The sequence below is a fragment of the Balaenoptera borealis genome, assembly GCF_965194805.1.
Source record: "Balaenoptera borealis genome assembly, chromosome: 5".
Lineage (NCBI taxonomy): Eukaryota > Metazoa > Chordata > Mammalia > Artiodactyla > Balaenopteridae > Balaenoptera > Balaenoptera borealis.
Genome location: NC_138862.1, coordinates 34,344,021 through 34,416,109, shown reverse-complemented (window position 1 = coordinate 34,416,109; position 72,089 = coordinate 34,344,021). Strand labels below are relative to the sequence as shown.

The following is a 72,089-nucleotide window of genomic DNA, read 5'->3' as shown; positions in this document are numbered from 1 at the left end:
TAAGCAAATTCCTTGTGTGTGTGTGTTTATGTATGTGTTACATAAACATTACAAGACTATTGTTAATGTCAAAAATAATTACAAGCCCTTAGTATATCCTTGCAACTGTTCTAATTCAATTAGATCTTTATAACAATGCTATTTCTTAATTAATGTTACTATTAAACAGGGAAGTCAACCCAGGCAGGTCAAGTGACTTTCCCAAATTCATACAGCTAGTGAGTGTATATTACATATTATTAAAAATTTTCTAAATTATATAAAGACAATAGTATTGATAATTTAGTTTATAGCTTCTATTTTACCTTGTTATTTGTATAATTTAAAAATATTTTACAGCCTCATTTTTTTAACATTTGGATGGCATGTTTAAAACAAAAACAAAGTTTATCATTTATTGTCAACACTCAGTTTTCAGAGAAAAATTCAACAAATTCAGTCTAATGTCTGATTTAATATTTATTTGTTTTTATCTTTCTATATCATCACTACAAGATTTTATTAAGGATAACCACATCTAGGTGCTATCAAAATCATTCAGAATGCAATCTGACTTCCAAAACTGAATGTAGAATATATCACGTGTGATAGAAGAACATTATTTCTTCTATTTTTACTTTTAATTTTACTTTAAGCTTGTGCATGCATGGATATATATGTATATATCTATCTATATACATACATACATATATATATATCTTCATTTTGAAAAATAGAAACTTTTATTAAATAAATTTTTAAGGGAGTTGAAAAAAATCTGAATATACTTCATTTGAGAATATTTATATTGTACTCTTGGCTACAGTTTGGGAAGTGGCAGTGTATTGGAGGAATGAAGTGAATCAGAATATCATTGCTTGGGCAGAGTTACATAGTGTGCATTTGCAAAGTTAAAAACTAACACTTCTCTTGACTTCTCTACTGCCTGCTTAACTGCATGTTTTCTATAGCTATTGCAACCAATAGGACAAGATGAGGTTGAAAATCTACGTAACAGGTTATGTTTTTTGGTCAGACTATTTAGACTAGAAAAAATGTAAAACATGATTTAAAAGCATATTATAAAATCTCTAAAGCTGTTGTTTGCTAGGTCATTTTATTTCAGTTTAACAGAGGCGTTGGGCTAAGTGCTGTGGACAAAAAGAAGAATTACAGTCTGTCCTTTTAGGAGCTCCCTACCTAGGTAGAGAAAGAAACAGAAAGAAGGAGAAGGAGAGAAGGAAAAGGAGAGAAGAAGGAGAGAAGGAGAAAAAGAGAATGAGAAAGAGAAAGAGAAAAGAGCATTTTTGTAATACAGTATGGTAAGTGCTGTGATACACCTTCAGGAGGATAGAATGGGAACGTGGTCCAACCTTTGTGGTTAGGGTACTTAGATTAGGCTTCATGAAGGAAATTTGTCTTAAAATATAAGATAGGTTAAAAAAAAAAAAGTAAAATTTATATGAGGGGAGAGAGAGGGAGAGGAGCTAAAAAGGTGTTTGGTTTTTTCTGACCAGAAATAATAACAGAAATAAATAGGAAGGAAGGTCTGAAACAGTTAGGTTGTTGGTAAGGTTTGTTCTATGTAAATGGCTCTCCTCCCTGGATCAAATGTAGACAGGAAGTGAACTGAACCCTCCAGCGATACAATGAGGGCCCTAGTTGTCTATGTTTCAAAATGCACACACATTTGTGGTCTTGTTGCCTAAAGTGGTGGAGGTGTGACTGGGAAGTAGGAAGATCCATTCCTGTAGCAGTTATATGCTGTTGTCTGATTTGTAAGGAGGCAGTAAACATATTTAGTAAACATTCACTATGTGTTTGTAATGCACTGGTATATAGGTAATGCTGAACATGTAGAATTAGTTGAGGAGTATTTCCTCTTTTTCTATTATTTGGCAGATATTTTACCAAATAGGAATAATATGCTCTTAAAAAGTATGGACAACTTTTCTGTAGAATTGTATTAGCCTGGTCGTGTCTTCTCTTAAAAAAAATTTAAATGATAATTAAATTTATTTAATGGATAAGAGGACTATTTAATCATTCTATTTCTTTAGTCAATATCAGAAAACTTTATTGCCAAGAATTTGCCCATTTCTAAATTTTAAAACTTTTAACATAGCTTTTTTATACTAATATTGTAATATGATCCTTTTTATTTTTGTTAATTCTGTATTACATGCTGATTCTATATATACAAGCTATATAGATCTGTTATGTCTCTGTAGTTCTATCAACAGTTTGCTTTATTTAGAGACTACTTCATTAAATTAATGAAATCCATCATTGTTGTATCTTCTTAAAGAATTGGAAATTTTTCATTTGGAGTGAAAGGATCCATTTTTTAAAAGTCTATTTTTTCCTGATGTGAGCATAGATACTCTACCTTTCTTTTGGGTACTTTAATATGTTTATTAAATCTCTCTGTATTCTATATTTATTTTAGATGTATCTCTTGCAATCTCTCTGTGTTCTATATTTTCAATCTTTCCTTCTCTCTCTTTTGGCTGTTTTATTTTTTTGCTTTTTTAGTATCTATTTTCCTTATTCCTTTTCCTATGTACTAGTTTGGAAGATACTTTTATTAAAAAATAATTTTTAGTGGGTGAGCTTAAATTTTTATGCTGCATTCTTAAAGTCTAAATTAAATTAATACCATAATTCCCTTCCTCAACAACACAGACTCTAAAATATTTTATTTTATTATCTTCTCTTGACTTGCTATCTTTTCCAGTGTTTTATTGCATTTTTTAAACTCAATACTTCATACATTATTAATGTTATTTTATGTGGATTATGTTTAAATAGACTTTCTACACATTAACTCATTTTTTTACCTCACCATTCCTTTTGCATCTCATACAGTTCTTTGGCATTATTTTTACTTTCTCCTAATTGGCTCTGTTGCACAAGGCAGAGTCCAATTAACTAACATGACTATCTAATATTATTAATATTTAGTTTTATATGCTTTCTTTTCTTATAAAATATTTCTAATTATTTTGCTACATTATAGCACTTTACCTATAAATGTATATTACTAAGTGAAAAGGCTACATTCTGTATGATTCCAACTATATGACATTATGGAGAAGGCAAAATGATGTAGACATTAAAAAAAATAAAATCAGTGGTTTCTAGGGCTTCATGGTGTAGGAAGGGTAGGTGGGGAGAGGATGAATAGGTGGCGCACAGGGGATATTTAGAGCCATGGAACTATTCCTTTAACAGTATGATACTCTTATGGAAGATACATGACATTATGCATTAGTCAAAACCTGTGAAGCTATGCAGTACAAAGAATGGACCCTAATATAAGTTATGGTCTTTAGTTAGTAATAATGTATCAATATTGGTTAATCATTTGTAGCAAATGCACCACAGGAATGGAAGATGTTAATAATAGGGGAAATTGTGTCACCACACAATTTGAGGTGAAATGGTGGAAACAGGGAGAGGGGATATATGGGAACTCTTTGTACTTTCTTCTCATTTTTTTGAAAACATAAGCCTTCTCTAAAAAACAAAGTCTATTAATACAAAATAAAATCCACTTAAAATATTTAAAATTGGATAAGCAATTATTGTGTTATTCATATTCCTTAAGAAATTTTCCAAAACTCCATACCTAGAAACGAAGCTGCTCATAAATTTCTTTACAGTTTTTTTTCCATTTTGCATTAAATGGGATTATCAAAATAGGAAGAGACTAGCACAGACTAACCATCCCTTAAGTAAAACTATTGTCCGTTGTATGGTTTGTCAAAATAATACCAAGAGAAAATGAATAACATTCAAAACATAAAATCATCATCAATAAGCATCATGACCAAAAGAAGATTTTTTTATCCTGAGATCTAAAAGTAAGTCATTTAAATACCTTGGTGACACAGTTTGGTAATGTAATACAAATAATTTTTTGGAATTCAGGAAGAGTTGAGCAGAATTCTGCCTTTGTTAAAAATACAAAGTTATCTTGTATTATCTTGTATTTTCTGGAAGTTTACTGTCTTCATCTGTGTAAAGAGTAGCTTGTATTATCTCTGGGGTCCTATTCACCTTTGCATTCTACTGTTGTATGATCATAATTCTTAATGAGGAGCTTGTGACTTTGTGTGCTGAGACAGTTCATGTAAATGAATTCTTAAGAATCAGAGGCCCTGTTTTCATGCAAATAAACCAAGTGATGAACAATAGAGGAGAGCAAAATTATGAGCAATGTTAATTTGCCATCTATATAACTTTTATTTATTCTTGAGAATTGATCTGAATATGAAAATAAAATCTGAAGGAATGAGAAAACTAACAGTCATTATCCTAACTGACTGCCAAGTCACTTTCCTTACCCAAATATGAATTTCAGTGTTTATGAATATATTTGAAATTACTCAGATAATATGACAAATGGGTAATTTTATCAGACTACATCTTTTACAGAAAGAAAGATTTGGGGTATTTAATTTAGGTGATATTTATTTTGAAAGTTTAACAATAACTATAGTTAAGCTTGTTCCTTTGTTAGAAGATTATTGGTGAAGAATAGATCCCAAGGTCTATTAAAAATTGTTTTTCACTTTTTTCATTTCATAGAGGCAATTTATGAATTACAGTTAATTAGTTCCTTTTAAGTATAATTATTCACAAACTAGTTTTCAAGACTCCTATTTTATTTTCAACTGTGTTCATCTTTAACACTAATACATATGATCATATAGCTGACTAAAGAGGACCAAGGTTAACACACCATTATAAATAATTAAAAAAATTAAAACCTGTAACATACTTAAAATTATCTATTCTCTATTTTTTAATAATTAATTTTCAGTTTTACATTAATTATCGAAAGTTAATACTAAAACCATTGATGAAAAGTTTTCCTTTTAGATTCATTCTGATTATTCAATAATATATATATTTTGGGTTTGGATTACTTTAAATAGTTCATTTAAGGTAAAAATTGTTATAGTTAAGTCATAATTTTTCAGAATGCTATGAGGGTATAGGTATTCTAGGTGTTAATATATGATCATAAGAAACTCTGTTGTAATGGGGTTTAGTATATCTACTCAGAAAAACAAATGATAGATCAGACTGTTATCTGGAGTGTACTGAATTGGAACAAACAGAATTTAATGTTCCTTAAGAAATATTTCTATCATGCTGTAGTACTGAAATGAATTTCCCTTCTCCCCTCTAGAGAATTTCCTGTCTGAATACCTGGGACAGATCATGCAGAATCAGATTATTTCTCTTTTGAAGGATGCTGGGAATACCCAGATATATTTTCACTATCTAGCTCTGTTTGCATTATTCATTTAATGCAACCAAAGTTTCTGCCATTAAAAGGAAGTCTCCTGTTGCAAGTTACAATGATTTAAACTGCATCTAATTTTATTTAAATCATGGAGTGATATCTCTTTGAAATTGTATTGGGATAAATCTTAGGAATCCTGGTGATTTGGGGAAAATAATTTAGTTTCATGAAATTTATTTAATATACTATGTGCTCATGTACATTTCTCGGAAATTGTCTACAGATGAGTAATATTAGATTTTTTTTCTCACATTTATATCTATTTCCAGGTTATTATTTCCTGATCTTATCCCTAAAATCTGGAGCCTTCCTCTTTGCGGACATGTTGCCATTTTTCAATAAACACAAATCTTGTGCCAGTCCTTGGTGATTTCTTTTGCCTCAGACAGGCACTTATGGTTTATATCACTCACTTAGCCCTGGATCATGTCATTAGTCATTTTTTGAAGTTTTCTATCTTTAAATTATGGAGGGATTTTAAACTATTTGATAGCAGGGTTCATGCTGATAATGAATTCCTAGGAGGGAAAATGTCATGGATAAGGATAATACAGATTTCACAGATAAGTCTGTACTTAAACTAGATCTTGGGAGATTCTTCTAGGCAGAAAGGCAGAAAGAAGTGAACTTGGATATTAGACCTAATGCAACAAAGGCACAAAAATGGTGACAAGGATGTAGGGATATCACTGCTGCTTAAACAGTTTGTAAGCATATGTAGGTTTAAACTAAAGTGATGGTATCAGTAATGAAAATAAAGGGATAGATGCAAAATTTACGTGGAGGAAGAATCTGTAAAAGAAATTCTTATGTATAGGAGAGTTTGAGTGACTTACCATCCATGTTACATTTCAACTCTAAGATTCTATCAATATATATTCAATATTCAGTATATGCCAGGGTCTTGCATACTAGTTCAATATCAGAGATATTGTCAAAATGAGGTACAAATCAAGTAAAACAAATTCAAAGGATATTGACTAATAAAACAGAATCCCTACTTATCAATCTAATGACAAATCATTAGGTCTAAGCAATTTGGCTCTATTCACTGGAGTAGATCATAAGAAACCTGTCCTGGTAGAGTTGAAAACAAATTATAAACTTTATACTAATTTAATATTAAGTTTATATTAATTGTGACTTTTTATTATGTGCTCCATGATCTTAAATCTGAAAATAGGAATTCATTTTTGGATTAGTTTTAATGCACAAATTTACATATATACTTGCATTTAAAATATCTTATTCCTGAGAGAGTTAGGAAAACTAGGGAGAATCAGATAATAGTTTTTAGCAAGGTATATTTCACCAGAAATAATATTTAATTCCTGATTATTTTTAACTTTTAACTTGGCTGAGCACTCAATAATTAATTGAAAAGCAAGGTTATCATTTCTGAAAGATGATCCTGTAATATTAAATAGAGCTTAGAGCAAGAAACACTGGCAGCCCTGTAATTTGCCTTACTAGGCATACACTTAGTAATGACATTCTCTTGGTTGGAAGTCAGCAGTGCTCACAGGCGGAACATGTGTGGATACATTGCTGAGGATTTTACTCACTAAGACTTTCTTTAGCATGTACTTCAAAAGAGTTCTTACCTAAATGTAGCACTCCTAGTCTTATTTTTCCATAAAAAAATTCTGTGGGAATTTGATTCTTCATTTTTGTTCTATCTATTGAAGTGTTAAGCAAATTGCTTTTGAGGAAAATAGTATTCTTACCGATGAATAAATCCTTGGGTTATACCTCTCTAGAGATAAAATGGATATATATGTATGTATGTATATACATACATATATATACACATACATCAGAATATTTATGTGTATATATATATATATATATATATATTAGGTTTCTGAATATTCTTTTTTTAACATTTTTATTGGAGTATAATTGCTTTACATTGTTGTGTTTGTTAGTTTCTGCTGTATAACAAAGTGAATCAGCTATACGTATACATACATCCCCATGGTTTCTGAATATTCTTAAGGGATGTTTATCGTTCCAATCCATATGTTAGACTATTAAAGCACATCACTCTAGCAATATGCAGTAGATGTATTCTACATACTAGTAAGGACATATAAGTTTGAATTTAAATTCCAGCCATTACTTACTAAGTGTTCAGCTAGGGAAAGCTACTGCCTGGTGTTCGTTATGCCAGGACCCCTGCTCCATGTGGATCTTGGATAAATATAAATTAAGAGAAAATATTTTTCCGTCAGAGGTTTAGGAGATTTAGCAACCATTGCTTTCCAAAATCGTCTCAGGAGACAAACATTAAGATGCCTTAAATTTGTTTGAAAAATACATATTTTAACTAAGATATATGGTGTCTGAGACAACAGTACTCCTAGCATGCCAAATGTTGATTATTTCCATTTTAAGTTTTTTTTATGCAACTTCATAACTTCCCACATTAGTATGATTACAATTGTATAGCATAATAGAGGTTGTTTGTGTGTGTGTGTGTGTATGTGTATGGAAGGGGCTGGTGGTATATGTGTTGGTGGAAACAATCTTATCAGGAAAGAACATCACCACTGGTTTCTAATTGTCTGGCCTTCTCTGCCACTCAGGCTAAGGTTGAAATTTTGCTTTTGCAGACTAGTTTTGCGTACCGGAAATTTTAAAAGATTCAGGCAAGGAAGATAATGGCAATCAGCAGAAATACTGTGTCATTAAATTGGAAGAAAAATAAATAGCAGTTTGTATGAAAATATCTAGGGAATCACACTCTATTCTGTATTAAGGCAATTATTAGCTAATGAAGGAAAAAGTTAGGTCTGTGTGACATCCTTATCATTAACATAGGCCTTTGATTATTGATGATGTATGTCGATACCTAGGTTATAGAAAGTCATCCACATATGTAAATAAAATTGTTCAAAGAATATCTACTATTCTATACATGCAAAAACAGGTTTTTATTCATACTGATCATCAGAGACGTTTTTATCTAGAATAGAATATTTTGCCACCATAAACTTGCTTTAACTTACTTGTATTGTACTTTGGAGTGTTGCCGTCTTTAAAAAGTTTCAAAGAAACTCTATAAACTACTTGGATATAATTACTGCAAGTGTCATTGTTTGTTACATTATGATGGCTTTTTAAGCTACTTATTATGGAAATTTCACGTATTCAAAAGTAGAGAGAACTGTATTAGGAATTCTCAAATATCTGTCATCTAGTTTCACTCAATCTAACTCATGGAAAATCTCATTTCATTTATAACTCCCTTTTCCCTATTTCCCCTGTTGAATTAGTGTTAAAAGGGTCTCAGGCATTATTATAAATATATGTAAATCATGTATAAATATTGATACAAATAGTATAAATATATAGTATTGTCTCCAAAATTAAGCACGTATTTTCTAATGTAGCCATGACTCCATTATAGTATAAAAATGACAAATATTTCTTAATATAATGAAATATCTAATGGTCAAATTTCTATTGTTGTCTCACTAAATTATATTTTGATATAGATTATAAATTAATATATAATATCAATATTAATGCTTATATATAAATACAGATTTATAATTCTGTCTATCTATATGGTCTATTTATCTATGTAATACGTATTTACTATGTAAGACCCCAAAAATTTCCAGGACCCAAAAATGTTTATATATGGCATTTGCTTTAAAGGTCTCCTAAATATCTTTTAATCTATAGATTCCACAAACCCTCATTTATCTCTTCAAAATTTACATGTGGAAAACACAGATTGTTTGTCCTCCAGAATACTGCCATATTTTGGATATTGCTTTTTTGCATTCTTGTGGTTTTAACATGATTTTCTAAACAGTGTATTTCCTGTAATCTGCAGCTAGATCTAGATATTAGATTATATAAAGGTTTATGTTTTGGCAAAAGAACTTCATTGATGATGCTGTTTTGGCTTTTTTTTGTTTGTTTTTTCTCAAATAGAGTTTCTTAATAGGCAATTGAGTCTTTTTTTGTAATGTTAGTTGTCACTGAGGATCAGTGCTAGATCCATTATTTTTCAAGGGTTTGCATTTTTTATTTTTTCAAGTTTTCTAAGTGAAGAAAAAGCTGTTGTTATTGATTTCAGCCTTCTTACTGAGGTTTAATTTACATATAGTGAAGTGCAAAGATCTTAACAGTGTAATGTGTTTTGACAACTGTTTATACCCATGGAACTGAAACCATAATCAATATATAAGCTTTTCATTCCCATCTCATCGCCTAGGAAAAGGCAATGTTAAAAATTTTATCATTGAAAATAAGCTTCATAAATGTTCTAGAATTTCAAATAAACAAAATCAAACATGTTCTAAGTCTCATTTCATTTGTTCAGCATAATGTTTTGAAGATTCATCTATGTTGTTATATGTATCATAAATTTGTTTTTTTTATCGCCCAGATATATCCCATAGTATAGATACATTACTGTTAGAAGATAAACTGAGGCATATTCAAATTTTAAGAGTTTATTTGAGCAAAAATCAATTGGACTCAGGCATGCCAAACCAGAAGTATTTAGGAGTACTCCCTAGTAAGGAGCTAGTGGAAAGATATATAGAGAAAGTACAGAAGCAAAGAAAGGAAAGTATATAATTGGCTATAGTTTAAAGCCTACTTGACTCTGATTGGTTGTCCTTAGCATTTTGATTTTGTAACCTTGGGACATTTACAGGCTTAGGTTAGGTTTGCTTTCAGAGGCTTCCATAGCATTAGAGTCACCTCAGTCTAATGGCCTCCTTGTTTCATTAATTTAACATTACAAATATATTCATTGCTCCTTCAGTTGGTGAATACATAGGTTGTTTTCAAATATTGTCTGCTGTAGAAAATCTACTATGAACATTTGTATAGGATAATTGTGAATATATAATTTCATGTTTCTTGGCTACATACTCAGGAGTGGAATGTCAGGATCCTATGGTAAATTGTATATTTAACTTTCTAAGAAACTGCCATGGAGTTTTCCAAGGTTGGAACCACACTATGCATTCCTAGAAGGAATACATGAGAGTCCAGGTTGCTCCATATCCTTGGCAACACTGGACCTTTCTAATCTTCTTTTATTTTATCTTTTATAAATTTAGCCATTTGGTGGGTGTGTGGTAATATCATATTGTGATTTTACTTTGAATTTATCTGACGACTGATGATAATGTGCTTATTGACCATTTATGTATGTGTCTGTTGACTTTCCCCATTTTTTAAGAATTGAATTTTCTTCTCATTAAATTGGAAGAGTTCCTAATATATTCTAGATATAAATCTTTGTCAGATGTATAAACTGCAAACATTCTTTCCCAGTCTTGGTTTAATCTTTCTATTTTCTATTCAAGGTCTTTTTATGAAGAGTAATTTTTATTTTAATAAATTTTTTATCATTTTAATTTTGTAAAAGGTATCCTTTATATCCTGTGTAAAAAATCTTTGCCCAAATGAAGGGAATGAAAATATTCTCTCATGTGTTCTTCTAGAAACTTCATAGTCATAGCACTTACAATTAGATCTATTGTCTATCTCAGATAAAATTTTGTATATATGAGATTGGGTTTGTTTTTGACCATAAAGATATCCAGTTGTTCAGCACAACTTAGGGAAAAGACTTCATTTCAAGTTGTATTGCACTGACATCTATGTCAAAAAATGCTTGATTGACTATATATGTGGGTCTATTTTTTTTACTCTCAACTATGTTCTATTCCTTACACCAATTCCATATTACCTTAATTAATGTATTTGTATATGGAGTTTTGAAACCATGTAATGCAAGTCCCTCTCTTTCTGTCTCTCTAACTCATTCCTTCTCTCTCTCTCTCTTTTGATACCCTTGTATATTCTAGGTCTTTTAAATTTCCATACAAATTTTCACATTTATTTGTCCATTTCAACAACAACAAAAAGGCATTGTGGTGACACAATATGGATAAAATTGACATCCTAACAAAATTGAATCTTCCAATTAATTAATATGTTATATTCCTTATTTAGGTCTTCATTAATCTCTTTTAGCAATATGTTACAGTGCTCAGTAAAAACATCTTACACAATTTTAGCTGAATTTGTGAATTTAGTTGAATTTATGAGTTATCAAATTTATTGTTTGGTATTAAGTGTTTGATAACAGTACTATAAATGGTACTTTTAAATTTAATTTTTCAGTTGTTTGTTACTAGCATATAAATTTTTTTTTAATTTAATATTGATCTTGTAGTCACTTATTCAGAGATCTTGCTAAATTCACTTGTTATACCAGGTAGCTTCTCTGTAGATTCTTTTGGGATTTTACATTGATAATCATGTCATCAGCAAAGAAGAGCATCTATATCTCTTTTCTTGTTTGTTTGTTTGTTTTTTGCCTTACTGCATTTGCTAGAACCTAAATTATATTGTTGAATAGAAGTGTTAAAATGAAACATCCTTTCTTGCTCCTGATTTAGGCAACAAGAAAATTTCATCAGTAACTGTGATGCTACCAGTAAAGCTTAGGTTTAAACCCTCTATCTGTTTGAAGTTTTTTTTTTTCTATTTCCAACTGATTAAAGTTAAAATGGCAATATTCTAACTCTATCATTCTTTCTGCATGCCTATATACTTTCTCAAAGAGAAATTCTCCCTCATCAGTTATGTGGTTCCCTTGAAAGAAAATTATATGCTAGAGATCAGAATAAATACCTGATTCTTTTTATTCTAGTTACAAAAATAAAATGTTGATTCCTTTCATTCTTTGAATATCATAATTAATTTTTTACATTTATACTCTCATAGAGTTTAATGTATTCGATCTGATTAATTCATTGTAGTTATTGTCCTTAACTGATGCTCAAAATTTTAAATCCTCGACAAGTTGGAGAGCCTCCTCTTGTTGGCTCCTGAGTCCTCTTGATAAAACCTTAGCTTTTTTTTTTTTTTTAACATCTTTATTAGAGTATATGTGCTTTACAATGGTGTGTTAGTTTCTGCTTTATAACAAAGTGAATCAGTTATATATATACATGTGCTCCCATATCTCTTCCCTCTTGCATCTCCCTCCCTCCCACCCTCCCTATCCCACCCCTCTAGGTGGTCACAAAGCACCAAGCTGATCTCCCTGTGCTATGCGGCTGCTTCCCACTAGCTATCTATTTTACATTTGGTAGTGTATATATGTCCATGCCACTCTCTCACTTCATCTCAGCTTACCCTTCCCCCTCCCCATGTCCTCAAGTCCATTCTCTAGTAGGTCTGCATCTTTATTCCCGTCCTGCCCCTAGGTTCTTCAGAACCTTTTTTTTTTTTGGTTCCATATGTATGTGTTAGCATATGGTATTTGTTTTTCTCTTTCTGACTTACTTCACTCTGTATGACAGACTCTAGGTCCATCCACCTCACAACAAATAACTCGATTTCGTTTCTTTTTATGGCTGAGTAATATTCCACTGTATATATGGGTCACATCTTCCTTATCCATTCATCTGTTGATGAACACTTAGGTTGCTTCCATGTCCTGGCTATTGTAGATAGAGCTGCAATGAACATTGTGGTACATGACTTCTTGAATTATGGTTTTCTCAGGATATATGCCCAGTTAGTGCGATTGCTGGATCTTATGGTAGTTCTATTTTTAATTTTTAAGGAATCTCCATACTGTTCTCCATAGTGGCTGTATCAATTTACATTCCCACCAACAGTGCAAGAGGGTTCCCTTTCCTCCACACCCTTTCCAGCATTTATTATTTGTAGATTTTTTGATGATGGCCATTCTGACTGGTGTGAGATGATATCTCATTGTAGTTTCGATTTGCATTTCTCTAATGATTAATGATGTTGAGCATTCTTTCATGTGTTTGTTGGCAATCTGTATATCTTCTTTGGAGAAATGTCTATTTAGGTCTTCTGCCCATCTTTGGATTGGGTTGTTTGTTTTTTTCATATTGAGCTGCATAAGCTGCTTGTAAATTTTGAAGATGAATCCTTTGTCAGTTGCTTCATTTGCAAATATTTTCTCCCATTCTGAGGGTTGTCTTTTCGTCTTATTTATGGTTTCCTTTGCTGTGCAAAAGCTTTTAAGTTTCATTAGGTCCCATTTGTTTATTTGTGTTTTTATTTCTATTTCTCTAGGAGGTGGGTCAAAAAGTATCTTGCTGTGATTTATGTCATAGAGTGTTCTGCCTATGTTTTCCTCTAAGAGTTTGATAGTGTCTGGCCTTACATTTAGGTCTTTAATCCATTTTGAGTTTATTTTTGTGTATGGTGTTAGGGAGTGTTCTAATTTCATTCTTTTGCATGTAGCTGTCCAATTTTCCCAGCACCACTTATTGAAGAGGCTCTCTTTTCTCCATTGTATATTCTTGCCTCCTTTATCAAAGATAAGGTGACCATATGTGCCTGGGTATATCTCTGGGTTTTCTATCCTGTACCATTGATCTATATTTCTGTTTTTGTGCCAGTACCATACTGTCTTGATTACTGTAGCTTTGCAGTATAGTCTGAAGTCAGGGAGCCTGATTCCTCCTGCTCCGTTTTTCTTTCTCAAGATTGCTTTGGCTATTCGGGGTCTTTTGTGTTTCCATACAAATTGTGAAATTTTTTGTTCTAGCTCTGTGAAAAATGCCATTGGTAGTTGGATAGGGATTGCATTGAATCTGTAGATTGCTTTGGGTAGTATAGTCATTTTCACAATGTTGATTCTTCCAATCCAAGAACATGGTATATCTCTCCATCTATTTGTATCATCTTTAATTTCTTTAATCAGTGTCTTATAATTTTCTGCATCCAGGTCTTTTGTCTCCTTAGGTAGGTTTATTCCTAGGTATTTTATTCTTTTTGTTACAATGGTAAATGGGAGTGTTTTCTTCATTTCTCTTAAAGATTTTTCATCATTAGTGTATTGGAATGCAAGAGATTTCTGTATATTACTTTTGTATCCTGCTACATTACCAAGTTCATTGATTAGCTATAGTAGATTTCTGGTAACATCGTTAGGATTCTCTATGAATAGTGTCATGTCATCTGCAAACAGTGACAACCTTACTTCTTCTTTTCCGATTTGGAATCCTTTTATTTCTTTTTCTTCTCTAATTGTTGTGGCTAAAACTTGAAAAACAATGTTGAATAAAGTGGTGAGAGAGGGCAACCTTGTTTTGTTCCTGATCTTAGTGGAAATGTTTTCACTTTTTCACCATTGAGGACGATATTGGCTGTGGATTTGTCATATATGGCCTTTATTATGCTGAGTTAAATTCCCTCTATGCCTACGTTCTGGAGGGTTTTTATCATAAGTGGGTGTTGAATTTTGTCGAAAGCTTTTTCTGCATCTATAGAGATGATCATATGGTTTTATTCTTCAATTTGTTAATATGGTGTATCACATTGATTGATTTGTGTATATTGAAGAATCCTTGCATTCCAGGGATAAACCCTACTTGATCATGGTGTATGATCCTTTTAATGTGCTGCTGGATTCTGTTTGCTACTATTTTGTTGAGGATTTTTACATCTGTGTTCATCAGTGATATGGGCCTGTAGTTTTCTGTCTTGATGACATCTTTGTCTGGTTTTGGTATCAGGGTGATGGTGGCCTTGTAGAATGAGTTTGGGAGTGTTCCTCCCTCTGCTATATTTTGGAAGAGTTTGAGAAGGATAGGTGTTAGCTCTTCTCTAAATGTTTGATAGAATTCGCCTGTGAAGCCACCTGATCCTGGGCTTCTGTTTGTTGGAAAATTTCTAATCACAGTTTCAATTTCATTGTTTGTGTTTGGTCTGTTTATATTTTCTATTTCTTCCTGGTTCAGTCTCGCAAGGTTGTGCTTTTCTAAAAATTTTTCCATTTCTTCCAGGTTGTCCATTTTATTGGCATATAGTTGCTTGTAGTAATCTCTCATGATCCTTTGTATTTCTGCATGTCAGTTGTTACTTCTCCTTTTTCATTTCTAATTCTATTGATTTGAGTATTCTGCCTCTTTTTATTGATGAGTCTGGCTAATGGTTTATCAATTTTGTTTATCTTCTCAAAGAACCAGCTTTTAGTTTTATTGATCTTTGCTATTGTTTCCTTCATTTCTTTTCATTTATTTCTGATCTGATCTTTATGATTTCTTTCCTCTGCCAACTTTGGGGTTTTTTTATTCTTCTTTCTCTAATTGCTTTAGGTGTAAGGTTAGGTTGTTTATTTGAAATGTTTCTTGTTTCTTGAGGTAGGATTGTATTGTTATTAACTGCCCTCTTAGAACTGCTTTTGCTGCATGCCATAGGTTTTGGGTCGTCATGTTTTCATTGTCACTTGTTTCTAGGTATTTTTTGATTTCCTCTTTTATTTCTTCAGTGATATCTTGGTTATTAAGTAGTGTATTGTTTAGCCTCCATGTGTTTGTGTTTTTTACAGATTTTTTCCTGTAATTGATATCTAGTCTCATATTGTTGTGGTTGGAAAAGATACTTGATACGATTTCAGTTTTCTTAAATTTACCAAGGCTTGATTTGTGACCCAAGATATGATCTATCCTGGAGAATGTTCCATGAGCACTTGAGAAAAATGTGTATTCTGTTGTTTTTGGGTGGAATGTCCTATAAATATCAATTAAGTCCATATTGTTTAATGTATCATTTAAAGCTTGTGTTTCCTTATTTATTTTCATTTTGGACGATCTGTCCATTGGTGAAAGTGGAGTGTTAAAGTCCCCTACTATGATTGTGTTACTGTCGATTTCTCCTTTTATGGCTGTTAGTATTTGCCTTATGTATTGAGGTGCTCCTATGTTGGGTGCATAAATATTTACAATTTTTATACCTTCTTCTTGGATTGATCCCTTGATCATTATATAGTGTCCTTCTTTGTCTCTTGTAATAGTCTTTATCTTAAAGTTTATTTTGTCTGATATGATAATTGCTACTCCAGCTTTCTTTTGATTTCCATTTGCATGGAATATCTTTTTCCATTCCCTCACTTTCAGTCTGTATGTGTCCCTAGGTCTGAAGTGGGTCTCTTGTAGACAGCATATATATGGGTCTTGTTTTTGTATCCATTCAGCCAGCCTGTGTCTTTTGGTGGGAGCATTTAATCCATTTACATTTAAGGTAATTATCGATATGTATGTTCCTATTCCCATTTTCTTAAATGTTTTGGGTTTTTTATTGTAGGTGTTTTCCTTCTCTCGTGTTTCTTGCCTAGAGAAGTTCCTTTAGCATTTGTTGTAAAGCTGGTTTAGTGGTGCTGAACTCTCTTAGCTTTTGCTTGTCTGTAAAGTTTTTAATTTCTCCATGAAATCTGAATGAGATCCTTGCTGTGTAGAGTAATCTTGGTTGTAGATTTTTCCCTTTCATCACTTTAAATATGTCCTGCCACTCCCTTCTGGCTTGCTGAGTTCCTGCTGAAAGATCAGCTGTTAACCTTATGGGGGTTCCCTTGTATGTTATTTGTTGTTTTTCCCTTGCTGCTTTAATATTTTTTCTTTGTACTTAATTGTTGATAGTTTCATTAATATGTGTCTTGGCGTGTTTCTCCTTGGATTTATCCTGTATGGGACTCTCTGTGCTTCCTGGACTTGATTAACTATTTCCTTTCCCATATTAGGGCAGTTTTCAACTATAATCTCTGATAATGTTTTCTCAGTCCTTTTGTTTTTCTCTTCTTCTTCTGGGACCCATATAATTCGAATATTGGTGTGTTTAATGTTGTCCCAGAGGTCTCTGAGACTGTCCTCAATTCTTTTTATTCTTTTTTCTTTATTCTGCTCTGCAGTAGTTATTTCCACTGTTTTATCTTCCAGGTCACTTATCCCTTCTTCTGCCTCAGTTATTCTGCTTTTGATTCCTTCTAGAGAATTTTTAATTTCATTTATTGTGTTGTTCATCATTGTTTGTTTGCTCTTTAGTTCTTCTAGGTCCTTGTTAAACGTTTCTTGTATTTTCTCCATTCTGTTTCCAAGATTTTGGATCATCTTTACTATCATTATTCTGAATTCTTTTTCAGGTAGACCACCTATTTCCTCTTTGTTTTTTGTCTGGTGGGTTTTTACCTTGCTCCTTCACCTGCTGTATGTTTCTCTGTCTTCTCTTTTTTCGTAACTTACTGTGTTTGGGATCTCCTTTTCACAGGCTGTATGTTCGAAGTTCCTATTGTTTTTGGTGTCTGCCCCCAGTGGCTATGGTTGGTTCTGTGGGTTGTGTTGGCTTCCTGGAGGGTACTGTTGCCTGTGTTTTGGTGGCTGAGGCTGGATCTTGTCTTTCTGGTGGGCAGGTCTGCATCTTGTGATGTGTTTTAGCGTGTCTCTGATCTTCGTATGATTTTAGGCAGCCTCTCTGCTAATGGGTGGGGTTGTGTTCCTGTCTTTCTAGTTGTTTGTCATAGGGTGTGTAGCACTGTAGCTTGCTGGTTGTTGAATGGAGCTTGGTCTTGGCATTGAGATGGAGATTTCTGGGACGTTTTTGCCATTTGATATTACCTGGAGCTGGGAGGTCTCTGGTGGACCAATGTCCTGAACTTGGCTCTCCCATCTCATAGTCACAGGCCTGACGCCCAGCCAGAGCACCATGACCCTGTCATCCACACAGCTCAGAATAAAAAGGAGAAGAAAAGAACGAAAGAGATAAAATAAAATAATGTTATTAAAATAAAAAATATTAATTATTAAAGATGAAGAAAACATTTTTAAGTAATAAAAAAAAAAGAAAAAAAGAAGAGAGCAACCAAACAAAAAAACAAATCCACCAATGATAACAAGTGCTAAAAACTATTCTAAAAAAAAAAAAAACATGGACAGAGAGAACCCTAGGACAAATGGTAAAAGCAAAGCTATACAGACAAAATCACACACAGAAGCATACACATACACACTCACAAAAAGAGAAAAAGGAAAAACAAATATATTTTTTTGCTCCCAAAATCCACTGCCTCAATTTGGGATGATTTGTTGTCTGTTCAGGTATTCCACAGATGCAGGGTACATCAAGTTGATTATGGGGGTTTAATCTGCTTCTCCTGAGGCTTCTGGGAGAAATTTCCCTTTCTCTTCTTTGTTCACACAGCTCTTGGGGTTCAGGTTTGGATTTGGCCCCACCTCTGCATGTAGGTCACCTGAGGGCATCTGTTTCCACTCAGAGATGATGGAGTTAAAGTAGCAGCTGATTAGGGGGCTCTGGCTCGCTCAGGCCCGGGGGAGGGAGGGGTATGGAATTTGGGGCGAGCCTGTGGCGGCAGAGCCCGGCGTGATATTGCAACAGCCTGAGGTGCACCTTGTCTTCTCCCAGGAAGTTGTCCCTGGATCAAGGGACCCTGGCAGTGGCGGGCTGCACAGGTTCCCGGGAGGGGAGGTGTGGACAGTGACCTGTGCTTGCACACAGGCTTCTTGGTGGCTGCAGCATCAGCCTTAGCGTCTCATGCCTGTCTCTGGGGTCTACGCTGATAGCCGCATCTCATGCCCGTCTCTGGAGCTCGTTTAGGCAGTGCTCTTAATCCCCTCTCCTCATGCACTGCAAAACAAAAAGTCAAGAAAAAGTCTCTTGCCTCTTCGGCAGCTCCAGACTTTTTCCCAGACTCCCTCCCAGCTAGTTGTGGTGCACTAGCCCCCTTCAGGCTGTGTTCACGCCGCCAACCCCAGTCCTCTCTGTGGGATCCGACCGAAGCCTGAGCCTCAGCTCCCAGCCCCCGCCCGCTCCGGTGGGTGAGCAGACAAGCCTCTCTGGCTGGTGAGTGCAGGTCAGCGCCGATCCTCTGTGCGGGAATCCTCCGCTTTGCCCTCCACACCCTGTTGCTGCGCTCTCCTCCGCGGCCCCGAAGCTTCCCCCCTCCGCCACCCGCAGTCTCCGCCCACGAAGGGGCTTCCTAGTGTGTGTAAACCTTTCCTCCTTCACAGCTCCCTCCCAGAGGTGCAAGTCCCACCCCTATTCTTTTGTCTCTGTTTTTTCTTTTTTCTTTTGCCCTCCCCAGGTACGTGGGGAGTTTCTTGCCTTTTGGGAGGTCTGAGGTCTTCTGCCAGCGTTCAGTAAGTGTTCTGTAGGGGTTGTTCCACATGTAAATGTATTTCTGATGTATTTGTGGGGAGCAAGGTGATCTCCACGTCTTACTCTTCCACCATCTTGAAGCTACTCCCTCAGCATTTTTTATTAACTTTGTATCTGTCTGATAAGACAAGATGTTACAGGCTTATCATGTAACATGATCTTCATTTTCTTTCCCATCCTTAAAAAAAAAATATTTCTCTAAAGTCCTTTGGTTACTGGAAATGGGAAATGGTATTTATAGAACAAAATCCTAATTTGTGTGCTAAGGGTGCTATTCACTATCAGGTTGCCCTTTTCTCCTAAGCTTTTAAAATAGTGGAAAAACACTATTTTTAAACAAAAATAAGTTTTAATTTATTGTAAGTTTATAATTACATTTTGAATTCAGCTTTAAGAATTATAGGATTACTTATATTATTTGATTATATATACATCTATAACACATATTTTTCTTTCAGTTTTGAACATCATAATGATATTAGTATGATTATTTGTTTTATGTTACACTTTATATTAAAGTTTCAAATTAATATTCCTATGTCATTACCAAGACTATGATTATTAAAAGTAATTCTAGTATTTTCATTAATTTATTTTTGTCTTTTTGGCATACATCACCAGTTAAGAATTTGTTAACTTTCTGTGTTTTAAATTTACTTAAATAATTTCTTTCTGTGTGGTTATGCCATCAATTTTATTAAACATTCTTGGAAAGAATTTTGATACTTTTTTCTTTATGTCTTTATCAGTAAGGAGAAAGGTTAACAAGAATGTTATTTATACACTTTTGCCTTTTTTTAAACTTAGTAATGATTTCTTTTTTAAGTTTTGAAGAGAGGAAGTTTTCTTGGGTACTACTCTAGGAAGTAATTTTGCGTCTACTTAGGAACTGGTTCATTTTCATCTTGAGAATATTTTGAAACATTGTTAGAATATTTTGAAACAACATTATATATTGTTTATATATTATTCATATGTGTAATATAGTGAAATAATATTCTTTTACTCTATCTGCCATCCTTTTGTCTCATTTCTCAATTTGATCGGATACAATTTATTGAGTCCCTTCAATTATCTGAAATATTCATATTTACATATTTCTATCTATCTACAAAAAGTAATATTGGCATCTAATTAAATAATTTTTATTTTTGCAAAGACTAACAGATCTTCCATAAATGTATAATTAATGTTAAGACCAAAAAAGATATAAAGGATGATTTCAATTATTATATTTTGTCATAAAATAAACAAGGATAAGGACAATTATTGTAATATTAAGACTTAAATAAGACTTTAAATAAGACTTTAAATTCAACTTTTTAAAAAACTTTTTCTAAACAGGTAGAATATAGTTATTACATGAAGTTAGAAAAATTTAGAATAAAGAAAGAAAGAAAAAAATTACAGTTATTCTGCCTAGAGAGAATTGTGTGAGTAATTTAGGTCATAGGCTGCCATATATATTTTATATGTAATCTTTTCATTATCTAGATTTTGTATTCCCTATTAATTTGTGCGTCCAAAAAAACTAAATTAAACTCTACTTACTGTTTGTAACTAGCTTGATATTTGTTAATTTTATTAACAAAATATAATGAACACATTACATTTATATAATATAATAAAATACAGTTTAATGGCTGAATAATAATATCAGTTAACATTAACCTAATTAAGATTACCATGTACCAAGTGCTGTTCAAAATGCTTTGCTTGCATAACTCAGCAGATATTCACAACTATTCTAGGAAGGACAGATTATTATTATTTTGCCCATTTTACAATTAAGGAAATGAGTCACAAAGAAATAACCTGCCCAAAATCATGACCTGAAACACTTTATAACACCATTCTATAATTTGTTGCTCCGTAATTTATTTAACTGTTCCATCAAAGTTGGATATTTTCCCTGTGTCTTGTGGTCAGCTATTCGTAACTAAGCCTGCAATGATAGTCTTCTACTCACATTTTTTCACATTTAATTCTTAGCGTAAATTCTTAGAAGTGTTTTCACAGCACTGACAATTTAATGATTCGAACAGTACCACCACTAATGAAAATCATTTAAGGAGCTTAGTACTGCCACAAAAAAAAGATTTAAATGAAAACTTGATTGTCCAATATTTTATATCTCTTTGGAGATGTAAATTAATGGATTGAAATATATGTAAGATCTATTTCAAAACATAGAGGAATATAAAAACAAAAATCATGCAAAAAAAAAAAAAAAAAAAAAGGAAAACAAAGACTTGAAGGATACATCCAAGACAGTTAACACTTGAATCATAGGTGTACCTTTCTTCTAAGAAAAAAAAGAGATAGAAGAGACAGAATTGAACAAATAACTGAAAACTTTTTTCTTAACCTGAAGAAAAATCTCAGTGAACTGACTTAAAGGGCTCACCGGGTTCCAAGCAGAATTGATGCCTTAGCTGGAGCTTTTTGAAAACAAAGACACATTAGTATGGCAAATGGTTAACTATGTATAAAATTTTTAACTAGGAAATTGAAAAGGTTAAAAGAGAATTCTAAGATCATTAAGGAAGCATCACCATTCATAGGGCAGAGGTTAAAAAAAAGGGTTTGAAATTCTTAAAATTTAGAAACTTAGAGAGGATCCCAAAGGACAGGGAACCAAACCTCTAGTGGGGGACAGGAGGACCCCAGTCAGCCAGTGCTGCTGTCCACGATGGGGGTCAATGAGGTTGGTTTTGGAAGTATTGGCAAAATAGCACATTGGATTCAGCTACTTCTGCAGAAGGAACTGCTACAGCTGCATGAGATAGTGTTGCCTAGTGACAACAGGAACCATTAGCAAATAGGAAGCTTGCAGGAAGCAAAGAGGAAGAGCAAGTCCCTTCTTTCTCCAACCTCACAGACTCCTTCTTCTGTCTCCTTTGGCTGAGCCTGACAGAGTAATAGTTGAGAAGATGGAAGTAAAGTTTTCAGAATGCCAGCTTTAGTATCATAAAGAGTAATGAAAAAGAAAGGATTTGAGCTGAGACACAAGATATATTGTTTATTATAGTAGCTATAAATAGAGTGAATTTTCTCATAAAAAGCAGAGACTATTGGTATAAAAAAAATTAGGTTTACCAAAACCCAGCAACATATAGTTTCTAGAGAGAGATAGCCTCCGTCTCCATGATTTTTCAAAATTTCATAGAAGTTCTATTGAATGTTATGTACCAGTAAAATATAAGTATCAGAATTAGAATACAAATTGTGCTGAAAAGAGAGGCAATATTGCAGGAAATATTGCACAGGGAAAAGATTGATTTAGAGGTCAGTAGTAAACTGCAACTAGGAAGATTAAAGTAGAATTTAAAATGCAATTCAAATCTAGGGAACTGTAGGGAAGAAACAGGAGAAAAGTCTGGAAGCTACAAGGAGAAAGGAGAACACTTATAACACCTGAAGACCTACTGTTACCAAAGGTATGAAGGGGAAAAATCCACCACTTGAGAAGCCTACAGGGGAAGAAGTATCCTCAATCGTTAAGTCAGAGCAAAAAGAGAAAGGAAGCATTTAGCAAAAGTTTGAGAAAAGAGTCTATTTTGCTTATAGCAATACCTGGGTTTCAGATCCAAGTGTAAGGTTTCAGAAGTTGGGAAGAAGCTGAGAGATCATGTTAGAATGGGCATTACCCACAGCAATAAGGAAATTGAAGTGTGGGAGATGAGGAGTGATCCTGACCTAGGCTTCTTGCTGTGGACAAGATAAGCAGGGATAAAGAGTTTAATCATAATATCCTCATAGCAGAAAGTGGAGGTGAAGGATTTTAGGATCATGGGAGGGGGATGATTTAACAGATTCCCTTTCAATTTAACAGACAACGAAGTCCTTGTAAAACAGAAATATATTACCTGCTCTTCACATGACTAACTGGCTGAAAACCTTTGTCCTACTTCCATGCTAATAAACAGGTAACATTTCACCGTTCCAGATTTAATGTACACATTATAATCTAATTTTAAAATTAAATCTCATCTAAATTTCAGTTAGTTATTAAGCAAACTGGTTATCTCTTGGGTGCTAATTAAATATCTATAAGTGCCTATTCAGTGATAAAATGACATGCACAAACAAATGCTCTTAACTGCAAATTACACTTATTTGAGAATGTTTTAGAAGTAACTGAGAATGGTACAATTTATGATCAACTTGTCCTCTACCTAAGATTTTAACAATCTCTATATAAATTATATATCTGGAAAAAACAGATTTCTTATTTACTGCTTTAATATTCCATTGCCTGTAGTAATAACAATTTTATTAATTTTTAAAATAGTTAAATCTATAAATCATTGTTTATAAAATTTATACATTGATTAAATACCAAGAAAATATCACTTTATGGTAGGCAGAATTCTACGTTGGTTTCTAATATTTGTGCCTGCTGGTGATGACACTATGTAATCTCCCTGCCCTCCTTGAGTGTGGACCTAAACTACGGATATAATGGATAATAACTCTTGTGAATAGGTTAGGTTAGATGGCACAGTTGATTCTGAGAGTGAGAGAGTGAGAGTGAGAGAGAAAGAGACACATTGACAAATTGATGAGATTGGTGAGCCTGGCATAATCAGGTGAACTCTTAAAGAGATTAGAAGTGTGAGAGGAATTGGACATGAGTGATAATGAAGGAAATACTTTACAGCTGGCTTTCTTTGAAGATAAAGGGAACCATGTGGGAAGGAATGAGAATGGCATATGAGGCCTAAGAATGGCTCTTAATTGATAGCCAGCAAGGAAATAAGGACCTCAGTCCCATAACCATAAGAAATTTAATTCTTCCACAACTATATGAGCTTAGAAGAGGATACCGAGCTCTAGATGAGAAAACTTCCTGGCCAACACCTTGATTTTGCCCCTTTGAGGCCCTGAGGAGAGAATACAGTCATGCCATGTCCAGATTTCTGGCCTACAGAATTTTGAGCAAATATGTGGGCATCGTTGAAGCCACTAGGTTTGCAGTAATTTGTTACACAGCCATAAAAAACACAATACCCCCTTTTTTAAAGAAAAGATCAAACATGCTATTTAACTCTTTAAAAGGAAACATTCCTGTGAATCACTCAACGTTTAAAGAACAAATCAGTGTGAGATAAAAGCCAATAATTTTAATTCATGTTGCTTATCACATGAACTCACTGTTTTCACTTACCATAGTAATCTTGTTTAAGATTTGTTATTCCAGATGGCAGTCTACTTAAGTCATCATGCTCATAAGAATCAAGTCACAGGAAAGTGGAAGAGTGAGTAAAAGTGTATTTTGTTTCAATAATGATAGAGTAAAATGTGTTCTATTTCTAAATGACCATTTTCTTAAATTATGCAAATATTTATTGATCATTTAGGTAAGCATCAGTGTTTATAATGCTAAGGGTATAGTAATGAATATGATATGCAAATCCTTACTCTCACAAAACTTACACTTTAGAGATGAGAGCACAGCCAGTAAAAAAGGAAACAAATAAATGGAAGATAACTTCAGGAAGTGACAAGTTCAATCAGCACAATAGCCAGAGTAATACAGTAGTGACATATGGGGTTATTTAGATAGGATGTTCAGAGAAAGCTTTTCTAAGAAGTTTACATTTAATAGGAAATCTGAAAAGATACATTAATAAGTCATGCAAGACTTATTTTTCCATGAGCTTTTTGCTTCAGAAAATAATAGTGTCAGTAAGGACCCAGAGGCAGGAATAAGCTTGATGTGTTCTTGATAAGAAAATAGGCCATTGTGGCTACAGTGTAGAAAACAATATGGAGAAGTAAGAGCTGAGTTCAAAGGAAATGGAAACTAGCTCATATGTAGACTTGCCCCCTGAAATAAGGGACTAGAGTTTAATTTGTGGTGCAGTGAAAAGAAATATAAAAATTTTAGGCAAGGAAGGGGCATGATATGACATGTTTGGAAAGATCATTTATCACATTTATCAGGTTGCTCATGAACCCAGGAGTTACTTCATGGCATTTTAATTTTTGTTTCAAGTTTTGTTAGACTTTTTAAAAATATATTTTTCCTGTTCTATGGTCCTCTTTTTTTCTGGGCACTCCTATTATATAATACTTATATTAGCTTTTCTTTGGCTGTTGTCCCTCAAATATAAGGTTTGAGAAAATATAAATAGAAGTTCAACATCCATTTGCAAAATCCTGAATAACACTAAAATATCACATAGACTTACAATAGGTTTTATGTTATAATTGTATTAAATTATTTGGCTTTGATTAGAACTTAAATGTCTGTGTTACACTGGTTGTGAGAAAAATGTCATTGAGAGATAATTAGAAAAGTGGTATTTAGTAAACTTTTTGTATCTTGTCGGTAGTTCTTGGGAAAATTTTGATCCCATTAATAGAAATGATAAAGAGGAAAGACATACACTTGCAAAACAGACAAAATATTACATTCAGTATAATTTGTAGTTTAAAAATGTTAGCTGTGTATTATTCTCTCTCAGTAAGTTACATTTATTTGCTAAAATTTATACAATATGTTAAAAATTATACAATGCCAAATATACTGTTTATAGCCAGAAAATGCAACATTACTATGAAAATGAAAAAAATTTTGAATGAACTAGTGTGGTGTGGGAGGCAATTTTTGGGTGAGAGAGAGGGTCCAAACGGTAGCATTACAGGAAAGTTCAATGCTATACTAGCTCTGTAACTACTCTTAAGCCATTGTAATGCTTGTTAGAACTATCAACTTAAATGCTTCAAAATAATACATTCTTTGTTTTGGGTTAAATCACTTCTTGTTTTATTTTTAGTGCATTTTGTTATTTCTGGGTGTCTTTTAATAGAATGTAATCTGAGAGAGCTTAACCTAAATATCAGTACTTTTAAACTTTTAAATAGAATATTTGATAACCATCATATGTAGGTTTGCTGTCACATTAAAGAGGCCATATATATAATATAGTAGTTTTAAGCATACAGGCACAAAACAAGATGACCTGGATCAGATTTTTTCTCACCACATACTAAATATGTTAACATGGGCAAGTTACACAGCCTCATTATGCCTCAGTTTTTACCTTTATGAAATAGAGTTATAATAGTATCTACTTTCTAGATTAAGAGGAATCCATCAGATGGACAGATGAATGGATAATTATGATGATGGTAGATAGATACACACACGCAGTACTTAATATGGCATCTGGAAAAGCTAAAAAGTTAATAAAAGTTTGTGATTATTAATAATAATATTGTGGCTATATAGTTTTCTTCACTAATTGCAATCACAGAAGTTATTTGTATCAGTATGTTATGACTATTGAAGTAAAAATGAGTAAGGGGAAAAAAACCCTTTTCTTTCTGTTCATTAACAAATTCAAAATTTATGAAAACAAACCACATCTAATCATTAATAAATAGCAATTGTATTGACATTCTATGAATCAGAGCAAGACATTTCAAATAAACAAAAGCAGAGATCTTCTTTTCAGGCTATATTTCTCTTTATCCCTCCAAATTTATGAGGATCCCACATTTAAAAAAAATTTTGACTTATGCCTTAGAGAACAAAGTATAAGCCAAGGATAATTCATTGACCTGACAAAAACTACAGCAAAAAGAGGGAAAAAGTCAATGGGACTTGGTAATAGTTTATCACTCATGGTGACTGGGTTTATCTCTGGGCCAAAATCAATAATGTTTGGGGAAAAACCTTAGATGGGAGAATGCTCTGAATGTCTTACTAGTTAATATGTTTATCTACTTTTATTTTTACCTTTTTTTAAAATCCAGTGCATTATTCTTAAGGAATACTAATATATTAATATATGAAGAATGCAGTTTATCTTTGAATGATGACAGAACTAAAATTAAAGTCAGTTTTCCATCCAGTCATTCATACACCTAGTCACACTTGCAATAGTAAATTAATGATGAGGAGATATTTAATTATACTAAATATTGTTTAATCTCAGAATTACAGCTCTGTTATACATTGTCCATAAAATCATAGCTCAATTGGATTTTAATGAAATTTTTTATTAGTCTTTTTTTCTGATCATACTTATTCAAAATAATAAGGATAAAAATTGTTACTGACATTTAATCTTGGATACTTTGAAAAGATCCTCCTGATTTTGCCCTAAAGTCTCACATTCTTATTCAAATTTTTAATGTGTACATATATAAGAATGGCAGCATGTCAATTATATCTCAATAATGGTAGAAGAAAAAAAAAGACAGTATCAATATTTATTGACCAACCTTAACATGCTGGGTAATTTATACATGACATGAAATATTTTATTCTTTTAATTATCCCACAGTTTTGGAACTGGTCAGACTTAGGATTGGCCTGAAAAAATTTTCTCAAGTAACTTACTAACTTCAGTTTTTTCATTAGTAAACAGATGGTAATACTACTTTAAGCTCTTTCTAAATGCCACATACTGGTCTCAATATTTTACAGCAACAGTGGTAGCAAAAGTATCAGCATTTGGGGGGAAAGTTATCTAAGTCCCAATTTGCATAGAGTAATAGCAAACAAGCCGGGGAATACCTGCACAAAAGTTGTATTATAGGAGAGGAACCCTGAATTTAGCAAATCTAAGTTTTTATGGTGGGTACTAAACAAATATACCCTCTGCTGTGGAAAAATAGAGTATCTCTATCTTTAAAGGCTGTTTTCTATAGGAACACACTTGATAGTCCAATACAAAGGGCAATCAGTACTTTTATTCACAAGACTGGGTAAAAATGTGAGATCCATGGGAAACTGGTCCCCAATAATCCCTTTTTCAGTTCCCAAATAGAGGCGATTTTTGGCCTCAGAACCCATTGCCTGAAATCCTGGCCAAGTCCCTAGGAGGAGAAAGACCCTGTAACACATGTACATATATACAAAATGATTCCCATCTAAAGGAATTAGGAAAAGAAGCAAAAAACAAAGCCCAAAGCCAGCAGAAGGAAGGAAATAATAAACAGCAGAGCAGAAATAAATAAAATAGAGACCCCCAAAACAACAGAAAGGATCAATGAAACGAAGAACTGTCTTTTTTTAAAGATAAAATTGGTAAACTTTTAGACAACCTCATCAAGAAAAAAGAGAACCCAAATAAATAAAATTAGAAATGAAAGAGAAGTTACAACCACTATCACAGAAATACACACAATCATAAGAGAATACTACAAACAGTTATACACCAAGGAATTGGAAACCTATAAGAAATGGATACATTTTTAGATACATAAAATCTTCTAAGACTGAATCAGGAAGAAATAGAAAATCTGAGCAGACGGATTACTGGTAATTAAATAAAATCAGTAATAAATTATATATATATATATATATATATATATGTATATATATACACACACATATATATAATGGAATATTACTCAGCCATAAAAACTAATAAAAGTTTTCCATTTGTGGCAACATGGATGCATCTGGAAGGTCTTATGCTTAGTGAAATAAGTCAGACAGAGAAAGACAAATACTGAATATTTTCACTTATATGTGTAAGCTAAAAAATAAAATGAACAAATATGACAAAACAGCAACAGATTCACAGATATTGAGACCAAACTAGTAGTGACCATAGTGTAAAGAGTGGGGGGAGGGGCAAAATAGTTGAAGGGGATTAAGAAGTATAGACTACTAGGCATAAAATAAGTTACAAGGATAGGGGGGACCTTCAAGATGGCGGAGGATTAAGATGTGGAGATCAACTTCCTCTCCACAAATACATCAAAAATACATCTACATGTGGAACAACTCCTACAGTACACTAACAGAACACTGGCAGAAGACTCAGACTTCCCAAAAGGCAAGAAAATCCCCATGTACCTGGGTAGGGCAAAAGAAAAAAGAAAAAAACAGAGACAAAAGAATAGGGACTGGACCTGCACCTCTGGGAGGGAGCTGTGAAGGAGGACAAGTTTCCATACACTAGGAAGCCCCTTCACTGGTGGACATGGCGGGTGGGCAGGGGGGAACCTTCTGAGCCACAGAGGAGAGTGCAGCAACAGGGGTGCAGAGGACAAAGCAGAGAGATCAGTGCTGACCAACACTCACCAGCCTGAGAGGCTTGTCTGCTCACCCACCAGGGTGGGTGGGGGCTGGGAGCTGAGGCTAGGACTTCAGAGGTCAGATCCCAGGGAGAGGACTGGGGTTGGCTGCGAGAACACAGCCTGAAGGGGGCTAGTGCACCAAAGCTAGCAGGGAGGGAGTCTGGGAAAAAGTCTGGAACTGCCTAAGGGTCAAGAGACCATTGTTTTGGGGTGCACGAGGAGAGGGGATTCCTCCCCTGTCTGTCCACAGAAGACAGAGCACTACCTAAACAAGCTCCAGAGACAGGCGCAGGGCGCGACTATCAGCTCGGACCCCAGAGACGGGCATGAAATGCTAACGCTGCTGCTGCAGCCAACAGGAACACTGTGCAAGCACAGGTCACTATCCACACCCCCAGGAGGCTGTGCAGCCGACCACTGCCATGGTCCCATGATCCAGGGACAAGTTCCCCATGAGAAAACATGGTGTGCCTCAGGCTGTTGCAACATCACGCGGGCCTCTGCCTCCACAGGCTAACCCTGTATTCCAATTATAGCTACCATACCCCTCCCTCCCCACCAAGCATGAGTGAGCCAGAGCCCCCAATCAGCCGCTCCCTTAACCCCATCCTATCTGGGCAAGAACAGATGCCTTACGGTGACCTACATGCAGAGGTGGGATCAAAACCAAAGCTGAGCTGTGCTAACAAAGAAGAGAAGGGGAAATTCCTCTGTGCAGGCTCAGGAGCAGCAGATTAAATCCACACAATCAACTTGATGTACCCTGCATCTGTGTAATACCTGAACAGACAATGAATCATCCCAAAATTGAGGCAGTGGACTTTGGGAGGAACTGTAGACTTGGGGTCGGCTGTCTGTGACTGATTTGTTTCTGATTTTTCTGTTTATCTTAGTATAGCATTTTAGCACTTGTTATCATTGTTAGATTTGTTTATTGGTTTGGTTGCTCTCTTCTTTTTTAAAAAATTATTTATTTATTTTATATTTTTATTCTAATTTTTTTTTTCTTTCTCTATTTCTCCCTTTTCTTCTGAGCCATGTGGCTGACAGGGGCTTGGTGCTCTGGCCAGGTGTCAGGCCTGAGCCTCTGAGGTGGGAGAGCTGAGTTCAGCATATTAGACCACCAGAGACCTCCTGGTCCCATGTAATATCAATCAGCGAGAGATCTCCCAGAGATCTCTGTCTCAATGCTAAGATGCAGCTCCACTCAATGACCAGCAAGTTCCACTGCTGGACATCCCATGCCAAACAACTAGCAAGACAGGAACACAACCCCACCCATTAGCAGAGAGGCTGCCTAAAATCATACTAAGTTCACAGACACCCCAAAACACACCACTGGACACTGTCCTGCCCACCAGAAAGACCAGATCCAGCCTCATCCACCAGAACACAGACACCAGTCCCCTCCACCAGGAAGTCTACACAACCCACTGAACCAACCTAACCTACTGGGAGCAGACACTAAAAACAATGGGAACTATGAACCTGCAGCCTGCAAAAAGGAGACCCCAAACACAGAAATATAAACAAAACGAGAAGACAGAGAAATACACAGCAGATGAGGGAGCAACGTAAACACTCACCAGACCAAACAAATGAAGAGGAAATAGGTAGTCTACCTGAAAAAGAATTCAGAGTCATGATAGTAAAGATGATCCAAAATCTTGGAAACAGAATGGAGAAAATACAAGAAACGTTTAACAAGGACCTTAAAGGACTAAAGAGCAAACAAACAATGATGAAGAATGCAATAAATGAAATTAAAAATTCTCTAGAAGGAATCAGTAGCAGAATAACTGAGGCAAAAGAACGGATAAGTCACCTGGAAGATAAAATAATGGAAATAACTACCACAGAGCAGAATAAAGAAAAAAGAATGAAAAGAATTGAGGACAGTCTCAGAGACCTCTGGGGCAACATTAAATGCACATTTGAATTATAGGGGTCCCAGAAGAAGAGAAAAAGAAAGGGACTGAGAAAATATTTGAAGAGATTATAGTTGAAAACTTCCCTAATATGGGAAAGGAAATAGTCACCGAAATCCAGGAAGCATAGTGAGTCCCATACAGGATAAATCCAAGGAGAAACATGCCAAGACACGTATTAATCAAACTATCTAAATACAAAGAAAAAATATTAAAAGCAGCAAGGGAAAAGCAACAAATAACATACAAGGGTATCCCCATAAGATTAACAGCTGATCTTTCACAGAAAGTCTGCAAGCCAGAATGCAGTGGCAGGACATATTTAAACTGATGAAAGGAAAAAACCTACAACCAAGATGACCCTATGCAGCAAGGATCTTATTCAGATTCCACAGAGAAATTAACACCTTTACAGACAAGCAAAAGCTAACAGAATACAGCACCACCAAACCAGCTTTCCAAGAAATACTAAAGAAACTACTCTAGGCAGGAAACACAAGAGAAGGAAAGACCTACAATAACAAACCCAAAACAATTAAGAAAATGGTAATAGGAACATACATATCAATAATTACCTTAAATGTAAATGGATTAAATACTCCAACCAAAAGACATAGACTGGCTGAATGGATACAAAAACAAGACCCGTATATATGCTGTCTACACGACACCCACTTCAGACCTAGGGACACATACAGACTGAAAGTGAGGGGATGGAAAAAGATATTCCATGCAAATGGAAATCAAAAGAAAGCTAGAGTAGCAATTATCATATCAGACAAAATAAACTTTAAGATAAAGACTATTACAAGAGACAAAGAAGGCCACTACATAATGATCAAGGGATCAATCCAGCAAGAAGATATAATAACTGTAAATATCTATGCACCCAACATAGGAGCACCTCAATACATAAGGCAAATGCTAACAGCCATAGAAAGGGAAATTGACAGTAACACAATCATAGTAGAGGACTTTAACACCCCATTTTCACCAATGCACAGATCAACCAAAATGAAAATAAGGAAACACAAGCTTTAAATGACATATTAAACAAAATGGACTTAATTGATATTTATAGGACATTCCATCCAAAAATAACAGAATACAATTTCTTCTCAATTGAGCATGGAACATTCTCCAGGATAGATCATATCTTGGGTCACAAATCAAGCCTTGGTAAATTTAAGAAAATTGAAATCTAATCAAGTATCTTCTCGGACCACAACACTATGAGACTAGATATCAATTACAGGAAAAAAATCTGTAAAAAATAAAAACACATGGAACTTAACAATACTCTACTAAATAACCAAGAGATCACTGAAGAATTCAAAGAGGAAATAAAAAAATACCTAGAAAAAAGTGACAATGAAAACACAATACCCCAAAACCTATGGGATGCAGCAAGAGCAGTTTTAAGAGGGAAGTTTATAGCAATACAATCCTATCTCAAGAAACAAGAAAAATCTCAAATAAACAACCTAACCTTACATCTAAAGCAATTAGAGAAAGAAGAAGAACAACAACAAAGAAAACCCCAAAGTTAGCAGAAGGAAAGAAATCATAAAGATCAGATCAGAAATGAATGAAAAAGATATGAAGGAGACAATAGCAAAGATCAATAAAACTAAAGGCTGATTCTTTGAGAAGATGAACAAAATTGATAAACCATTAGCCAGACTCATCAAGAAAAATGGGAGAAGACTCAAATCAACAGAATTAGAACTGAAAAAGGAGAAGTAACAACTGACACTGCAGAAATACAAAGGTTCATGAGAGATTACTACAAGCAATTATATGCCAATGAAATGGACAGCCTGGAAGAAACGGACAAATTTTTAGAAAAGCACAACCTTGCGAGACTGAACCAGGAAGAAATAGAAAATATAAACAGACCAATCACAAACACTGAAATTGAAACTGTGATTAGAAATCTTCCAACAAACAAAAGCCCAGGACCAGATAGCTTCACAGGTGAATTCTATCAAACATTTAGAGAAGAGCTAACACCTATCCTTCTCAAACTCTTCCAAAATATAGCAGAGGGAGGAATACTCCCAAACTCATTCTACAAGGCCACCATCACACTGATACCAAAAGCAGACAAAGATGTCACAAAAAAAGAAAACTACAGGCCAATATCACTGATGAACATAGATGCAAAAATCCTCAACAAAATACTAGCAAACAGAATCCAACAGCACATTAAAAGGATCATACACCATGACCAAGTGTGGTTTATCCCAGGAATGCAAGGACTCTTCAATGTATACAGATCAATCAGTTTGATATACCATATTAAAAAATTGCAGGATACAAACCATATGATCATCTCAGTAGATGCAGAAAAAGCTTTTGACAAAATTCAACACCCATTTATGGTAAAAACTCTCCAGAAAGTAGGCATAGAGGGAACTTTCCTCAACATAATAAAAGGCATATATGACAAACCCACAGAGAACATCGTTCTCAATGGTGATAAACTGAAACCATTTCCTCTAAGTTCAGGAACAAGACAATGTTGCTCACTCTCACCAAAATTATTCAACATAGTTTTGGAAGTGTTAGCCACAGCAATCAGAGAAAAAAAAAAGAAATAAAAGGAATCCAAATCAGAAAAGAAGAAGTAAAACTGTCACTGTTTGCAGATGACATGATACTATACATAGTATCTAAAGATTCTATACATCGAATTCTAAAGATGCTACCAGAAAACTACTAGAGCTAATCAATGAATTTAGTAAAGTAGCAGGATACAAAATTAATATACAGAAATCTCTTGCATTCCTATACACTAATGATGAAAAACCTGAAAGAGAAATTAAGGAAACACTCCCATTTACCACTGCAACAAAAGAATAAAATACCTAGGAATAAACCTACCTAAGGAGACAAAAGACCTGTATGCAGAAAATTATAAGACACTGACGAAAGAAATTAAAGACGATACAAACAGATGGAGAGGTTTACCATGCTCTTGGATTGGAAGAATCAGCATTGGAAAATGACTATACTACCCAAAGCAATCTACAGATTCAATGCAATCCCTATCCAACTACCAATGGCATTTTTCACAGAGCTAGAACAAAAAATTTCACAATTTGTATGGAAACACAAAAGACCCCGAATAGCCAAAGCAATCTTGAGAAAGAAAAATGGAGCTGGAGGAATCAGGCTCCCTGACTTCAGACTATACTGCAAAGCTACAGTAATCAAGACAGTATGGCACAAAAACAGAAATATAGATCAATGGAACAGGATAGAAAACCCAGAGATAAACCCACGCACATATGGTCACCTTATCTTTGATGAAGGAGGCAAGAATATACAATGGAGAAAAGACATCCTCTTCAATAATCTGTGCTGGGAGAACTGGACAGCTACATGCAAAAGAATGGGAAATTAGAACACTCCCTAACACCATACACAAAAATAAACTCAAAATGTATTAAAGACATAAATGTTAGGCCAGACACTATAAAACTCTTAGAGGAAAACATAGGCAGACCACTCTATTACATATACATATGTATCTCTAGGACCCACCTCCTAGAGAAATGGAAATAAAAACAAAAATAAACAAATGGGACCTAATGAAATTTAAATGCTTTTGGGCAGCAAAGGAAACCATAAACCAGAGGAAAAGACAACCCTCAGAATGGGAGAAAATATTTGTAAACGAAGCAACTGACAAAGGATTAATCTCCAAAATAGACAAGCATCTCATGCAGCTCAGTATTGAAAAAACAAACAACCCAATCCAAGAATGGGCAGAAGACCTAAATAGACATTTCTCCAAAGAAGATATACATATTGCCAGCAAACACATGAAAAGATGCTCAAAGTCACTAATCATTAGAGAAATGCAAATCAAAACTACAATGAGGTATCCCCTCACACTAGTCAGCATGGCCATCATCACAAAATCTACAAACAATAACTGCTGGAGAGGGTGTGGAGAAAAGGGAACCCTCTTGCACTGTTGGTGCAAATGTGAATTGATACAGCCACTGTGGAGGTTCCTTACAAAACTAAAAATAGAACTACCATATGACCCAGCAATCCCACTACTGGGCATAGACCCTGAGAAAGCATAATTCAAGAAGAGACATGTACCACAATGTTAATTGCAGCACTATTTACAATAGCCAGGACATGGAAGCAACCTAAGTGTCCATTGACAAATGAACGGATAAATAATATGTGAAACATATATACAGTGGAATAGTACCCATAAAAAGGAATGAAATTGAGTTATTTGTAGTGAGGTTGATGGACCCAGAGTCTGTCATACAGAGTGAAGTAAGTCAGCAAGAGAAAAACAAATACAGTATGCTAACACATACATATGGAGTCTAAAAAAGAAGAAATAATCATTCAGATGAACCTAGGGCAGGACAGGAATAAATGCGCAGGCATAGAGAATGGACTTGAGGACACAACACAGGGAGGTGGAGGGGTCAACTGGGACAAAGTGAAAGAGTAACATTAACATATATATGCTACCAAATGTAAAATAGATAGCTAGTGGGAAGCAGCTGCATAGTACAGGGAGGTCAGATTGGTGCTTTGTGACTACCTAGTGGGGTGGGTGGGAGGGAGATGCAAGAGGGAGGGGATATGGGGATATATGTATATATATAGCTGATTTCCTTTGTTATACTGCAGAAAGTAACACAACATTATAAAGCAATTATACTCCAATAAAGATGTTTAAAAAAAAAAACCCGGGCTTCCCTGGTGGCGCAGTGGTTGAGAATCTGCCTGCCAATGCAGGGGACACGGGTTCGAGCCCTGGTCTGGGAAGATCCCACATGCCGCGGAGCAACTAGGCCCGTGAGCCACAACTACTGAGCCTGCGCGTCTGGAGCCTGTGCTCCGCAGCAAGAGAGGCCGCGATGGTGAGAGGCCCACGCACCGTGATGAGGAGTGGCCCCCACTTGCCACAACTGGAGAAAGCCCTCGAGCAGAAACGAAGACCCAACACAGCCAAATAAGTAAATAAATAAATAATAATTTAAAAAAAAACAAAAAAAAAACCCCTCATGACAGAAAAAAAAAAAAATACAGGGATATATGTATAGCACAAGGAATATAGTCAATATTTTATAATAACTTTGTATGAAATATAATCCATAAAAATATCAAGTTATTTCTTGTACACCTGAAACTAATATAATATTATACATCAACTCCAATAAAAATTTTTTAAACTTGTGCTTCAAAGGACAGCATAGAAAGTGAAAACATAGACAAAATAATGGAGGTTTTTTGCATATCACATATCTGATGAAGGACTTTTATCTAGAATCTATAAAGAATCCTCACAGCTCAATAATAAAAATACAAAATTTCAGTTTTAAAAAGTGATCAATCTGAATAGACATTTCTCCAATGTTATCAAATGGCCCATAATCACATGAAAAGATTTTCATCATCATTAACTATCAAGGAAATGCAAATCAAAACCACAATGAAATACGTCTTCACGCTAAGATGGTTTTAATTTTTTAAAAAAAGAGATAATGTGTTTGACAAAATTCCTTGAAGGGTTATAATTGTGAGAAAAACACGAGTAACAACTCCAGATTGAGAAGGATATGATTATCATGGGTTCAGATAACTCAGGAATGAAGGTATGGATCATAAAACAAGCAGCCACCAAGACCTGAGCAAATGAGCATGAGGGAAAGTTAAACAGGGAAATTTAGAACAAAGGAAGAAGAGTGTTAGTATGAGTGGCAGCCCCAAGGTCAAATGTAGCAACAGAGGTTGCAGTTCATCTCACTAACCTTCATCTCCGAAGTGGGAGGAAAGACCCACAGCAACTATAGAGAAGGTGCTCCCCAAACCTCTGAAGAAAATTATATATCTACCTAGCACAAGGGATGGAGTAGGTAGCCATGAGGTAACACCTCACAGATCTCCAACTGTAAGAATAATTTGCTAAGGCCCCCATTTCCTATAGTCTGAAACCCACGTCCATGTTTTCACTGAGACCATGCTTCCTTCTCCTTCAGCTCCTCTAAGTTGGGGTGGAAGTGAGGGAGTAGCTTATGCACTAAGGCAGGTCCAGTTCCTGAGAGATGGATTTCTTCTGTTGCGTGACTTTGGGTTGAGAACTCCATGATGACTTTGTTAAATTTCCCTTAGACGAAATGACTGTCTGGTTTGCTTCTACCTAAACTCCTTGCCTCCATTCTTCTATCTCTTTAGTTCATTTGGGCTGATATAATAGAAATATCATAGATTGGTGACTTAAACAACAAACATTTATTTCTCACAGTTCTGGAGGCTGGTCAAGATCAGGACACTGACAGATTGGGCGTCTGGTGAGAGCCATTTGCTTCCTGGTTCATAGATGGTCACCTTCTCGCTGTGGCCTTACATAGTAGAAAGGGCAAGAGAGCTCTCTGGGATCCTCTTATAAGTGCACTAATCCTATCTATGAAGGCTTCAACCTCACTACCTAATCACCTCCTAAATGCTCTACCTCCTAATATCATCATATTGGTGGTTAGGATTTCAACATATACATTTTGGGGGAATACAAATATTTAGTCCATAGCATTCAGGGTCAGACTTACACAGGATATGCCAGGTCTCCAGTTCTCATCCTACTCCTTCCTCATTTCTCTCACAGGTATGTCCCATAATAAAAGCCATGCATGTTTAATCATTAATTGAGTCATGACATCTGCTACTCAGAGGATCTGTACTCCTACAGCAATTACTACTATTAGCAGCCAAGTATGTGTTAGATTTCCCTCCTTCCTTCAACAACACTGATGCAAGATCAAGAAACAGAATATCTGCAAATTTTCCTGCTTTGATTCCTAAACTGCTTTCCACTTTCTTAACCGAATTCTTGATGCTATTTTTATCTGCAGATTTCTGAAAATTCCATAAAATTTCTGGCACAGTAGTTGACTGGCTGTACTTTCTAAAGTCATGCTTAGGTCTCTCACTGAGACTATCCCCTTTATACCACCCAACATTCATTATATTTATATCAATGTTCATATGGGATATTGGTTCATAATATTCTTTTCTTGTGTTCTGTATTTCTAGTTTGTATTTCAGGGTGATGTCAGCATCATATAATTCAATTTTATTGAAAACTCTGTGAAGAATTGTTATTTATTTCTTAATATTTGATAGAAATTATCAGTGAAGCTATCTGGGTCTGGAATTTTCTTTGTGGATAGGATTTCAACCTCAAATTTAATTATTAATAGATATGAGGGTATTCAGGTTGTTGGTTTCTTCTCAAGCTTTTGAAATATGTATCCTTCAAAAACAATTCCATGTTTCTTTAAAAGTTGTCAATTATATTAGGATAAAGTTGTGCAAAATATTTACTTATTATTCTTTATTTATTTATTATTTATTTTTGGCTGTGTTGGGTCTTCGTTTCTGTGAGTGGGCTCTCTCTACTTATGGCGAGCGGTGGCTACTCTTCATTGCAGTGTGCAGGCTTCTCATTGCGGTGGCTTCTCTTGTTACAGAGCGTGGGCTCTAGGCACATGGGCTTCAGTAGTTGTGGCACACAGGCTCAGTAGTTGCAGCTCGTGGGCTCTAGAGCACAGGCTCAGTAGTTGTGGCGCATGGGCTGAGTTGCTCCAAGGCTTGTGGGATCTTCCCAGACCAGGGCTCGAACACGTGTCCCCTGCATTGGCAGGCGGATTGTTAACCACTGTGCCACCAGGGAAGTCCCCTATTATTCTTTTAATATTTGCAGGAACAATAATGATGATTCCTCTTTCATTGTTGATATTGGTAATTTGTGTCTTCCCTTTTTTGCCTGATCATTGTGGCTAGAGTTATATCGATTTCATGATTTTATTTTAAACAGCTTTGCTGTTTTTGAATTTCTCTATTGCTTTTCTTTACTTCTGCTTTCTTTATGTGGAATTTTCTCTTCTTTTTCAAGATGATTAGGGGGCAAGCTGAGACATTGATTTAAGACCTTTTTCTTTTAAAATATTGAAATTTAGTGCTATAAATCTTCTTATAAGAATGCATTAATGCCTTAAAACACAAATTTTGATATTGTATTTTAAATTTTTTTCTGTAAAAAATGCTTTATAATTTCCCTCTTGATTTCTTCTCTAACCCATCAGTTATTTAGAAGTATGTAATTTAGTTTCAAGATATTAGGATATTTTTTCAGATATTTTTCTATTTTTTAATTTCTACTTTAATTATATTGTTGTCCAAAGAGATACTTTGTATAAGTCCTTTAAAATATATTGACACTTGTTTGTGCCCCATATATGGACTACATTAGTATAGGTACAAGAATGCTCTTGACAAAAATGAATATTTTACTATGTACTGGTTAAATGTTTTATAAATGTTATATATGTCAAGTTAACTAATTCAGTTATTTAAGTGTTCCATAAACAGAGTTTCTAGCTACTTGTTCTATCAGTCATTGAGAGTGGAGTGTTGAAATATTCAATCTTGATTAAGAATTTGTTTAATTCCTTTTTATGGTTTTATCTGTTTTTTAAATTTTATTTTGAAACACTTTTATCAGGTGCAATAATATTTAGAATTGCTTTGTCCTGTTGAATTGAAACTGTTATGATCATTAAATGGCATCTTTATCTCAGGAAATGTCTGTAGCTCTAAAAACTACTTTGTCTGATCTTAATATAACCAATGAAGCTTTCTTTTTATTAGAGATAGCAAGACAACATTTCCCATACTTTCCCTCTAACATATTGGTATATTTATATTTACAGTGGGTTTCTTACAGAGACCATGAAGTTGGGGCTTAATTTCTTTTAATCCAGTATAACGATCTCTGCCTTATAATTGGATTGTTTAGACTATTTGTATTTAATATGATTATTGATATTTGTGTTTAAATTGTCTATCTTGATATTTGTAGTCTATTTGTCCCACTTGTTCTTTGTTTCCCTTTTCCTTTTTCCCTTGTCATTTTTTGACTTAATTAGAGTTTATAATATATGTTTTTTTCTTATCACAGCCTACCTTCAAGTAATATTATCCCATTTTATATATATTATAATAACCTTATAACAGTATATTTCTATTTTCCCTACCTGGCCTTTGTGTCACCCTTGTTATGTATTTTATTTCTATATACGTTATAAATCTCAATTACATTGTCAGTATTGGGCTATAAACCTCAATTTTAAAGAGATAATAAAATGAAAATAAAATTATTTTTATATTTGCCTATAAAATTACCAGTATCAGTGTCCTTTATTTCTTTGAGTAGTACCAGATTTCCATCTGGTATTATTTTTCTTTTCCTGTATGACTTCCTTTAAATTTTTTTGTAATACAGAACTTCTGGTGATAAATTATTTTAACTTTTAAATGTTTGTAAAAAGTCTTATTTTTCCTTTATTTTTGAAGGATATTTTTGCTAGGTGGAGATTTCTGGGTTGACATTAAATACTTTAAATATTTTGCTCTATGGTCTTCTAGTCATTTTGCTTCTGTCAAGAATCCTGTCGTCATTCTGAATGCAATGTTTATTTTTACTTTGGCTGTTCTTAAAATCTTCTCTTTATTACTCTTTTAAGCCATTTGATTATGATGTGTCTTGTGTAGCTATTTTCTTGTTTCTTATGCTTGGGATCCTTTTGGCTTCTTGGAAGTATGGGTTAATAATTTTTATCAAATCTGGAACATTTTCAGCTATTGTTTCTTTAACTTTTTTTCATCCTCATCTTCTTCTCTCATTAGGGAATCCCATTACACTGTATTTGACAAACTGAAGTTGATCTAGAACTGATTGGTGTTTTGCTCCTTTATTTTTTTAAAAAAATCTTGAGATTTAATTTTCATACCATAAAATTGGTGTTTCTTAAGTGTACAATCCAAAATTTTTAGTGAATTTACAGAACTGTAAAACCATCACATTACAGATTGTGAAACAATCCACATTTAGAACATTTCCTTTGCACCCAGAAGATCTCTTATGCTCATCTGCAGTCACTTCCCATTCTTACCTTTAGCCCCAGGCACCAAGAGTCTACTTTATCTATCTATAGGTTTGTCTTTTCTGGACATTTCATATAAATGAAATCATATAATATTCGATAATTTTATATGTTTGGCTTTTTCACTTAACATAATGTTTTTTTAGTTCCTACATGTATTAGTACTTTCTTCTCTTTTATTGATGAATAATATTCCATTGTACGAATATACAATTCTGTTTATTATGTTTATCCATTCATCAATCTATAAAACATTTGGATTATTTCCACTTTTTTGTCTATTATGAATAATTATGTTATAAATGTTCCCATACAACTATTTATGTGGATATTTGTCTTCATTTTTCTAGGGTAAATATTTAGATGTGGAGTTGCTTAGTCATATGATAAATTTATTTTTAAACATTTTAAGACTGCCAAAACATTTTCTGAAGTGGCTGCAACATTTAACTTACCTAATAGCAATGTTGAAGTTCTAATTTTGTCCACATTCTCATTGACACTTGTTATTGCCTTTCTTTTTATAGCAGTCATTCTAGTGGGTGTGATGTGGCATTTCATTATAGTTTTGAGTTACACTTTCCTAATGACTAGTGTTGAGCATCTTTTGCTTTTTTTTTTTTAATTGAAGTATAGTTGAGTTACAAATTATGTTAGTTTCAGTTATACAGTGCAGTGATTCAGTATTTTTGCAGATTATACTCCATTATAGGTTACTGTAAGAAAATGACTATAATTCCCAGTGCTATACAGTATATCCTTGTTGCTTATCTATTTTATACATAGTAGTTTGTATCTATTAACCCCATACCCCTAATTTGTCCCACCCCCCTTCCTTCTCCCCTTTGGTATATCATATATCTTCTTTAGTAAAATTAATCTTCCAACCCGTGAAAATCCAATGTGGCTCCAATTATTTTGATTTTCAAAAAAATTCATCTTATTAATGTTTTGTAGTTTCTATTGTGCATGGTTTCACTTTTCTGTTACATTTATTCTTTATTATTTTATTATTTTTGATGTGTTATTATTGATGAAATTATTTTCTTAATTTTCATATTGTTTACTACTATTATATAGAAATATAATATAAATATTGACATTGTATCCTCTGACCTTGATTAGCTCATTTGTTAATTATAGTTGATTGAACATTGTGTATATTCCTATTTACATGTTGCTGTTTGGCCTGCTAATATTTTATTGATGATTTCTGCATATATTCATGAGAAATATTGGTGTATATTTTATTTTCAGATTCACTTTTTTAGAAAATTTTTAATGGAATATAGTTGCTTTACAATATCATATTTGTTTCTACTGTACAGCAAAGTGAATCAACAATACATATACATATATCCCCTCTGTTTTGGATTTTCTTCCCATTTAGGTCACCACAGAGCACTGAGTAGAGTTCCCTGTGCTATACAGTAGGTTTTCATTAGTTATCTATTAATAGCTCTTTTAATATTTTAGCCTACTAATTCCACCATCTAATTCCTATCTATGTCTGTTTCCATTGGGGATTGGTTTTTCTCCCCATTATGGGTCATATTTTCTTCCTTTTTTGCATGCTTTATAATTTTTTATTGAATGGCAGATATTGTGAGTTTTACCTTATTGGGTGGTGAATAATTTTGTGTTTTTATAAATAGTAAGCTTTACTTTGGAGCATGGTAACTTACTTGGAAATGATTTGATCCTTGTAAGCTTACATATAAACTTTGTTAGGCAGGACCAGAGCAGCCTTTAGTCAAAAGCTAATTTTTCCCAACTATTGAGGCAATAACTTTCTGGATACTTACCTGATGCCCTATAAATTATGAGGATTTTCCCTCTTGTGGGATTACAAACTATTTCCAGCCCTTGTGAAAGTTGAAATTGTGCCCTTTTCTCCATTCATGTGGTTCTTTTACCAACCTCATGCAATTTCCTCCCGTGCATAAACAAATGACTATTCACCTAGGACTGTAGATCTCTGTGCAGCTCTCTCCTCTTTGGTATTATCCCATGCAAACTCCAGTCATCTTGGCCTTCCCAGACTGCCAACTTCATCTCCTCAACTCAAGGGCATTGCCAAGTTCCTCCTAGAGTTCACCCATCCTCCTGTTCCAGTTGAAGACTCTTATCAGGCAGTGAGCAGGGACAATCACAGTGCTCACCTTGATTGTTTCCTCTCTGTAAGGTCACTGTCCTTTACTGCCTGATGTCCTACATCTGCACACTGTTGCTTCTTATATTTTAACTTTTACTTATTTCTGGCAGGAGGGTAAATCTGTTCCCTTCTATACATTTTGAAATTTAGCAGTCTCTTTCACTCACTCTGTTCCTACCAACATCATGGAAAAACATTGAGAATAAAAAATTTTTTTCCTTAAAAAAATGTAGAATATTTACATTTGTTCCAGCCTACCTATAAATAGAAATGTCTTAGAGATGATAGGTGTCTTGCTCAAGGCCTCAAACATCGCTATGAATGAGATAAGACACTAATCCAGTACTTATTCTATTAATTCACAATTCTTTGAACTATTAATGGGGCTTCCAAGAATCAAACAAAAGTCAGTAAGTGTGAATTTTTAATAATGTGGTTTTAAATATAATTTGCTCTAAATTAAATGCATTTAAGGACAAAATTGTTGAAAGTGTTTGTATTCTAAAAACAAAATAAAATCCATCAACCCTCAGAATATTAAGAAGTTAAATGACACTAGAATTTTTTATATAAGAAGCAATATATTATGCAAAAATATAATGTAAAAAATTAGATATTTTATTTTCTAGATTAATATTATTAATGTCAAGAAGAGGAGAAATGAAGAAAAAAAGGAAGGTAAAGGAATTTGTTTTATATCTCCCAAATCACCTCTCTGATGTACTCAAATGGAAAAGGACATCAGAAATAATCATCACCAACGTTGCTTTTAATTAGCAATTGGCACATAAATTGTGATGATATATTTATTTTCTAATAAAATATGTATATTATATACATATTGTATTCATCTTGCTCATATAAGTGGTTTAGCATTTTGGGCATCAGTAAAGAATTTACCTCATAAATTGTTTCAGTTATTATAATAATTGACCATTAGCTTACAGTAAAGTAATTGATTAGGAGAAACAGATATATTATTTGCAGCTGTTAATAACCCTAAATGTTATCATATGATCAATCTCATTAGACCAAAAAACTTAGCTGAATATTCTGAAGAGAAGTAGGTGGCTTCCATAAGATCTAGAAGTCATGTTACTATAATAACCATTTTTATAACTAAGACATATAGACTCATGTGCCTGGTATTAAAATGGAGTCAAAGGGCAAATCAAGCTAAACTTGATATCTTAATTTGCAAATACACAGTTGCAGGGGACAACCTGCATTACTATACCTGCTTATTATGTTATACTCAGGTTCAGTTAGGTTAAGATATGGTACTCACTGGGAGTTCTAATTCATATTAGAAAAATGAAAATATTTAATGCTTTCCTAGTAAATCCATAATAAATCACAATAAAAAGGGTAATTTTTAGATGAAGAAATTTCACAATCTATGAACAGGAAATTATGATTATATAAGGATTAAATGAAGGTAGAATCTCCCAAATTGTGGGCTTATTTGAAAACTTGCAAAATTAAACTTTAAAAATCAGGATCAGTTTGGTGCAAATAATGTACTGTTGCCAGAACAATGAGTACATACCAGATTATAATACTGCAATATGAAGAGAGAGTTTAATCATCTGTAAATGACTAAGACACTAAGAGACTTTTTGGCCAGAGATCAGAAGAGATTCGCTTCTTGATAAGCCTCAAATGAATAGTTTATATTCATGGAGCAGTGAGTCATCAGCACTGTAAGAGACAAACATGAGTCATGTCATTTTCCAACAAAGCCAATTTATTTTCTACACAAGAACATATTAATTTATAGTCCTACTATCAGAGGGAGATTTCTTCAACGTTTTCAAACTCTGAACTATAGAGATTCCTTTCCTACTGTCTTTGGAGGGGCAAATATTGTGGTTTATCTATTGACAAACTTCACAAACAAGATATAGTCAGTATTTTCCTATGAGTGAGGTGACTTGGCAGTCTTTTGTAAACCCCAAACCATTGACAGTTAGGACATCCTAGTACATCTTTTTGTTTCTCATTTTGATTTCTGAGGGTGGGTTGCAGACAAAAACAGCTTCCTCAATGTCCAATAAAATTTTTTACGAAGTAGCAAGCATGCACAATCTATCCTGACATAAAACAGGATAGAAATACTTTACAAGTACGTTATGCTTACTGATGTGTCATATTAACTATCTTGGGATTGACTAGTCCAAGCTTTTGGGGACTGTGTTTTCCAAGTTTCAATTGATGTTTACTTCTTGGACAAATTTACATTTCCACAATCATCTCATGGAAAATAGCCGAGTCTCACACGCCTGACCTAACACTGTGCAAGTTTCTCCAGTAAAGGAAAATAAATCTGGTCTTAGTACGTGTTTATTTTACTGTATACAGTGTGCACTGGACTTTATCATTGTCTTCTTAATCAACATAGTAGATCTGGAAGAACATATTGATAATGTCCTCATTTAGAGATGAGAAAACCTCAGAGATTAAATGAATTCCCCAAGATCAAGCAACCAACAGGGAAATAACTTTAAATCAAACTTCATGCCCAATATCCTATTCACAGTGAATATTTAATTATGTACCATTTTAGCACAATTTAATGGTGTGTCACAGTACAACTGTGAGCTAACATAGACAGTCTATTTTTTTTAAGAATATGGAGTATTATGTTTATCAACAATGAAAAAATACCTATCAAGTACTTACTGTGTAGCATACATCATGTTAAAAGTAAAAACAAAAGTAAAACAAAACATTTAAATTAAGAAAATTGAGATTGTTGTCCTACTTTCATGTACTTTTTCAAAGAGAAATTGAGTAGTATATTCACTGTAAAGTTATTACCAGCTTTTCCTTCTTTCTTTCTTTCTTTCTTTCTTTCTTTCTTTCTTTCTTTCTTTCTTTCTTTCTTTCTTTCTTTCTTTCTTTTCTTTCTTTCCTTTCTTTCCTTTCTTTCCTTTCTTCTTTCTTTCTTTTTTTCGTTTCTTTTTTTCTACATAGATCAAGCCTGGTACTGATTGCTCTCAATTATCTACAATAATTTCATGGTCACACAGCCTCTTTTTTCTCCTTTGTGAAACTTAACTTCCTTCTAATTACTCTATTGTTTTTTCTTCGAATTATGAGATTATTTTCTTTTAATAAATTTTAAAACCTAGCCTTTGGCACTTTCTTATCTTTCAATAGTTTCTGGGAGAGAGTGTGGAGAATAAAAGAAGAAGAAGATGAGAGAGAAAAGAATGAAATGAGAAAAAGGGAGAAATGTCAGATTGCATTAATTTAATGAAAGACTTGAAATAATTGGAGCATAATTTTTTAAGTAGCTTTAATGCTAAAAAATACTTTAATCATTCATTTATTTGAAGTATTTATTGTCTTTTTTAATAGATCTAGCCCTGGTCTTTCTGTGGAGATGGAGTAGTGGATAAAATTGATACGATGAAAATTCAGTTGAGCATTTTTTGTAAGTTGAGAATGTCTGCTGATTATTTAGGGTGTATAGTCCCATGCTTAACTACATTCATCTATATGTTCTAAAGTAAAGCTTGAAAATAGTTGTGTCATACATTTCAAATGAATGTATCTTACTAAACTATTATTGAATAATAGTAAATGTTTAATTGTCCACTGTAATGTAGAGATTCTTACTTTGATTTTTTTTTTCACTTATTTGCCATTATTACACTAACATTGTGAGAATGAAAGCAGATATCTTTCTCAAACATTGTATTAGTTTGAAAATATTACTATTGTTCCAGAATAGCATCACCTCCTAAATGTTAAGCAACTGAGACACTGGAATTTCTGTCACAGATGGCATGTTAATATCCAGATGTAATAAAGTTGTGGGCATATATCCTTTGCAGGATATGATTATGTGACTATGAATCAAGCACTAGGAACCTACAAGTGCCACCATCTAACTTCCTGAACATTTAATTATAGGAATAATGCTAACAACCTGTTATCCTTTTATTATCCTTCAGGGCCTTTTCAAGTATGCAGGAAATGTTTTAGACTTGCATATGAATCAGCACATGATGAGTTACCTGTTTTGTTAGATATTTAAGGGAAGGTATTTTCAAGAAAATATCTTGGCATATGGTATAACTACTGAATCCATCACAGTGCCACTTTTCATATTGTTTTATGGGCAATGAAACAAGGTGCATTATGACTACAGGGAACAATAATTCACCAGAGGTTCTGTTTTTTGCTTAGCCTGTACACTAAGTTATGAAGGCAGATTGTTTCTTGGTGTTTGCTGAAATTTATGGCATGTACATATTTTTCTGTAAATGTCCTTTCAACTGAAAAATGTTACGTAAAACTCAGGGGAGTTCTTGTTGGGCAGTGGTGGGGGAAGGGTGATAAATGATTTATACAGAATTCTGATGCTGTTTGAAGCAGTTATAGAAAATGTTTTAATCTGGATTCAACAGATGTGTCAATGAAAATGTGATTGGCATGGGTAGAGCACAGACAGCTTGCATAGCATAAATTTAGAGTCTCTGAGATATTCTCTTATCTAAATCCTTCCCATTCTGTGCACTCAAGCCCAACATTTTTAATTGAGCACCAATATTTTTATTCCTCAAAAAGTTGTAAGACATACAGTACAAACAGGCCCAGGAAAGGCAAATTTACACTTAATTTCACACTACACTGTAAAAGGTGAAAGCTTTACCTATCTTATAAAATCTAAGCCCTGATAAATCTATCCCAAGAAGTGGTCAATTTTAGTAGATGTTTTGCTGATCAAACCACTTTGCATTTAAATTATCAAGAGAAATGAATTAGCGATCAAATTTTCAGATGAAGGCAGGCAGAAAAGAAATAAAGGTTAGAGCCTCAATTTTACCCTTTGATGATTTTTCCAGTGCCTTCTCCAATCTAGTTTCCTCTTTACTCAAATATACTCTCCAATAATCAGTTTAACTCATAACTGTAATGGAATATGCATCTAAGATACACAGAATCACTTTGGAGAAATTCCTTGTTTCTCTATCTTCTATCAAGAATATATAAGTTTTTTCTTACCACATTATGCTTTCTTGATTCCTTGTTCCAAATTGAAATAATTAAAGCTGTTCAAACAAAAAGACCTCTGTCAGTAGGTTATAAAACACATTTATTGAATTTTAGAGTTTAATCTGGAGAGGAATAAGAAAAAAAAGCAAACCTTAAAACCTAATAATTGTCAAGTCAATAATTAAAACTTGAGTGTACACTGAAACTTCATCTCTGGAAAACTGTAATATGTCTCCCAGCCTGTGCTGTTTTTAATCTTGGAACAATAAATATGCAATATCGAAAAAAAATGACCTAAAGAGAATAACTTATTTGAAAATAAAGTAGTTAATGGGAAACCACTTGGAAAACACAGGTTTAAAATAACTAAGTGGAAACTCTAAATATCTAGGAAAGCATGATTTAGGAGGTTCTATAGTATTAGCTGTTGTTTTATAGAACATTATGAGTAAACAATTTTCTGGGATCTGGTTTATAGTGTGTAATTTTTTTTAAACTATGACTTTAGTTGTAGAAAGATTATATTTTACATTTAATTTCATAGAAAAGGTAAAAATATTCCTTCACAAACTGCAAAAAATGATTCATCAAAAGTTATTTGTGATTGCTGATATTTTTTAACTTCTTAATTTATCAATGAAAATATAAAGCATTGGACAATGTATGTTATGACTAGTGCCGCAGAGACAGTAGGTTGACTCAAACAAAACTCACACCTCATATTTCTAAATGGTTTGGTTAGAAGTTCTCTTCATATACAAAACTGATTGTTTAAGACAACCATAAATAAGTGCTGTTGGTGTCCATTAATATCCATTAATATCTCATATGTCCAGCTAAAATATGACTTCCTCTATAATGTTGAAAATAGTGATCCCCAAAATAATAGCACAACAAATCACTACCTACTGGAGAAGTAATTTTATTCTATATACTTTATTTCACAGTACTATGAGGAAATATTAAGGTAATCAGAAAATTTTCTAGGTACACATAAACTATCCTTTCCTTCAGGAAAAAATAAAGCAATAAAACATTCAAAGAAACAGTTGCTTAGATGACTGGGTTTGCACTCTTATTTTGTTTCACTATATTTTACCAAATGTGTTGGAAAAATAAAGTGAGATTCATGGCATGATTATTCTACAGGATTTTATAATATGTTTTTAAAGACAGTATTATTACTATGCAAAGGCATCCTTGCCCAAAGATATTAAAATATACTCAGAATTGGTGTCAGACTTCTTAACAGATGCTTAGTGTCGGTAGGACTATTAGAAACTTAGTGAAGTTCAGGACAAAATTATTCCACATTTAAAAAGAAATTCAGTAGTTATTTAAATGAAAACAACAAGAATTGCTAATGTTAGGTATTTGGGCTAGGTCTATTTGTTAACATATTTTCATTTACATTTAACGTTAATTGTTCCACTAAAGTTAATTTTTGGCAGTCATATATCCTTGTGTGGGAAGGGATCTATGAACTGTATTTAGTCATTGATCATTCGTTATGATGTGATCTATATTGTAGTATTTTAATTTAGAGGGAACCTGGTATGATCTAAACCTATGATTTATGTTTTATATCTTCAATGTCATTTTATGAAAAGAATAATTGTTAGAAGTTTATTATGGAAGAATTGGTATATGTGTTTTTCTTTCACTGAATATTAATAGGACGTAAATGGCTCATTTCCATTAAATATACAATTATTCTTTGTTATTACTTGCATTCTACAAGCATGAAATCTGTTTGATTCTACTGTAGAGTACTCAGATTTCTGCCTTAGAAAAACATATGTATTTTCGATCCCAACTTGTTAGACTTATAATTCTATTACTGTGAAATTTATCATATTTTGTAAATATATTTTGCATTTAGTATTAATAGGAATGCTTGAAATATTGTCCTTTAGTTAACTTTTGCAAAGATACAATTGTGCTTATCTTTAACATTTTTTGTTTTGAGTCAGATTATTAAAGTTTCATTAAAAATCAGAAAATTTACCCTTTTAGGCATACAGTTAATATGAGTTTTGACATTTTTGATTCATGAAACCATAATTACATAGAATGTTTCCATTATTGGAAAAAAAGTTTTCTCTTGCCCCTTTGTAGTCAACGATTCCCCTTACCTCAACACTTGACAGCCAATAATTTGTTTGCTTTTTCCAGAAAGGAATATAAAAGGAGTAATTCTGAATGTAGCCTTTTCAAATCAGCTTCTTTCACTTAGCATAATACATTGGAAAATCATCCATGTTACTCCTTGTATCAATAATTTCTTTTTTCTTATTGCTGAATAGTATTCCATTGTATAGACATACCATAGTTGGTGTATCCATTCATCATTTGAAGGACATTTGTGTTATTTCCACTTTTGACAGTTATGAATATAGCTTCTATAAACACTTGCGTGCATGGTTTTGTGTGAAAATAAGTTTTCATTTCTCTTCAGTAACACTAAAGTGTGTATTATTTGATTCTATGGTAGATGAATATTTAACTCTGGTAATAAACTGCCTAATGCTAGTCCAAACTGCCTGTACATTTTGCATTTCTACCAGTATTTTATGAGAGTTCTAGTTACTGTGCATAATTTTCTGCACTTGGAATTTTTTGTTCGGTTGGCTTTTGTTTTCTTATTTTGTTATCATTATAGGTGCAGTGGATTTTCATTGCGGTTTCCATTTGTATTTTCCCAATGACTAATTTGTACATAGCCTTTTAATCTATGTCTTATTTGCCATCATATCTCTGGGCAAGTGTCTTGAAATGTTATGCCCATATTAATTGCGTAATTTGTTTTCTTACTGATTTTTAGGGCTCTTCACATACTGTGGATACAAGTCCTTTATCAGATATATGTTTGCAAATGTTTCTTCCCAGTCTGAAGCTTGTCTGTTCATTTTCAAACATGTATCTTTGATTTATCCATTCATTCATTTATTTTGCATATAGACATCTAATTGTTCTAGGACCATTTATTTAAAAAACTTTCTCTAATAAATTTTATTTTCAGCTTTGATTAAAAAAATTCAGTTATGTTAAAGGTAAAGGTTGGCTTCCCAAACTGTCTTTCTTAATACTTCTGCTTCACCCTCAACTTTCTCTCTTCCCTGTGTGCCTGTGATTCAGATGAGATGTCTCCCAATACTCTTGACCCTCCCTCAGTAGTTGACTCTGTTGCTTGTTACTTAGGGCAGGTATGTGTCTGTGCGTATGTGCTGGGGATGGAAGCATTTTCTCTCTTATCCTCGTCCAACATCAGTTTTAGGCTACCTCTGCATCTCTGCATCTGAAGATCACTTTCTCAGTGATTCTGCTCATGGTCAGACTGTGATCTTTGGTGAATTTTATCAGAGAAAGAGTTTTCTTTTCCTCTCCCACCAGCAGAAACCCTTTTATGGTCTGGGCCCACGGCAGATACATGCTCTTTTCTAAGCCACAGTGCACCTCTATCTGTGTCCTCGAGGAGACAAGTTACCTTTTCGCCACCTGCTTAAGGTAGAATTATCTGGGAAGGGCTTTTTGCTTTTCCCATAGGGAGCCCCTCCACCACCTTCTCCAGGCCTTCACTACCACTGGAGCTTTCTCTCATCTCCTACCCTGTGTCCGATCTTTCTCATGAACAACCAGGGAGTTTGGAACATAAGGATGATTATGACCTTCCCTTGTGTCTGTGGCTTCTATTGTTTTCTGTACTCTTAAATTAAACTACACTTAGACTTCAGCAATTTGTTAAATTTAGTTGAATTCGTCTTACCTGCTGGTATGTCACCCAGAATCTCTTCTCCCTTATTCTGTCGTATGTGTGCCAGTGCTCGTATCCTGTTTCCCTTCACAAGTCCCTATCTTTCTTTAGATGTCATGGTACTTTTATTTTGTTATTAGGGTGGGAGCAACGCTCTCTCCAGTTTTCTACATCCTGGCTGGAAGTAGAACTCCTCCTAGGCAGAAGCATATCTTATAAACTTTCACATAAACATGAATGCTGGACTTCCTCCAATAACTATGGCATCATTGTAGATCTTGTTTCTGGATGAGTTTACAACAAAAGGGAATAGAACAGGAACTGCCAAGACTTTTTTTTAGTGTATGTGATCCTACCAACTCAGAAAGGAAAAAAATATGCCTGAAGATGAAGTATTTTGTAGAGATTGCCTAGGGTTCGGTCTTTCAAACACTTGCCCCAATCCTAGCCCCAGCTCTTTCCTTGTCAATAAAAGATTTAGGATCAATGCACTGTATGTGAATTTTTGGCCAGTCTGAACTGTATCCTTTTTTATCTAGACATGATAGGTTTATCACATTACCTACAATGCCCATCAGAAACCATCCCAGATCTTTTTTCATTTTAAGCCATTAAAAGGCAAGTATAGAGTGCCATATGAAAATAAACAATCAGTGAATATCACCAGCTTTATGAAAGCACTATATTTCAAAAGGAAGAGCCCATCTTGAATAATAAGAGAAACAATTTCCTTGTTTATGATTTACACTAATTTCTCATTTATGTTAAGATGCAATTTAGGATTGCATTTTACCCATGAACCTAGAGCTAAGAGGCAACAATCTTCTATCAGGGAAAAAATATAGAGATAAAAGTCATAATTGCTGAAATAAAACTACATCAGTGGCCCTGATCATAGTTAGACACTATAGAAAGAGGTTTTCGTAAAATAAAGGTCTAACTTGATACATTCTATCAGGACTAAGAAAATGAGAAAGTGAATAAGACAGTAGGAAATAACATTTGGAAATATTTTCTCCTAGTACACAAGCTGTCTTTTCATTTTGTTGATTGTTTCCTTTGCTGTGCAAAAGGTTTTAAGTTGAATTAGGTCTCTCTCTTTTTTTTTTTTTTTAATTTTTGTTTTTATTTCTTTTGCTTAGGAGACACATCCAAAAAATATTGCTACGGTTTATGTCAGAGAGTGTTCTGCCTATGTTTTCTTCTAGGAGTTTTATGGTTTCAGGTCTTACATTTAGGTGTTTAATCCATTTTGAGTTTATTCTTTGTATATGGCATGAGGAAAAATTCTAATCTCAATGTTTTACATGTAGCTGTCCTGTTTTCCAAGCACCACTTGTTGAAGAGACTATCTTTTCTCCAAAGTATATTCTTGCCTCCTTTTTTGTAGATTAATTGATTATAAGTGCATCAGTTTATTTTGGGGCATCCTATTCTGTCCATTGATCTTTGTGTCTGTTTTTGTGCCAGTAACATGCTGTTTTGATTACTGTAACTTTGTAGCATCTTCTGAATTCTGGGAGGGTGGTGCCTCCCTCTTTGTTCTTTTCTCTCAAGACTTCTTTGGCAATTTGGGATCTTTTGTGGTTGCATATGAATTTTAGGACTATTTGTTCTAGTTCTGTGAAAAATGTCATGGGTATTTTTATAGGTGTTGCATTAAATCTGTAGATTGCTTTGGGTAGTATGGCCATTTTAACAATGTTATTTCTTCCAACCCAAGAACATGGGATACATTTCCATTTCTTTGTATCATTTTCAATTTCCTTTATCAATATTTTATAGTTTTCATAGTATAGGTCTTTTACCTTGGTTATGTTTATTCCTAGATAGTTTATTCTTTTGATGTCATTTTAAATTAGATTTTTTTTACATTTTCTTTCTGATAGTTCATTATTAGTGTATAGGAAAGCAAGAGATTTCTGAATATTAATCTTGTATCTTGCCACTTTACTGAATTCATTTATTAGTTCTAATAGGTTTTTGGTGGAGACTTTAGGATTTTCTAGATAAAGTATCATGTCCTCTGCAAATAGTGACAGTTTTACTTCTTCCCTTTCAATTTGGATGCTTTTCTATTTCTTTTTCTTGTCTGATTGCTGTGGCTAGGACTTACAATACTGTGTTAAATGGAAGTGGTGAGAGTGTGCATCCTTGTGTTGTTCCTGGATTTAGAGGAAAGGGTTTCAACTTTTCAGGGTTGAGTATGAGGTTAGCTCTGGGTTTGTCAGAAATGGCCTTTGTTGTGTTGAGATATTTCCCCTCCATACCCAGGTTGGTGAGAGTTTTTATTGTGACTGAATGTTGAATTTTGTCATTTGCTTTATGTGCGTCTATTGAGATGGCTGTGTGATTTTTATCTTTCCTTTGGTTAATCTGGTGTATCACATGGATTGATTTGCAAATGTTAAGCCACATTTGTGCTCCTGGAGTAAATCCAATTTGACCATTGTGTGAGATCCTTTTTATATATTATTAGATTCAGTTTACTAATATTTTGTTGAGGATTTTTGCATCTATATTTATCAAATATGTTGTCCTGTAATTTTCTTTTTTGTAGTGTTTTTGTCTTATTTTGGTATCAGGGTATTGTTGGCCTTGTTGAATGAATTATGGATTGTTCCTCTTCTTCAATTTTTTGAAATAGTTTGAGAAGTATAGGTATTATCCCTTAATGTGTTTAGTAGAATTTCCCTGTGAAGCCATCTGGTTCTGGACTTTTGTTTGCTGGGAGTACTTTTATTACAAATTCAATTTCACTAGTAGTGGTTGATCAGTTCAATTTGTCTGTTTCTTTTTGATTCATTTGTGGCAGATTTTATGTTTATGGAAATTTGTCCATTTCTTCTAGGTTGTCCAATTTGTTGGCATGTAACTGCAATATTCACTTATGATTTTTTGTATCTCTGTGGTGTTAGTTGTTATTTCTCCTCTTTGATATCTTATTTTGTTTATTTAGGTCATCTCTCTTTTTTGTGAGTCTGGCTGGAGGTTTGCCAATTTTGTTTATCTTATTGAAAAAAGTCTTTTTGTTTCATTGATCTTTTCTATTGTTTATTTGATTTCTATTTTATTTCCTCTCTGATCGTTATGATTTTCTTCCTTCTGCTGACTTTGGGCTTTTTTTGTTCTTCTTTTTCTAATTCCTTTAGGTCTTAGGTTGTTTATTTGAGATTTTTCTTGTTTCTTAAGGAAGACCTGTATCACTATAAACTTTCCTCTAACAAGTGTTTTTGCAGCTCTTCACATACTGTGAAGATTTGGAGTGTTGTGTTTCCATTTTCATTAGTCTCAAAGTATTTTCTGATGTCTTCTTTGATTTTTTTCCTAGACCCATTGGTTTTTTAGTAGTATGTTGTCGAATCTCCATGTGTTTGTTCTTTTCCCATTTTTCTTTCTGTAATTTATTTCTAGTTTCATACCATTGTGGTTGGGGAAAATGCTTCATATAATTTCTATGCTCTGAAATTTGTTGAGACTTGTTTTGTGGCCAAGCATGTGATCTATCCTGGAGAACATCCCATGTGCACTTAAAAAGAATATGTATTCCTCTGTTTTGGAATGGAATGTCCTGTGGATATCTGTTAAGTCCAACTAGTCAATTGTGACATTTAAGTCCACTGTTGCCTTATTGATTTTCTGTCTGGATTGTCTGTCTATTGATATAAGTGGGGTGTTAAAGTCCCCTACTGTTATTGTGTTATTGTCAATTTTCCCCTTTATATCTGTTAGTATTTGCTTTATACAGGTATTCCTGTACTGGGTGCATATATGTTAATGAGCATAATATCCTCTTCTTGTATTGATCCCTTTATCATTGTATAATGCCCTCCTTTGTCATTTGTTATAGACTTTGTTTTAAAAATCTGTTTTGTCTGATATGAGTATTGCTACCCACACTTTTCTGGTTTTTCTTTTTCCTTCCCTTCACTTTCAGTTTGTGCGTGTCTTTAGCTGTGAAATGAGTCTCTTATAGGCAGGATACAGAAGGATCTTGGTTTTTTTTTTATCAAATAAGCCACACTATGTCTATTGATTGGAGCATTTAATCCATTGACATTTAAAGCCATAATTGATAGTTACGTACTTATTGCCATTTTACTACTTATTTTCCAGTTGTTTTTGTAGTTCTTCTCTTTTCATTTCTTCCCTTGTGGTGCAATGAATTTCTTTAGTAGTATGTTTGTGTTCCTTTCTTTTTAGTTTTTGTACATCTATTATTGGTTTTGATTTGTGGTTGCCATGTGGTTCATATGTTGACCTATAACTATATCTACTTGTTTTAAAGTGATAGTCTTTTAAGTTCAAACACATTCTAAAAGATCTACATTTTTTACTCCCCTCACCCACATTTTTTGTTTTTGATGTCATATTTTACATGTTCATGTTCATTCCTTAATTTTTTATTGTAACTATAGTTGCTTTTACAAAATTTTGTCTTTTAATTTTCATACTGGCTTATTTAAGTGGTCGATCCTCAGTTCTTACTATATATCTGCCTTTCCTAGTGGGATTTGCCCTTTCCTATAACTTCTTCTTTTCTCCTTACAGAAAACGCTATAACATTTCTTTTAGTACTGATGCCTCTTTTAGTTGTTGCTTGTCTGAGAGGTTCTTTATCTCTCCTGTTATTCTAATTGATAAACTTTCTGGGAAGATTATCCTCGGTTGCAGGTTTTTCCCTTTTAGTACTTTGAATATATCATGCCACTTCAATCTGGCCTGTAAAGTTTTTGCAGAGAAATCAGTTGATCGCCTTATGGGGATTCTGTTTGAGATGACTGTTTTTCTCTCGCTGCCTTTAACATTCTCTCTTTATCCTTAACTTTTGCCATTTTAATTATGGTATGTCTTGTTGTGTGTTTGTTTGGGTTCATTGTGTTTGTGACCCTGTGTGCTTCCTATACTTGCATATCTGTTTCCTCTTCAGGTTTGGGTAGTTTTCAGCCATAATTTCCTCAAATAAAATTTTAAACCCTTTCTCTCTCTTCTCCATCTGGGACTCCTATAATGCAACTGTTGGTACATGTAATGTTATCCCAGTGCTCTCTTAGACTATTTTCATATTTTTTTAATTATCTTTTCTTTTTGCTGTTTTGATTGGGGGATTTCCATTATTCTGTTTTGCAGATCACTTATGCATTCTTCTGTATCACTTAGTCTGCTGTTCATTCCTTCTCGTGTATCTTTTATTTCAGCCATTTAATTATTCATTTCTGATTGGGTCTTTTAAAAATATTTTCTAGATCCTCGTTAAAATTATCACTGTATGGATCTATTCTTTTCCCTCATTTAGTTAACATTTTTATCACCAATTCTTTGAATTATTTATCTGGTTAATTGTTTCTTTCTGTTTCATTATTTATGCCTTTTCATTTTGCTTAACTTTCTCCACTTTTCTAAGTTTAGGTGAAACAGTTACCTTCAGTCTGCAGTCTTGATGTGGTGATCTTATCTGGGAGCTTCCCTATACAGACTGGGTGTGCCCAATGCCTTTGGTGGGAGAGCTGGATTTGACATGGATGCAAGTCACATCTTTCCTCAGGGTGTGCTAGCAAATATCACCTTGGTAGGAGGTGAGGCTGGAGATGAGGGGCTAGTGCTGGAGCTGCTTATGAGGCGGGACTTCCTGTCTGCTCAATGGCCATCATCACCCTATTGAGGGTAGGTTCTGATCCCAAGTTCTGTAGCAGAAGCTCTGAGCTTGAGCCTGAGGTTTCTCTGTTTCCTTTAAGTGTATGTTTTCCCCTCTCCCCACACTGGGACCCTTGCCACAGAAAGGAGGAGTCCTGAAGCAAGTGGAGTCTGTGTGGACTCTCTGTTCCTATTGACTGCAGACAAGAGTTCTGAGCTGTCTCTAATGCACTGCCTGTGTGAGTGCCCATATTTGTTTCCCTTGCTCTGCTCAGACGCAGCCTCAGGGCAAGTCCCCTTTGTCCCTCACAGCTGATCATTGCCCGCAGCCTCCACTGCCCCTGTCGTGTTAAGGAGCCACACCATAGAACTTGTGGGGAACCTGTGGACTCTCAGCACATATTGGAAGGTAAGCTGTGGTGGAGTGGCCACCATCAGAGATCTGGGTGGCTTCTAGGGTGCTGCCTGAGTAAGTACCAACAATATACACTGCCATCCCAATCAGGCTTTGCCCTGAGACTGGGTCACCTCTGCATCCCAAAGTCAAGTCTTCTCTAAGGTTGTGGCCACCCCACGTCCAGGGTCACACTGTGATGTGGAGTGAGCAGGGCCAGAGCTATAACTAAGCTTGGGTTCGGCCACTCGCTAAGGCAGTCATGGCAAACCCAGCAGCTGCTAGAGTAGACCTCTGTCTGCCCTGCCTCAGGGCTAACCGAGAGGGCTCATCTCCCTTAAGCAGGACCCCAGGACTATGGAGTCCAATATGTGACTCTCACCACTCACTTCCTATGGCAGTGTCTACCTGTTTATTTTTCCTTTTCCTCTAGTCCCGTCCCTTGGGTACAGGTCCCAGCCTAATTGCTTTCCTTCCTTTCTTACCCAATTACTTGTGTATCTTTCTTACAGTTTTGGTTGTACTGGAGTTTCCAGTTAGTTTTCAGTGAGAACTGTTTCACATGTAAATGTAACTTTGATGTGTTTGTGGTGGGAGGTGAGCTCTATGTCCTCTTACTCCACCATCTTGATTGATCTCCAATATACGTTGTTTTCAATATAATTCTTTCCATGCTGATTAAAGTCTACCATTCTAAATTGAATGTGAAGCAGGATTCTGATACAACACCTCTTTGACAGTCATCATTAAAACTTTAGACTTTATTATTTGCATTTGTATTTTTTCACACTATAAAATGAGACAAGTTGTAACATCTTGTACTCTTGTAATACAAGTTTGGGTCAAGCTCATTCAAAGCCCCCGTGATAGACATATATTACCATTTGATGGTGATACATTTGATTTGATGGTGATTGATTTACAAATGCACAGATGGTGTCATTTTAATTCTTTCAGAACAAAATCTCACTTAGAAACATATTGAAATAGTAAGAACTTTTGTATAGTTAAAAATATTAAAAGCAATTACCTTATCCAATTTTTTGTATGAAATGGAATTATATTTACAATTTCTATCTAAAACAGAAGGTAAATATGCAAATATTAATAAAGATTATTTAAATTTTTGCATATGGTTATCATTTTCTTACACTATTGGGGAACAGACTCTAAACATTTTTAAAACTAAAGCCTTATATTTTGCTCTGAATATGTGGACAGCTAAGAATATGTTGTTCTCCTTAAGAGAAAGCTATACATGATATAACTACCATCTTCTCTAGGAAAAGTGAGATGGATTAAAAAAGACACGAGATATTCTAGAATATTTTGTTTCACCTATTTTCAAGGGGATAATGAATGCCATATGCCCATTGTAAATGGCTCATTGGGGCCAACTTGATTTCAGAAAAACATACATTTTTCCCCAACACATAACAATGCTTTATTAAAAAGAATGAATAAAATGAATATATTAATTTAATTCTTACAATCTATTAACCTTTCTCAGTTTCTCTTTCTCTCAAGATGACATAAAAATCTTCTAAATACCAACTAAGTCATATGGGACTTAATATTTTAATAAACTAGATTTTATATGATTATCTGTACTACCTGAGGCCCATATAGCCATTTAGAAGAAAGGAATGAGCCCTTATTTAGCATAACGTGTCCCCAATTTTTCTAGGAAATATATAGTATTCACTGTTACTTGTATTGATACATTCATTGCCTTATTATAACCTTCATGCACTTAAGAGTTTACGAACAAAAAAAAAAAAAAAAAGTTTACGAACATACACTAACGATATGATAAAGAATCAATATCAGTTGGTCTGATATGTGTTAGCTCTGAATTTTTTAGACTAAATTTAAGGCTGGTATTGATTTGGCAACATTTTAGCCATTTTTGCTCTTTTAAACCTCTTAGGTTGTATGCATGACCCATATCAAATTGTCATTTAAATAAGCCACACTTTCCTCCCCTGGAATTATTCTTCTTAAAGAATTCCCATTGTAGGAATATACTCTGACACTTATCCACCAATAGAAATCTTACCCATGTTCAAAGTGTTTTTCTCCTTTAAGTTTTTCCTGATCCTCGGGTAAAATTTATCTTTTTAAAAATGTATGTTTTGTTCTCAGTGCTGGTATTATACTTTGCACAGTTAATAAGCATTTAAAATATATTTTCTTATGTCATTGTAACACACTATGCATGTCAGATTCTCTCACTTGGCTATTAACTTTTTGAGGGTATGAACCAATGACATTTTTTGTAACTCACAGTAGTATTCACAGCACTCTGCATATACAGGGGCATTATAAAAAGAGTTGTTAAAATAAAATGTTTCCCAAGTTATTAATCATGCACTTTCAACAAAGTCAATTCACATCATCCTATTCAACAGACAGTGAATAAATATTAAATAATTTCCTCACAAAATATGCCAAGATATTATTGTCAGAATTTATTAACTAAAAATTAAAAATTGGCTTTTCTTTTTATTAACCAATAAAAAGTCTGTATAAGTAAGTAGAAGGAGGAAAAATACACCTTCCTAAATTGACAGGCCAAATATTTATTTATTTATTTTTATTAGGCTGACAGAAGAAAAGAATTTGAAAAAGAGTAATGCTTCTTGGTTATCCAGTCTCAACTGCAGACTTCAAGGGAAAAAGTACAGTTGAGAGATGAGAAAGACTGGGATTCCTTGGACCATGTTCTTGACATGTAGATGGAGACTGGCCTGAGACAACAAATGTCCTTATAGACCACTCTTCTCCCCTCCCCCAGTTGAGCTAGGTTACACCTGCTGCTGTGTCATTAAAGATCAGACACAACCATCTACCATGTATCCTAGTTAGCAAACTTTAGTACAAAACCTCAGAAATCCTAGTACATTGCATTTAACAGGTCACCAATAAATATTTATTGGAAAATGGATATAATCAGTGGAAACATCCAATAAGAAATTTGAGAAGTAATGCTATCACATCTATGATAAAAGATCCCTTTTTAAGTTTGAGTGTGTTAAAAAAGAAAAAAAAGATATTATTTCAAGACAGGAAATAACCAAAATTTAGATGAAGTATTTTACATTAACATTTACATTAACAATGAAAAGATAGAGGTAGGCCAAAAAGATTAGTATAATAAACTTTTTTCTTATCGTTGGAAGAAAGATATTTCACCCTTAGGTTGATTTGCCTATTAAACCAGTAGATAATGCTAGGTTCTTTACTTTTCACATATTAAGTTGTTGCTGTATGACAATTTTCTACCTCCCATTTTCTATCCAAAGCAAAAAGATTCATTTATAATTTATAGTTATGTTCACGCGAATGTGAGTAAAAGAATAGCTGCTTTCATTAAATAATTATGCTTCAAATTCCTTCATATTTTTCTTCCAAAAAATTCAAACTGTTTGACAATTACTATATTGGTATCCTCATTTTCCAGATGACACTTTGTTTTTTTCCCTTTTTAACATTACTTTACCTTGCAAATAGTCTAAGACACAAAGGAATATAAATTAAAAGATGGAGAAGAAAGAACATAGAAGTTAAATTATTTGTCCCAAATCACCTAAGTAATCAGTGGAAAAGCTTGACAAATTTTCAGTTTTTTTCCTCTTGTGTTTAGAAATGTTACTCTTAATTCATGTAGTTAATTCTGAAGTTATAGTTTGGCAATTTTACCACACTGTAAATATTCTATTTGTCTCTCTTTTTGAACTCTTATCAATGGAATTGTAAGATTATCTAACAAGATGTCCCATATAAGGTAAGACACAAGCATAGGTTATAAGAAATAAGATATGAAAATATCATAGGTTCAATCACCATCTTAAACTTTAGTTTGTAATGATGTGGCAAATTATGACTCATATATGAATAATGAGATAGTTAGGAGTGATATAAGAGGAAATATGCTACTCAAATACCTTACTGATCAACTGATTGTACTTATAAAGCTATTACTTTTATATTAGTCTCAAGGTCAATATAGAGACACCTCTTAAACTTAGCTATTTCATATTTCTCAAAGGAAAAATTCAATATAGTTTAAAATTACAGAGGCTGAGATCATGAGAGTGAATGCAAGTTATTGTAAAACCAAAATTTTCAAGAAACTACTAAGTTGTAATCAGTATCTCTGTAAACCAATCCCTAAAATTTACTCTTTGTGTTTAGCAAATAAGTATATTTACTCAGGCTGTGAAAATTTTAGGTAGCAACCCTTAATGTTTCAAATTTTCATTATTTTTTATCTTCATCTTTAAAGTAAGCCTGACATTTGGAGAAAAAGAAAATCCAATATATATTTGGTTCGTCATTAACCAAAACTGGCTGACAAGATTGATAAAACTTACCTTTTATGTGTGGCACAGATAAATATAATTCTCTTCTGAAGACCATCTATTCCTTTTCTTAAAGATATTCTCTTGAATTATCTCTATGTCTGGTAAGTTTTTATAAGCATAAGACTGAAATATATTTAGGCAGTTTTTCTGAATTAACTCCCATCAAGGAGGACATAAGAAAATAGTTGAATGGAGTAAAAAGCTCAATTATCTACTTTAAAATATTTTTCCCAACTGTATTCAAATGTTGGACCCTATCACTCTGTCATTCTTTATTCATTTAATTTCTAAGAATTTTATCTCATTGTACAATGTCTTGTGATTTTAGGTACCTATTTTCACAAGATATCTTCCATATTAGGTGACAGCACAAGACATCCAATATTATTCGGGCAAAAAAGAAGAGAAATGACAATTAATAACTTTTTTCATTGATATCCTCTTCTAAGTACAAATGCTTAGCGGAACACAGAAATCTTGACTTATTTGTCTCAGCATTCTACATTGTTTAACTTAGTGTCTAGGAAACAATAGATTCAATAACTATCTACTTACTGACTGCCAAATCTATGATTCTAAAGACCACTTAAATGGAGAGCACAGTGTGCAATACTGTGTCATTCATGCCTGATAACAGTTGTGTTATGATTCTTGTCTTATTTTCCCTAAAGATTAAAAACATAAAAGTGTTAGACTACTTTATCTTAGAGTGCAAATCACATGAAAAAGGTAGTATGGTGCGCTGAAATAAGTAAACACAGAAATCTAAGTCATGTCGCTAGCACTATTAACTGTGTGTCTTTTGCAAGTTACCTAACTTCTCTGAATAACCCTTATTCCATCTACAAAGTAAGGATAATACTTAACTAGAGATAATACCTGCTCTATTCACCACATTCTGTGTGTGTTTGTGGTGTGTGTGAGCATAAGATGAAATGAGATAATGGATATGAAAACTGTTTTAAACGAGTCCATCAATGGGTGAATGGATAAAGAAGATGTGGTGTATATCTACACACACACACACAATGGAATACAACTCAGCCATAAAAAAGAACAAAATTTTGCTATTTGCAGCAACATGGATGGACTTGGAGGGCATTATGCTAAGTAAAATAAGTCAGACAGAGAAAAACAGACACTGTATGATATCACTTAGACGTGGAATCTAAAAAATACAACAAACTAGTGAATATAACAAAAAAAAAAAGCAGACTCACAGATGAAGAGAACAAACTAGTGGTTACCAGTGGGGATGGGGGCAATATAGGGGTCAGGGAGTGGGAGGTACAAACTATTGAGTGTGATATAAGCTAGAAGGATGTATTTATTGTACAACATGGGGAATATAGCCAATATTTTGTAATAACTATAAATGGAAAGTACCTTTAAAATTATATAGAAATAAAATTTTAAAAAGAGAAAAATAACAATAGACTCAGACGAGGAGGTAAGCTATTATAAAAAGAGTTCACTCTGGATTTGGGGGGTTTATGGATCAAAAATGAAAAAAAACGTAATTAGTGTTTGTTTTATATTTAACCAATGAAGCTAATATTGATGTTATATTTGACTCATAAAATAGAGAATTTATAACTGATAGAGTCTTTGATCTTTGTTGACCATTTTATTGTTTTATTGTTGTTGATTGCTGTGAAGAATCCCATATGGTTTAGATATTTTTGCAATGTCACAGTGAAAGTTACATGGGGAACAGACTTTAGAAACTAGATGTTTGACTTCCAGTTTCTCCATTTTCAACAGTACGTTTGCCACTCCTAATGTTATATTTTGATAATGCATAGCAAATTATATTAAGTAACCATAGCCTATTAAAGGTAATAGTTGCATTCCAATTTTGCTGTGAATAATATGGACTCAACCAATATCATTAATATTTGAATGAGGAACTCTTCAAAATATTGTCCAGATCAATTATCAGATTAGGACATGAGAGATTTATTCTTTTTGATCAGTGTAGTTTTGTTGGTTTTTAAATGCCATCTTCTACCCTAGCATAATGTAAATAGGTCCTGATATAACTTGAGAAACAATTATTTAACTAGCAACATGTTAGAAAACACTAATTGATAATTAGTTAGGGCAGTCACTGCACTGGAGAAGAAATTGGTGAATAGAGAGTCATGAAAGAGGTCTGGGGTCAAGAGCAGGGCAGGACAGTTTAATAAAATGTGATTTCTCAATTTGCTTCAACACATTTCTATTCTGACTAATAATAAAATTGCGAAAATGCATACAGTTCTTTCTGTGTGCCATACACTCTTCCAAGCTCTCTTCTCATTTTCTCTCTCTCTCTCTCTATAAATTTGAATCCTCACAACTTGCAAGATAGGTACACTTACAATTTGTGTATATTACATATGAGGAAACAACAGCACACCAAATTTAAGTAGCTTGCACAAGATTACATAGTTAATATGTAACATAATTGGGTTTGAGCTCAGGAAGTCTGGCTCTAAAATTTGTGTTTTCAACCACTCGGATACATTTTAACTGCATTATGTATGTGGTAGACAGAAGCTTAAGATGGCCCCAAAGATTTTCACCTCTGATGTATATGCCTTGTAAAATCTTCTCCCCCTGTAAATATGATAAAATATTACTCTCATGATTAGACTCCTAATTAGTTGACTTCGAGTCATTCAAAAGAGAGATTTCTGGGTGTTATTAACATCGCCAGGTGAGCCCTTCAAAGAGACTGGGGTCTTCCTAAAGTCAGACAAATTCTGTAGTAGAAACATTCTCCATTGCTCACTGTGAAGATGGAGGGACCCATGTGTCGAAGACTTGAGAAATGACTCTAATTGCTTAGAACAATCTTTGGCCATTGTCTAGCAACAAAACAGTACCTCGGTCCTACAGGTACAAGAAACTGAAATTTACCAATAATCTAAATGGGCTTGGAAGAGGATTCCAAGCTCCAGATGAAAATGCAAACCTGGGAAACCCCTTGAATTCGGCATTGGTAGACCTTTATCTGAAGACACAGTTAACCAGTGCCCGGACTTATGACCTACAGAAACATTGAGATCACAGATGGACATTGTTTGAAGTCATTAAGTTTGTAGCAATTTGTTATGTGGCGATAGAAAGCTAATATGATATGTAAGTGTGATGTATGGAACAATCAGGAATAGCCTTATTTAGACATTCTCTTCATTGTGGTGTGTGACTCCTATACTCAGTCCATTTGGGGAAATAGGGTATCAAGTGTGAATGTATGCTAGGTCCACTTAACTCAGATAGCTCTCTTACAATGCTTGGACAATTAGAAGATTGAACGAGAAGGGACCTACCATGGGCTGAGAAAGTTATTTATTACTCACTCTGCATTCTTCCAAATATTTTGTGTTTCTATTCAGGTCTGGATTCTTTGTTATTTTTATGAGAGTGAAAGCCTGTATTAGTTTACTAGGGCTTCCATAAGAAAATAACATAGACTGTGTGACTTAGCATACATTTATTCTCTCACAATTCTGGAGGCTAGAAGTCAACATCAAGGGGTCAGCAGATTTGATTTCTTCTGAGGCCTCTCTCCTCGGCTTGCAGGAGACCACCTTCTCCCTGTGTCTTCACATGGTCATTTGTATTAGACTGCTCCAGAGATACAAATCCAATAGTACACACACACACACACACACACACATATATATTTATATGATATATAAATATATATTGATATATAATTGATATAGAGTCATCCCTCAGTATCCAAGGGGGATTAGTTCCAGGACCCACTGTGGATACCAAACTCCACCAATGCTCAAGTAACATAACAGTCAGACCTCCAAATCCGTGGTTCCACCTCTGCAGATCCAACCAACTACAGATAGTGTAGTACTGTAATATTTATTGAAAAAAAATCCTGATATAAGTGGACCTGCCCAGTTCAAACCCATGTTAAGAGTCAGATGTGTGTGTGTGTATATATAAATATATGATGTGTATATATGATTTATTTTTATGTTATAATATGAATGATTGGGGCCTGTAAAATTCAGATGTTGAAATAATATTTTTCAATGTGATGTTATCAGGTGAAGCCTTTGGGAGGTGCTTGGATTATGAGGGTGGAGCCTTCATGTATGAAATTAGTACTTTTATTCAGTTTACCAATTCAAATGTTAATTTCATCCAGAAACACCCTCACAGGCATACCAGGAATAATGCTTAACCAAATATCTGGGCATCCCTTAGCCCAGTCAAGTGTACACATAAAATTAACCATTAAAAGTCCACTTCTTGTCAACATAACACCCATACACATCTTCTTAACCATACTTAATCTCCAAATAAAGACAGTAACACGGTGAGAATTCCACCTATCATGTTACAACTATCCTGCATGTAACCAATAACTCAGCAACCCCTTTTCCAGAAGAGGAGGTAAAGTCCTTGAGTTATGTTTACTCTTCTCCTTGATATCCCATAACTTAAATACTATGATGTAAAATTAACAACACTTAAATATTATAATAATAAGTCAATACATCTTATATTATGTGGTAATGGAATAAAAGAGAAGAAAACAAAAATATTTGCTATACACATACGTAGAAACATATTCACAACAAAATAAGGAGGAACACTCCTAAGAATTATACTACTTGTTTTTGTAACTAGTTACATGCTTTTAGCTATTATTTATAACTACCTTCTTCCATTATTCATTCTGTATTCCCTTTGTCTTCAGCTAGGTTATGGTTCTTTACCACATGGTGTAACACAAAACTTCATTCCTGAAGGGTTTAGGCCATTAGTAGTCCTGCCTGGATTCGGTTGTTGTAATTTTCCGTTGACCTTAATCAAAAGGCATGGTAATCCTAAGAGAAGTCCGAAGGGAACAACACGAAGAGCTAAGTAGCCAGATGGCAGTCTTAACTTCCAGTTCAGTAGAATCATTGTTGTGTCTTCTGGTAAAAGCATTCCTTCCTTTGGAACAAAGACTTCTAGGCCAATAGAACATGAGGTTATGGGAACAAAAAACATATGTTTTGCCAGTGGATTACTAGGAGGTTAGTGCGTGGTGCCATTCCCATTTCCACTGCTTGACCCATGAATTCTGACGATGGGAGAAAGAGCACTGTATATTGGATGCTGATTCAAAGCATATACAGCCTTCTGGAGAACCCTGCTCCAGCCCTGAAAGGTATTGCCACACAGCTAGTGCTGCAAGTGGGTCATCAAAAGGCCATTCTACTGTTCTATCAAGCCAGCTGCTATAGGATGATGAGAAAATGCTGGGAAGTGAGTTATTTGATTAGAAACAATGCTGCATGGAATACTATGATGGAGGATAAGGCATACCCTAAGTTCGCAGATGGTAGTTTTGACAGAAGCATTGCGCGCAGGAAAGACAAAACTGCATCCAGAATAAGTATCTCTTCCAGTAAGGACAACAAAACACTGCTCCTTCCATGATGCAAACTGTCCAGTGTAATCAACCTGCCACCAAGTGGCTGGCTGACCACCTCAGGGAATAGTGCCGTATTCTGGGACTTGGTGTTGATCTCTGCTGCTAAGAGATTGGGCGCCCAGCAGTGACAGTAGGAAACCTGCTTTTGTGAGTGGCAGTCCATATTGCTGAGCCTGTATGTAATCTCCATCCCTGCCACTCTGGCCACTTTGTTCATGAGCTCTTTAGGTGATGACTGGGGTGGCTGGGGAAAGAGCTCACCGGTATACACAGAACAGGTCATAGTCACGTGATTATTAAAAGCCTCCTCTGCTGAGGTTACCCTTTGATAGGCATTCACATGGAACATAGACATCTTTACATTCTTTGCTTATGCAGAGAGGTCTGTCCATAGACTTCTTCCCCACATAGCCATGTCACCCATTTTCCAACTGTATTCTTCTAAGTCCCTGACCATCCAGCCAAACCACTGGCCATGGCCCATAAACTGGTATATAATTGCACATCTAGCCATTTCTCCTTTCTAGCGAGGAGATCAGCCAAGTGCATTGTTCAGAGTTCTGCCCACAGGAGGGATTTCCCGTCACCACTGTCCTTCAGGGAGGTCCAGAAATGGGCTGCAGTGCTGTAGTTGTCCACTTTGGGGAGGTGCCTAACTATTATGCAGAACCATCTCTAAACCATGCCTGAGTCTTTTCTTCTTCTATCAGGAGATTGTAGGGAGCTCCACATGAAGCCTTAGGTACAGGCTGAAAGAAAGAAGGTAGTGTGACAGAAGTAGGGACCTTAGGCATTTGGACCACTCTTCATGTAACTTATTTGTGCCTTCAGGGCCTGCTTGCGCCTGAATACGCCAGTCAGTCACATATATACCACTTCCATTTGATGATGGAGTGCTGCTGTGTGTGCACAACTTTATGACTTATTGAGACAGAAAACACCTAGTCCATGATGGACAGCTCGGATTGCACGGGAACTTGGTGACAAGGAAATCTGGGGAAAGGTATGTGGGTAGACGTCTCTGAATGTGATTCCTTTCAAAACTGGGAGGTCATGTGAAGGGAGAAATTTAGTATTGGTGTTCAGTACTAAAGGACTAAGGGACTCTGGCTCACTGAAATTCATGTGAAAGATGTTAGAAAGACTTATTATTTGTATATATGTAATATTTGACACTGCCTAATGGAAAAATAGAAAACTTAAGTACAAACTTGACAATCTATTGATCATACCAGGACTTGGCAACCAACAGTTCTATAGGGCTGTGTTATATTTTATTGTGAGTGAACAGCTGAAGCTGCGCAGGACAGCTAAAAAGGATGTAGATGCTTTAGGAGTTAGGTCTTACAGTCTATGAAAATCTAATCATATGTAGTTGTCATGCATTGGAGATTGTCTAGAACATATGAATTGTAATGCAAAAAATATTGTTTTAAAATTCTGGTTTGCTACTAATCAGCCAAGCAATTTAGGGAAAGTACCTTTTCTGAGCCTCAATTTCATCACATATAAAATGAGATTAAACAACACTGTTTCTCAGATATCGTGCTAATGAGAAAATGGGAAAATATATGATTATATGTGAACAATATACATGTTCAAATTATTCTTCCTTACATGACCCTAAATATTTGTGTTGTTTTACATATTTTCACAAAATGAATGATGATTTCTCATTTAACTGAGTGGTTGGCATAGTAATAACATTATTGTGGCAATAGTCAGTGGGAACTGATGCTTCAGAAAATAAATGAAATTCCTATTAAAAGAGAAGCTTCAGAATGAAAAACTAGGAAAGACTGAAAAATTGTCACAGATTGGAGGAAACTAGGGAAAGAAAAATGAAGTACAATGTGAGATCCTGGATTGGATCCTGAAAGGACACTATGGGAAAATGAGTGAAATTCAAATAAGCTCTGTAGTTTAGTTAGTAGTATTGACCCCTGTTAATTTCCTGGTTTTGATAAATGCACTATGATTGTATAAGATATTAACATTTATGAAAACTGGGTAAAGGGTATATGAGAACTTCCTATACTTTTTTCACCTTTTCTCTAAGTCTAAATAATTTTTAAAAGCATTAGCAAAAAAGTAGCTTCCAAGGCAAATTATTTTAGAATTTAAACTGTATCTGTTAAAACAACATGACTCAGGATATTCCTAAACTTTGATTTGACTCTAAGATATTTTTCATATGTCAATATGTTAAAGATAATTCTAGGAAGAGTTTTCTGTGATGTGTTGAAAAACATGACTGACATATTCCTAACAATATTTATACATATATAAAACTTTGAATAATCTAGTATACACATACATATACACAATTTATGCAAAAGTCAATGGCTATGGTGAATCATTACGGTTATTATAAAATAAATAATATAGAGTCTTGTAAAGCATGAGTTCTGAGAATTATTTCACACTACAAAGCATTACTGACAAGCTGGGATATTTTTTATTGAAAGTCATGTAATTTCTGTGTTAACTATAATTTTATGTCTTACTAATTATCTCATTCACAGTGAAAGATATTTTCGATTTCTTCCTAAGTAGAATCATTGAGAATTTTTTCAGATCTTAGTATCTGTTTCCACTCTGCCTTTATCTTTGAATTTGCATTTGTACTTGTTTTTGTGTGTGCATCTCTGAGTAGTTATGCTATGAAATAACATGAGAAAATTCTGCAACCACTTTTTGGGCTGTGTCTCCCTCCAGAGGCTCACAGAGAGGAGTCTATTCAAACATTGTTTCTAGTGATTTTTATGTAGACTGAGAAAACACAGTTAGACATAGTGATTATAGGTTTTTATAGATTCATCATAGGATTAGTCAGTTGATAGGGGTTCATCCAAGCTATTTGCAGCCTAAATATGACCTAATTTGAAAGACTTTTTTTTTTTTAATTAATTTATTATTTTTAAAATATTTATTTATTTATTTATTTATGGCTGCGTTGGGTCTTCGTTGCTGTGCACGGGCTTTTCTCTAGTTGTGGTGAGCGGGGGCTACTCTTCGTTGTGGTGTGCAGGCTTCTCATTGCGGTGGCTTCTCTTTTTGCGGAGCACGGGCTCTAGGTGAACGGGCTTCAGTAGTTGTAGTTCGTGGGCTCTAGAGTGCAGGCTCAGTAGTTGCGGCGCATGGGCTTAGGTGCTCCGCGGCATGTGGGATCTTCCTGGACCAGGGCTCGAACCTGTGTCCCCTGCATTGGCAGGCGGATTCTCAACCACTGCGCCACCAGGGAAGCCCTGAAAGACTTTCTTCAAGAGAAAAATAACAAAATGAATCAACAAAAAATTACCAGAGCTTTGGATATGACCAATGCTTTAGGGGGGTGCCTGAAGCTTAGTCTTCATTAATTTCAGAGTATATTCACCCACAATTTTTGATTTTGTATTTGTTGATAGGTTTTTATTAATTTTAGGGTAAAGCTATCCTAAAATCTAAGACAAGACCTATAGAACTTGTTTATTTAACTGTTTGGGCCAAACTATTTCTGAAAAAAAAAAAAATTTCTAGATTCATAGTGTACTAATATTAAATATTGTGTTAAGTCAGCTACTCTTCATATAATTTCAGTTTTCTAATGATGTAGCCAGAAAAGTAATTATTTTCAACCAATCCATCTCTAATCACTAATATCAGTTAATGGTTACTTTGTGGAAAGAAAAAAAAAAAAAAGCTTTCCTTGAAAACACTTTTGTGTGACTATATTTTGCGTTTAACAACAATTATATGAAAATTTTAGCCCAAGTCGTTGTTATGTAGTGAATGTTGATTCACCTTTTGCCATAAGGTAACTTGATTTTTCTCTATGAGTTCTTTCACCATTGTCCCCTCAAACCTGCCAAACACTTAACAAAGAGGCCAGCCTCTTTGTCACTTTAGAAACTTTTCAGTATTTTTGAAAGCAGCACTGAGAAAACAGCAAATCAGGTAGTACTTTCAATTTTGCACCGAGTAAATTGCCTTTTAGAGGGGGCCCAGATAGCTCCTGGGATAGGTAATGGGATGCAGAGCCTCTAACCTCCAGGTCGGCCTTTGCACCTAGCCTGGGCCAGTGGTGACAGAAAGCCATTAGCCTTTGATTGCTGTTTGCTGACC

The 72,089-nt window shown here is 34.3% G+C and overlaps 1 long non-coding RNA gene across 1 annotated transcript; it reads right to left on the bottom strand.

Annotated features, from left to right (window-relative positions):
* Window positions 1-40,877: 40,877 nt before the first annotated feature.
* Window positions 40,878-55,204, bottom strand: LOC309628945. Its single transcript, XR_014244795.1, has 2 exons — window positions 52,166-55,204; window positions 40,878-48,455 (listed from the first exon to the last, which is right to left on the bottom strand). It is a non-coding gene; the product is annotated as an uncharacterized lncRNA (long non-coding RNA).
* Between the last annotated feature and the right edge of the window lie 16,885 nt (window positions 55,205-72,089).